The 71,665-nt window shown below is 43.1% G+C and overlaps 2 protein-coding genes and 1 long non-coding RNA gene across 42 annotated transcripts in view; all 3 read right to left on the reverse strand.

Moving 5' to 3' along the window:
* Positions 1-3,466: 3,466 nt before the first annotated feature.
* Positions 3,467-38,099, reverse strand: AEBP2 (AE binding protein 2). Of its 4 annotated transcripts, none has more exons than XR_014516129.1 (9): positions 37,203-38,099; positions 23,963-24,170; positions 21,555-21,662; positions 18,769-18,955; positions 13,282-15,623; positions 10,017-10,084; positions 8,376-8,489; positions 7,833-7,897; positions 3,467-5,543 (listed from the first exon to the last, which is right to left on the reverse strand). XR_014516129.1 is itself a non-coding variant. In XM_083461364.1 (9 exons), the coding sequence occupies exons 1-8, from the start codon at positions 37,919-37,921 to the stop codon at positions 7,843-7,845; spliced, it is 1,584 nt and encodes a 527-aa protein (XP_083317490.1). In that variant the 5' UTR covers positions 37,922-38,092; the 3' UTR covers positions 3,467-5,543; positions 7,833-7,842. The 4 variants fall into 4 exon arrangements, 2 of the variants coding, with proteins under 2 accessions (XP_083317490.1, XP_083317491.1); XM_083461364.1 differs by having other exon boundaries at positions 13,282-13,406; positions 37,203-38,092; XR_014516128.1 differs by lacking the exon at positions 7,833-7,897.
* LOC310687076 lies at positions 15,842-18,762 on the reverse strand. The gene is made up of 2 exons (XR_014516195.1): positions 16,656-18,762; positions 15,842-16,557 (listed from the first exon to the last, which is right to left on the reverse strand). It is a non-coding gene; the product is annotated as an uncharacterized lncRNA (long non-coding RNA).
* A 17,711-nt stretch (positions 38,100-55,810) lies between the features above and the next one.
* Positions 55,811-71,665, reverse strand: part of PLEKHA5 (pleckstrin homology domain containing A5) — a 173,957-nt gene continuing 158,102 nt past the window's right edge. For 20 of the 37 annotated variants that reach the window (XR_014516109.1, XR_014516110.1, XM_083460949.1 and 17 more), the window contains 9 exons: positions 71,104-71,218; positions 70,897-70,940; positions 68,879-68,999; positions 62,797-62,912; positions 61,680-61,889; positions 60,203-60,385; positions 59,385-59,500; positions 57,698-57,843; positions 55,811-56,720 (listed from right to left, as the gene is read on the reverse strand). Coding sequence is in view for 34 of the 37 variants with exons in the window: in XM_083460949.1 (XP_083317075.1) it covers positions 56,686-56,720; positions 57,698-57,843; positions 59,385-59,500; positions 60,203-60,385; positions 61,680-61,889; positions 62,797-62,912; positions 68,879-68,999; positions 70,897-70,940; positions 71,104-71,218 (1,086 nt within the window). In the remaining 3 variants the exon portion in view is untranslated. Of the gene's footprint in view, positions 56,721-57,697; positions 57,844-59,384; positions 59,501-60,202; positions 60,386-61,679; positions 61,890-62,796; positions 62,913-68,878; positions 69,000-69,798; positions 69,988-70,896; positions 70,941-71,103; positions 71,219-71,665 lie in introns of all 37 variants that reach the window. The other 17 variants (XR_014516111.1, XM_083460941.1, XM_083460939.1 and 14 more) reach the window with 1 other exon arrangement.

Consider the following 71,665-nt stretch of genomic DNA (forward strand, 5'->3'; position numbering starts at 1 on the left):
AGTGTTGCTGGTCCCAACACTCTTCCAGTAGATTTGACAGGCTTCCTCACTCCTAACTTCCAGGCATCTCCTAAAGACCTTCTTATGCCAACAGGCCTAGGCAGCTGTTTTTTTAAAAAAATGTTCTTGACTAGGCAGTCATTTTAATGATTATTTTGTACTCTTAAAATGGTGTTTCGTGTTTTATTGGATACATAGAGAGCCAGTGTGGTGTAGAGGTTAAGAGCAGTAGACTCGTAATCTGGTGAACCGGGTTCACGTCTCCGCTCCTCCACATGCAGCTGCTGGGTGACCTTGGGCCAGTCACACTTCCTTGAGGTCTCTCAGACCCACTCACCTCACAGAGTCTTTGTTGTGGGGGAGGAAGGGAAAGGAGAATGTTAGCCGCTTTGAGACTCCTTCGGGTAGTGATAAAGCGGGATATTAAATCCAAACTCCTCCTCCTCTTCTTCTTCTTCTTCTATACCACCTTGATATAAAATATTGGCAGTATACAAATACTTTTTAAGAATAAAAGGGATCATCTCGTGACTGCTAGATAGGGCTTTATGCTCTAAGCAATGGCTGGGGAAAGGGTGTGGGGAGAGTCAGGAAGCCCCCCCCCCCCCACAAGGCACCTCTGGCGAATGGAAGGATCCTAGCAAAGGTGAAGTGCACCCTCTTGTGGCACTGCTTATGTGAACATGTTGCTTTGTTGTACATAAGCTTTCCGAGTGACTTGCCCATCATTTGGGAACTTTCCCGCAGAGACAACCTATTATTAATGCATACAAGTCGAGTGACACTTGCTTCCTGCTGATCTACTCCTTCCACTTAAGGGACGAAAAAAAGCTATGGTGAATCTTGCCTGCATGTCGGAACTTCAAATTAACCCTCCCCATTCCCATAAAAAAAGGGTTAAGAGCAATCAGCCATTCTTTTGAGGGTTGGTTATTATTAAAGATTAAATACTCAGCAGAATCATCAGACAGAAGACTGATAAAAAAAATGTGTACCTGATCATTCATTTGAGAGTAAGATTATTTAGTCTGGCTGTGTACTTGCAGTGCAACACCGTATTTTGTCAGTCAACGTGGAGATCTATTCCACCAATGATCTAGCCCCATTCAAATGTCCCCTAGGATTTTAAGGGTTTAAACTGGAGAGGGAAATAGGGGCACTCATATAAGCCCTGCCTCCAATGCCCACCCCATCTGACCGTCAGTATTGAGGAACAATACTGAGACAATATAGATAATTCAGAACACAATGGACCATTTGTCTGACTTGGAGTAAGGCAGTTTCGTAGGTTCCTATACACACTCATTCCTTCTACCTGAGTGCAAAAGGAAGCATCTTTCTACAGGGCTGGGTCAACTGTATAGCCCCCAATCTCTCCCCCCCTCCCGCCACACGCTGGGTACTGTTCCTACCCAGCCTAGCCTATTGCAAGCCTACCCAGACACCTTATTTTATCATGTAGCAGTGTTCCCCAAAGTTGGGTGTGCAGCTGTTTTTGGACTACGACTCCCATCATCCCTAGCTAGCAGGACCAGTGGTCAGGGATGATGGGAACTGTAGTCCAGGAACAGCTGCACACCCAAGTTTGGAAAACCCTGATGTAATGCCTAATTTCTCATTTTATTCTATGCCTTTGCCTTAACTTTTAAACTGGGCTCTCTTGTCTTTGCATAAAGTGGAAAGTCAGAAATTCTGTGATAATATGGCAATAGGCTGGAGTTAGCAAATATGATCCCTTCAGGCATTCGATTTTTTACTTTTCTTAACTGTAAAGGTAAAGGGACCCCTGACCATTAGGTCCAGTCGTAGCCGACTCTGGGGTTGCGGCGCTCATCTCGCTTTATTGGCCGAGGGAGCCGGGGTACAGCTTCCAGGTCATGTGGCCAGCATGACTAAGCCGCTTCTGGCGAAACAGAGCAGCGCATGGAAACGCTGTTTACCTTCCCACCGGAGCGGTACCTATTTAACTACTTGCACTTTGAAGTGCTTTCGAACTGCTAGGTTGGCAGGAGCAGGGACCTAGCAACGGGAGCTCACCCCGTCGCGGGGATTCAAACCGCTGACCTTCAGATCGGCAAGTCCTAGGCTCTGTGTTTTAACCCAGAGTCCCACCCGCATCCGTTCTTAACTGTAAACTGGCTCAACTGACCCAAACGGAGAGTCCCTGTGGGGTGACCTCCACTGAGGAGCTGCCTGGCCTTGAAGCAAGTTTTTCTAGTATATGTGCTGCCAAAGCAAGCACAGAAGAAAGTTTTCCTGACCTGTCAATAAATACCAAAGGGGCAGCAGAGAGATGTGTGTCCTGTCTGGAGGTGTTATGACATGTAGAGCCAAGGCCCTGAAACAAATAGGAAAAGCAACAGACAACTACTAAGGACCCTCAAGAATCCTACATTTTAGGAGAGAATTCTGAAGAAGAGGAGAGAGACTACCCTTTACTCCACCCTTCCCTACAACCTGGCTATGCTAGCTGGGGCTGACTTGAGGTTGGGAATCCAACATCTGGAACACCACAGGTTCCTATCCCCTGCCTTGATGGGAAATTCACTTTTTCCTCTTTTCTGCTGTTTTTACACAAACTCTGCACCTTTCCTTCTGCTACCCAGGAAGTACACATTTCTAAGTGTAGTAGGATTGATCTGCCAAAATAGGTGTTGAGCTGAACAAGCCATTAGGAAGCTTAGCCTTGATTATTCTCAATTCCTTGGCTGCACATCTCTATGCATGGATAAAAAAGGTAAAGGGACCCCTGACAGTTCAGTCCAGTCACAGACGACTCTAGGGTTGCGGCGCTCATCTAGCTTTACTGGCCGAGGGAGCCGACGTTTTTCTGCAGTTTTTCCGGGTCATGTGGCCAGCATGACTAAGCCGCTTCTGGTGAACCAGAGCAGTGCATGGAAACACCGTTTACCTTCTTGCCAGAGCGGCAACTATTAATCTACTTGTACTTTGGCCTGCTTTAGAACTGCTAGGTTGGCAGGAACTGGGACCGAGCAACAGGAGCTCACCCCATCGCGTGGATTCGAACCGCCAACCTTCCAATTGGCAAGCCCAAGGCTCAGTTGTTTAGACCACAGAGCCACCCGCGTCCCTCTCTATGAATGGATAGCTGCCATCAAAACCTTCCTCTTTTTATAATAATAATAATAATTAATAATAATAATAATAATACACAAACGGTGCTATCCTAGTGCACAGAACACTTAATCAGACGAAAGCTAGTATTTACCGTATTTTTTGCACCATAACACTCACTTTTTTCCTCCTAAAAAGTAAGGGGAAATGTCTGCGTGTTATGGAGGGAATGCCTACGGGTAGCATGCCTACGGATTTTCCTCCTCTAAAAACTATGTTCGTGTTATGGTCGGGTGCGTGTTATAGAGCGAAAAATACGGTAATTTGTATCTTTGACGCCAGTTATAAAAAGCCTGTTACAGCAGCTAACATTTAGACGCTCGAGACATACTTATATTTGCGTTGTTTTATTAGAAAAAATACTCAGGCAGGGTCTACAATCATCTGTCAATTAAGAATGGTATACAATGAATGCAAAAAGAAATAAAATTAAAAAATACAAATACAAACTATATCTGAAAACACCTATTTGGCAATTTTATAACTTTTTTTTTTTTAAAAAAGAATCAAAGTAATTGCAGATGACCATATAAGTTTAAGCGGTAACTGAAGTGCTCAAGCAAAATTAAAAAATAAGAAATAAAAATAACGAACTGCATTTTTTTTAAATAGTAACATTGCTACAGATCTTTATGAAATACCATTATTAAACGACTATTCCAGAACCATTCCATGTTAGTGGTGCTTATAATCCACACATTGATGAGGAATTCAAATGTATATAGACCATTCTAGACTCAATGGGACCCAAGCAAGCATCTCATCTTCATTAAGGTAGACCCCAATTTATGTTATTGGAAAAGCTAAGTTCTCCAAGCAGAGAGTCTAGAGTTTTGTTTTTTGCTATTTAATAATAAAAAAATTAGTGTAAAAACAGCTGGTATTTATATTCACTGTAGTAATGCAAAAAATAAAAATAAAAATCCTCCTAAACATGGAGGGTTAATCATGCAGTTTGACTGCATATAGCCACCATATAATTATTATTTTTTTACATTTGTTCCTTCCAACAAGCAAGGAAAAGAATGATTTCATATCCCTTACCAGCAATGAGCGCTGTAAAAATCCGAAGGATTTCTGGAAGGATGTTCAATGTGTTTTTTGTTTTTACAACAGTAGTATATAGGCTCTTAGAAATCCAAGAGACATTTTTTTTTATTATTGTTAGGAAAGGTGCTTGCTTTTAAACAAATTCTTCTGGCAGCACTAATGAATTACAGTATCCTTCCATATTATTTCTACCATAATATATACATCTCAACTTCCATGCCTCTAGAAAAAACATCTACAATACATTTCATAATATAAAAATATATTACAAATCTGCAAAATTATTTTACAAGCAATGTCCCATTATCTATCTGTTTCTCTCTCTCTTTTGTCTCCATATAAGACGAACATGGTAACACATATTTTTCTATTCCTGTAGGTTAAAAGAAGTCCATAATTTCTTGCTTAGTAAAGCCAGGAAGCAATTTAATTTTCTTTTCATAGCCAACTTTGGTGCATAAACGATTGTATTTTTAAATGCTTCTTTTTTAAAAAATACAAATTTTTTTACAACTAGAAAAATTTAGGCCAAAAGGAGGGGGAAGGAGAAGGGAGATTTCTTTAGTAGCAAAGAGGAGTTTTAAAGGCCAAGTAGTAAACAAAACAACATTGCTACCTTCTTCTGTAGAGGTTATTAAAGTTAAGTCTTACTAACATACAGTAATAGTCCTTATGGAGAGGATCAGATATACAGCAACACTTAACACCGACCTGTTCCTCTTGAACGTATATTCCACCAGAAATGAAAATATGCCACCACCATTTTGCTTAAACATGATACCACCACTTGTTATGCGACGACAAGTTCACGAAAGTGACAATGGATTACTTTGCACCATACTCTTGAGAGAAGAGTTCCCTCTCTAGTGTGTATTTATTTCATTTACCAAATGACAAGATCCCAAGAAGCTTGCTTACAAAAAAACCCAACAACCACCACTACAGGGAGGGTTGTACAGGGCAATGTATTAATTGCCAGTTCATCCGATACAGGCTACGCCAGGGGGGTGGGGTGGGGTGGGAGAGGTTGCTAAAATAAAAGCCGCAAGCATGCAAAGCCTTTGAGAACACCCACTATACTGCCGGTATATTTTGCTTTCCTCATCTCCCATCGTACAGATATATAGGATCTGTTCCATGTATATGATATATTCCATAGATGCACCGAATTCATTCACAGAATGGTTTGCCAAGCGTAAATAGTTGGTGGCAGCCGGGCGCAGGGGAAGAACATAAGGTGGAGGGGCTTGACTAATGTGCATTTTCAATTCTAATTCCACAGTCAGTGAATAAGATGATAGATGAGGTGCCCGCGCTGAGCTCGCTTTTACCTCTTCAACCTCTTCTGTGGCATTGTTCTAGGGAGGAAAAGGAAACATTGCATTGGTGGCTTCCCCAAAAAACGTCAAGGAAACTTAACATGCGCTGGTTAACGGGTTCACAAATGACACTCTCTTCAATGGCTGTGTCTGTGTGCCACGTTAAATCGCATTCAGCCTGGTGTGTGCAAGCTGGAATCATCCATGTGAGCCCTGGGCATGAAAGGCCCGCTTCCTTTTCTCCTGGTCCCATGCAACCAGGAGAAAGGCTTCAGAAATCTTCATTTTGCTTCCCCTGCAACTCAGTTTGCCCTTACGTATGAATTCGGGCTTGTGGTTTTATCACTAATTATTGTGGGTCATTTTGGAGCCAACCACAGTACGTGATAAACCACAATCCCAAGTTTGGACAAGCAGCCAAGTTTAAGGGAAACTCGGAACAGCAAAGAGCCTCCAGAGTCCTTTCTCCAGCTGTGCAGAAATGTCGCACTCTGGTACTAGACAGCTCTTCAGACATGGATGCGTCATGTGAAAATGTTCTAATGTGGTTCAGAAATTATGAGCAGTGGCCCCTTAGAAAATGTGCACACTACCCAAATAAAGATCAGGAGTCACAACCTCAATTTTGCAACAGGATTCTGTTTTTCGTTTTTCACGTGGCAGCAATTCATGGCCAGCACAGAATCTCCGGTACATGTCTTCGGTCATGTGTGTTCCCGTTTTATTTCTGATGCTCACCATTTTTTTTAAGCCAAAAGTGAACTTTACCTTGGTTGCAGGAGCCAAAATGTTAAGAAAACACTGTAAACATTTTTAAAAAATATTAGCAAATGTATTTTATGAAGACTGAAAAAGCTGGCAGCAACAACAAAAAGTTTCATTATCCAAGAGTGAGTACATTAACCTGGAAATCTTAATGGCAAGAATCCAGAGAGTCTAGTGCAGGCATAGGCAAAATAGGCCCTCCAGATGTTCTGAGACTACAACTCCCATCATCCCCGACCACTGGTCCTGTTAGCTAGGAATCATGGGAGTTGTAGTCCCAAAACATCTGGAGAGCCGAGTTTGCCTATACCTGGTCTAGTGCACACAGTGTTTCAGTGCTACATTGGGTTTGGGTGATTTTTCCAATTCAGTGGCAGCCCTACACCACATGGGGTGCTGATGGAGGGGGCCCTCCAAGCTGCTGGGAAGCTCTTCAGGAGTTTTAAGAAACTGATACCGGGAGGGTGAGGGGTTGGATCCTAACCATTTATTGTAATGCCATTTATTTCAAAGCAAGTGTGGTTTGGATTGCAGTTTAAATCTCCTCAAAACAGCTTGAAGACCTTTCACCACTGCATCATGTACATCTGAAAACCCACAGGGCCAGTGTAACAGGGTAAAACACTCGTGACTGACTGCTTTGTGTTTATATCAGTCATGATTACTTGTGTTGCATAGCGCATTTGATAGCAGCGTGCACTTTCCCAAGGCAAAACTGAAGCTGATTAATCGAAAATATGAGAAATAAAAGGTTAAGTGGAAAGGCTTACTGGACATCAACACCCCAACTCACGTGTTCCCCACCTGGCTTGGGGTCCCATGCAAATGTCCATAAAAGTATATAGCCTCATATATCAAATTGCGTCAGGGGAAAAGGTGTGGTATAATGATTCGTAAACACATGAAGCTTCCTGATATAGCATCAAGCTACCCTTAAGCTCTAGTGCTGGGCTTGATGGAGTTCTTTAAGGATGGCGTTCTTCCCATGCCTACTAACTGACTCCCTGGGGGTTGAAGCAAGGGCTTCCAGTATTCAAAAGAAGAAAAAGGAGAAGAAAGGAAGAAGGTATGCTCTTCTGTTAAGCAGTTCCTGCTCTTAATCTTTGATTGACAACAGCAGTTTAAAATGTGCAGGAACACAGAGGTTTCCTATGACAGGAGAAAGGTTTGTTTTGAATATGCACCATATATTCAGTACAACAGTTTTCTTTTAAAACATTTCAGAGTATCTTTGGGGGGGAAATGTACAGAAGATTTAGTGGTGGGCACCTTTAGGCATTAATATAAAGGAAGCAAATCTGCTTTTAAGAAGCAGATTTAGATAGAGAATCAAATCTCAAGCAGCACCTGATGCTCAAAAACAGGTTACAAGAGCTGACCACCCCCTCTCCCCAAAGTGGAAAGAAAGTTATTTTCAAATTTAAAAATTGCACCGAGCACAGATTTCAGAGTAATACCACGTGTATTACAGGCCAAGAGTAATTAGCATATATTTATTAAAATATATATGAGAAGATAAATTTGGACTTTTAAAAGTTGGTATACAAAAATTGGTATACAAACCAGCATGATCTTAACAGAGGTGATCTTTCAGGATTCCACTGTGTGTACCTCCTTTACTAGACTTTCTGTACACCAAGCACAAAAAAGTAAAATACACTTCGTAAATATACACATTCCCTTTTCCTGTCACTACAGTTTAAGAACTGTTAAAATGATCTCAAACCTCAAAACTTAACTTTTTGATGCTGTTTTTGTTGGAAGTTGATGTATTGGTGTATCAAATGCTATTTACTTTCTCTAACTTCTGGCAATAAAACTAAGGTGAAATTAAGAATACTTCGAGGTCTACTTGACTGACTAAAAAGAAACTGAAGACATATGCAGGCATTGAATATTTTTCAATTCTTTTTAGTTGTGTTTTTTATGTTTTATCACTGCTGATAAATGCCTCCTTCAGTAGGAAAGTGAGGATATAAATCAAATTAATCAAATGATAAATAAAACTTAAGCTACCAGCATTACTATTTTTGGCATCAGCTTCAAAAAGTCAAGCGAGGCTTAAGGTCATAATGAGAAGAGAACAATCAAAAATTTAGAAGTTACCTGTATATGTTTGGATCCAGAAGCAAGGCAGCATCTTTTGGTAGTTTTGATAAATGAACTACTTTAGTTTTTAACTGATGTCGCTCACTTTCATTTACCCACACATCAGGAAGACTATGAATTACAAAAAATTAAAAAAAAATGTCAACCTTTTCCCCCAACCATAGATGTTCTAAACGACATTTAAAAACAAAATTCTCACCAATGAATGTAAACTACCGTCAGATTAGACAATGAAGATGGTCTATGAGTGGAATGGTTTTCAGTAGTAATAGCCTTGCTTAGCTTACACATGAACTAAGGGAACCAATGTTGGATAACCACTCAATGACAATGATAACATGCGTATTCTCAGGATTCTACTTAATGCAAAGTGATGGCAGCATTGCACATGAGGAGGCACTGTATACATCTGATGAAACAGCCATGGACCATTAGAAATTACCAAAAGGATCAGAGTACAGTGGTGCCCTGCAAGACGAATGCCTCACAAGACGGAAAACCCACTAGACGAAAGGGTTTTCCGTTTTGGAGGTGCTTCGCAAAACGAATTTCCTATGGGCTTGCTTCGCAAGACGACAATGCCTTGCGAGTTCCTGCGGGTTTTTTTTCCTTCCCCTCCCCTTTTTCTAAGCCGCTAAGCCGCTTATCAGCTGATCCGATCAGCAGATAAGCCGCTAAAAGCGCTAATCCGTCAATGGGCTTGCTTCGCAAGACGAAAAAAACGCTAGACGAAGAGAATCACAGAACGGATTCTTTTCGTCTTGCGAGGCACCACTGTGTAGGGCTTTCCTGTTCTCCTTGTCATCCGAAAGATGAGAATACTGCTAGATCCTGCACATGACTCTCATAGGTTTTTGAGATGCTAAGCCATAAAGTAGAAATGTTTTAACTTCTTTTGGCAATGAAAATCCTAGCCTGTGCAAGAGCATGGATTCAACCATCAGCATCCATTATAATTCAACTTACCGGTATATCATGATGAGACAACCAATGCAACTACTCTTGGTTTAAGAAGTGCCTCTTCCTCATAGTGGCCATACTTCCATTTGCACACCACAAAAAACTAGCTTTAAACAGAAATAAAAGCTGTCCTGCATGCAATAAGCACAAATAGCTTAGAATATTGCATATAAAATGAATTGCAGTTTCAACAAGTCAGGAGAATTGTAAGGAAATTGCAATCTTCCCAGGCCAGTGTTTTTCATAATGATAGCAAAACACGTGAAACAGCAACGGACGAAGATGCACTAATATACAGTTGACTCTTCAGTGCATGCATGCATGAGCAATCCCACAGCAAAATCTGCTGGGATGATAGACTTAGGATGCAGCAGATCTCTGGCTCAAGTTGGCATCCCCAACCTCAGCTCAGCTGAAGAGACATTGGCATAGCTTGCTAATTTCTAAACTGCTTCCAGTTTTCAGTCCCCAAAAAGGGGTGTTACAGGGACCAGACTGGATCCTAACTAAGCCTGTTCACGTGAACTGGCAATATGGCATAGAACTCTTTTTTGCCTCTGCCAAGCTTAAGTAGTGCAGCTGCAGCTAGCCCACTGCTAAATGGAGTTTGAATCTGGTGTAGCTTACACCGGCTTGCTTTGCGGCATTTCTTGTGCATAGGCTTGCTCCCATACTCACATATCCTCTGGTGTCCAGTGAAGTAGCAGCTTTATCTTTCCAGACTCCTCTTTTCTCTTAGCTATTACCTAAAAACAACAGTCAAAATTATTGGGCTAAAATTGGTTGACTGGCACTCATGACCATGCATGGAAAGTGTCTGATCACTCTGCAAACAATACTGTACAACTGGAATAAATTAGGCAAATTGAATCAATAAGCACAGAAGTATAGACTTCGCACACACTTTTAATATCTGGAGGCCTGGTATTGTTTTCAAGTCTCTTCATTGTGTGAGATACTTGCAGGGGGGAATACATAGGTAAAGGGAAGGGAGGACAGAGCTGTGTCAGGAAATCAAACCTCATGAGGAACAGTTGAGGGAATTGAGTACATTTAGCATGGGAAAGAAGAGACGGAGAGGAGACAGGATAGCCATTTTCAAGTTATCTTAAGAGCTGACACATGGAAGAGGGAACAAGCTCGTTTTCTCCTGCTCCAGAGGGTAAACACTCAAACCAGTGGCTTCACGTTACAAGAAAGGAAATTCTGACTAAACATCAGGAAGAACTTTCTAACTGTAAGAACTGTTCAACAGTGGAACAGACTCCCTCAGGAGGTTGTGGACTTCCTTGGAGGATTTTAAGCAGAGGCTGGATGTCCAGCTGCCATGGATGCTTTAGCTGAGAATTCTGCACTGCAGTGGGGTTGGACTAGATTCCTCTAGGGGTCCCTTCCAACTCTACAATTCTATAACCTTTTACCAGAAAATATTCTTTATAATTAATGTTAACTACGAACTTGAAAGTGGCAAGGAAGTTATTTATTACATTATTGCAGCCAATTCCTGGGTGCATATGGTGGTGCTGGGGACCACTACCAGCTTCTGCCTCTGCATTACAATATTAACACAATACGGGGTGTTTGTGTTTGTATACGATATATGTATGGGAGTCTTAGATACAAATGAGACAATACAGAGGAACGTGACCCTTGTGGTCCCTACTAGCGCTAGTGTAAGGGGACACTGCTAGACAGCATCTCCTCAGAAAAATAATATTTGAAAAGACATGTAACACATCAGTATTGCATTTGCTTTCCTACTGCTGCACCAAGGAAATGGTAACACAAGACCATGTGCTTTTATCCCCAATGTTTTTATGCAGTTTGCCTTTTAAATTTCTGTCCAAAGCTTGCTGGTTGTAAGGGTGCAGAATTGAGAGGGAAGGCAGGGGGAGACAGCCACAAAACTCTTGTGGAAGAAGAATCACCTCCTTTAATGAAGCTCTAGAACATTCCTGGAGTTGACTCTGAACTGGCTCAAGGGGAAGGTGGGACTACAAACATCATGAAAAAGAACTGGAGTTCTCCTATGCAAAAGAAACTGTTCAATTTAAAAGCACAGATCTATAAAAGGTCAGCTCCAGCTGGGAATTAAGATTTGATCTAAGTAAATGGAATTCTGCTGACCTCTTCTGGAGAAGAGCAGAAATGCAAATGCAGAAACTATAAAAGAGCTGGCATTTTTATTTTTATTTTGAAGTCTGTCATTCTGTATGTTATATGGCTTAGACCCAGTTATCCTTGCTGCCCCTGCTGAACAGCAGTGGGGTTGACATAATTCCTTCCCCCAAGTTTGTCATGGTGCACCTCCAAGTTTCCTTTGCAACTGCTACTGCTCTGATCAGGGGAATGCAGCCATTCTAAAAGCCTTTCAATGTGTCCCTCCAGACTCTCCCCAGGACATGTGTCTCCCCATCCCACACATCTCACCAGCCATGCTCTGCACCATCCTCAAGTACTTTTGCCAGTCTGGAATGTGTCCTTAAACCATTGGTTAATGGGACCTGGCTAGTGGGCCCCATCGTTATCTCCCCCACCCTCACTTGGGCCAAGTTTGACAGGTAGGTAGACTTGTCAATCACTTGCCATCATAATGACGCCAAGTGACCCCCTTTTTCCCTGAATAGTCTGAAATGTAGAGCCCACAAAGCTGTTTCAAAGTGCTCTGCAAGTCCCAAACTGATCATAGTCTTACAAAGCCTTTTGCACGGGGCTTCTCAAAAAACACAAATCATGTGACTTGCAGTGTCGGCAAATCCCTTTCAGATAAGCCAGGTTTTTAATGAAAACATATGATGTCCACTGCAGGGCAGGTGAGTTTGGTACCTTCACTGTCTAAACCAGGCATCCCCAACCTGCGGCCCTCCAGATGTTTTGGCCTACAACTCCCATGATCCCTAGCTAACAGGACCAGTGGTCAGGGATGATGGGAATTGTAGTCCAAAACATCTGGAGGGCCAAAGGTTGGGGTGCCTGGCCTAAACATCTGTCGTTTGCCAGGATAGAGATCAGTGCTCCATGCACCAATGCCATGCAATCCCTGTAAATTTGTCCACAAAGGAATGAGGTCCTCACTGAAAACGATTCCCCACCCCTGCTCTATTCCATGTTCCGAAGGCTTGGAATATGCTGAGGGCTCACACACGTAACTCCTCCATTCCCAGATGTCCTCTAACCTCAAGCACTTCAGTAATAACTCACATGAAGAGGGAAAGGAGGTACAAAGGGCTGCACTGCTGTAATTGAAGCCACAGCCCTACTGTTGCAATGCTCCGGCTGGTTCATGCAGGCTGCTCACTCACGACTCAGCTGCAACTTCTGTGATGGGAGCCTTTTCTAGTCATGAAGACTCCTGAGTGATTTAGAGCAATGGAAGGTCAGGATTCTGTGTGGTGGAGAGGAGTCTCGGCAAATAGAAAAAGGCTCCCCCCTGCAGAAGTTACAGCTGAACTCATAAGCATCCAGCAGGAGCAGTATAACACAGGGAACAGAGCTAAAGCTTTGTCCCACTGCTACTTTGTAATTTCTTTCCCTCTTCAAATGCAAGCAATAACAGAAGACTATAGTTTCTATGATGTCCAAGTTTGGCAAACTGAGGTTAGCATTAACCATAGTATGCCCAATTGAGACATCACAGGGTTTGAAGGAAACCTAGACACCTGAGAAAGCAAAGTTCAAAATCTCATTTAGCCATGACTCCCATTTAGTGACTTTGGGTCCAAGTCAGTTCCTCTCGGCCTAACCGATTTCACAGGATTGCTGTCAAGAAGAGCAAAATATAACCTCCTGCAAAGTGTCTTACTACCATTCCTGTATAAGGAACATTTTGAGCAATCAAAATGCTGTGAAAACGTAATCTGCCATGAACATGTGGACATGCACATATCTAAGCAGTGTTTAAAAGCTGAACATCTTATTAAGGTGAGTACGGAAGAATACTTACAGTACTGTGAAATACGACACTGTGGCCTTTTCCTAAACTTTCTATGTGAGCAGAAAGGTTGAAGCAGATAGCTCGATGTCGTATGGCGTCCAGAGTCTGCGCATCAAAGAAGTCATGTGGTCTTGCTAAAAAAAGGAAAAAAGCCTTCAGAACTAATGGAAGAGCATGTTAAGTATTCAAATATTCAAGCTACAAGGGTCATACTCTATCATGAAGCAAAGTTTACCAGTTAAATTCTGATCAGCTTCGGAACAACTCCCTAAACTAACTGAAATGTTCAATACACTTGCTTTTATGATGGGCAAGCATCTTATAGATGTCATCCTATTTGAACTGCTTCTCTCTAAATCTACTCTGTCCAAACTTAAGACAACCAATACTAAGAAAAATGGTGCTTATAAACTGAAGACAAGCAGTCGCTTTAACTGCACTTAAGTAGCAGTGAGACACCCTTTGGAAATGAGCAATTTCTTCAGGATAGTACATTCAACTGAAGGTTCTGTCTTATATACAGACTCTTTCAGAAGGTTACAGAAGAACAAAATCATACTAGAACTGCTTCAATTATATTAACTCAAAAGAGCAATAATAACCAAATACTCAGTACAAAAGGTTTTTATTCACATGCAAGCCTTGCCTGTAGGACATTATATAAATTTAAATTTCTCTATTGAAATTAATATGATGGCTGCCCTTTTGAATTATAAACTTAAAAAGCAGGAAAGCAAAGTAGGCAAAATCAATGTATTTTATGAGCATTATGATGGGGAAAATTTCTTAATCATTTACACCTGGTGGAATCTTGTTAACAATATCTAATCAGCATCAGTTCTTAAAGAAAAAGTTATTGACCAATCTCAGAACAGTAGTAATTTGCACAATAAAGACATCAGCAAAGATACACAAGTCATTCATATCCCAAATTTCACTTAAAGCAAAGCAAAACAAAAACAAAAGTAACAAAAAACAGGTTTATCACATATACAACCAGCAACATTCTGATTTGAGTAACATTCCAGTATTCTCTCTGCTTCGGGGGCAAACTTAGCAATGAGTCATAATATATTTCAGATGATATTGTAATAAAAAGGTGACCAACAAACCGGCAGATTCATCCAAGAAAATTATAGTTGCTTAAACAGAACAACCCCCTAAAGCATCTTACAATTTACAAAACAGAATACTGTGAACTAAGTCTTCTACATCACATGATACACATAAACAAAAGCAAAATAAGTACCGTATTTTTCCGTGTATAAGACTATTTCTGTGTACTCCAAATTAAGGGAAACACCCCTCAGCACTACCAGTGTATCAGACAAGCCCCAATTTTAAACCTGAGTTTTTGGTTAAAAAACCTAGGCTTATACATGGAAAAATACGGGATGTGCCAGTTCTTTTCATAAAAACAAGCCTTAAACTTACAGTTTTAGCTGAGGAAGAATCAACATCCTTCTAGGACTACGAAATCATTAGTTGGCAGTCTATACGAATCAGTGTAATTTGCTTTCATTCATTTTGTACTAAAAGTTATTATTATGGACCATATAATTGTGTTCCACTGACTAAGAGAAAACTTTTGAGCAACCTTGGGAAATGAGATCGTAAAAGATCTAGACAAATCTTTAAATATACATACCTCAAAAACAAGCAATTTAGAACAGTTTAAGATTAAACTTATATGAGTTCTTACCTATATATAATGTTAACTGTCAAATCTTCGGAACATTTCATTTTAAATGTATAAAAATTATACATCACTAGGAGTGTTTTTAATTATGCAAGTTCTGCCTAAAATACCTTCCACTCACATTATGCTAGTTTGCTTAAAATGCTAGAAATTGAAAATATTCTGAATAGATGGAATAAAAACTGCAGATTACTACTTCAGCACTGTTCAACTGCTACTGATATTCTACTTCAACAGACTGTACCAATGTCTTAGCTCAATTAAAACAGTTCTCCAAACCATGGTCTGGGAAATCAGAAACTGGAATCACACACTTCTCTTCTTCCCTCCACTTTTAAGTTTAGCTCCAACCATAGTGTGCTGTGACATCAAAACTGGTAAACCATAATTAGTGCTTACCACCTGGACAATTAGAAACCACAATTCAAACTGAAGTTTCATCTTCTGGTTTGGAGGTAGGACAAGCAATTTTAGGCACTACAATTATGCTCAGTGCTAAACTGCAAAAAGAAAGTGAAGAAGATTGTGTGAAGGGGGTAGAGCAGGCCTCTGAATTGAATCTTAGTACTGAGAACAAGAGCAAATATGCTTAAAAACTTTCAGGGAAGCAAACATCCATGTGACTGCTTATGTAATTGGGTTATGAAGGTATCTACAGCAAGAAAAAGGAAAAAATACATTTGATTCAACTTTATACATTCCCTATACAAGCGAACACATAAATATATTTACTGACTCATTTACTGCAACAGTAAGGGAAACAAAGACGTAAAACTGGGGAATCAAGTTTCAATTCTCTGGATACTACTAATGTAAACACTGGAAACTAATTCTAAACCTTTTGCTTGAGATAGCCTTGATTTTTTGAAAGAGGTAACTTTAAACCCTTATTCATCACCTTGTAGTTTTTTTAAAAGCAAGCTACAGCTTGTTGTGTAGCAAGCTTCCCTCTTATTTTCAACAACCGCAAGAGTGGCAAGCTTGCTTTCTCAACCGTGTTGCACATCAAGTACTGCTGGTTTATATAACATAACTATGCAATAGTTCAATGCCAAGAAGTCAAAACTGGTATAATGAAATGAATCGAAACTATAGGAACAAACTTTACTCTGCAGTTTTGTTTGCAGCAGAAGCAACACTTGAAATTATAATTAACAAGGAAATAATAGGTTCTGCAGTAAAATGAAGTGCTGCAATTGTATTTCCCATATTATTATTTTTTAAAGTACCTTTCATTTCAGCAAATAAGCTATAGTAGTTTCAGTATTACTAAAATTCTAGCAGAAAAAAATGGTAAAATTCTTCTGCAAAGGAAGACAGAACTGCACTTTCCTATGTTTGTAAACCTAAATTTTTGAGTCTTAGTCAGGGTGTTTAATTCATCACTATCAAGTTTCATCTAAAGTCAAATGCAAAAAAAAGAGGAAAGAAGGCTGGGTACTTCCGGTGGCCTCCAAACTTGGGCTAGAGGTTCGCCCAGAAGCTGCAGCTGGTGCAAAATGCAGTGGCTCAGCTGTTCACTGGAGCAGGATATCGCTGACAAGTTACCCCATGGTTGAAGAATTGCACTGGCTGCCGATTAGCCACTGGTGCTGCTTCTGGCGTATAAAACCCTATATGGCTTGGGACCAGGATACCTGAAAGATCATCTCACCCCTTATATACCCAACTGATCACTGCACACTGCAGGCGACGGCCTCCTGCCAAGACCATCTCATCAGGAGGTCTGTCCCACACAATGTAGGAATCCGGCCTTTAGTGTTGTGGCACACACCCTTGGAATTCCCTCCCCTTAAGTACTAGACAGGCGCCATCTCTGTCTTTTCAGTGCCTACTGAGGACAACAAGACTTTTAAGTTGTGCTCTTTCCCAGTCTGCATCTTATATTGGAATTGTTTTTTAAGGCAGTGATTCTCAAACTTCCGTCCCCAGCTGTTGCTGGACTGCAACTCCCATCTAGCTAGGGATGATGGGATGTTTAGTCCAACAACAGCTTGAGACCCTGGTTTGAGAAACACTGTTTCATGGGGTATTTATTGTTGCTTGCCACCCTGGACTGCTATGGGAGAAAGAGAAGGATATGCCTTCAATAAATAAAATATACTGTAAAGGAGAAAATGGAACACGATGTAGTGGTGCAGTTGATTGTGTATCACATTCAGCTGGTAAAAGTGGATGACATACACTTTTTCTTTTTAAAAATGCTTGATTTAACGAGTTTGATCGCATATACATATATACTGCTTTCAGTCAAATGTGCAAACTCAGTTCCAATGCTGACATATATTAATTATGTTGACATTAGGGGATAGGAAAACCCTACTTGTGGCACTGATTTGTGATGGTCATCTAATGCATGCAAATCATCACTTGAAGCTGCAGGTGAAGAATGCCGAACATGCCCATATGAACCGGCCCCACAGCCTGACAGTTTGTCCAGAGACCATGTTACAATTATTGAAGTCTAGCTTTCCCCAACTGGGTGCCCTTCAGGTGTCACTGAGCATCACCCCCATCAACTCTAGCCAGTGCAGCCATGTTTGTGGCTTGTGCTAATGGGAGTTATAGTTCAAAAATGCCTGGAGGACATCAAAACGGGGAAAGTTGAAATGAGCACAAATAGGAAGAAGGGCCATTTTAGTTTTTAATTTCTGAAGTAGTAGTTTTAAATTAGTTCCCAAAATAGATTAACCATGTTGGGATTCTGAATAAAGGAGGAGCCCATAAGAACAATTATTCAAGCTTAGCTCGGTTTTTGTTTTTTAAAGGAAGATGAACCAAACAAGAATGGATGGAGCTGATTGGAAGGTGTTTGGATGCAATGGCACTCCTGATTGAGGCTGCTTCATCTCCCTCCCTTCCCGGGTTATGTATGGCTTGCACCTTGGCACAAGAGCACAAGGGTTCTCGTTTTGCCACTCTCACTGGGAGACAGGAACAACAGTGGGAGCATGAGAAGGCAGACGGCTGGGTTACTGTGAGTCAGAAGGGTTTCCACCAGTTAATGGGCTTCAGGTGCATGAGTTTGGGAGTGCTCTCCCCACCTCCCATTGAGTTTCACATGCCTTGAAGATCACTGACAATATGGATTAGTACAGGCACAATGGTGAACTTCTTTTGTCTATGGCTAAGACAGCAAGAGCATGGAGGCACAGTATTGTGCTCCCTACCATCAGCTCCCTGTCCAGAATGAATTCCCCATGCCCCCTTCTTGCTAGTTTTAACCATGCTTAAACTTTACATCAGCACTGGCCTTATCTATTTGTGGCTCAGTCTTTTAGCAGTGGTTAAATGTTCCCCAACATAGTGTGGCATCAGCCCTATAAGAGAGCAGGGTCCAAAACCTTCATACATCCAACCTCCTTAAACCTAACAAATTACTGTGAAGTCAGTAGCACATAAAGTGTGGTACAGCTACCATCTATGAAACTGTGGTGCACCCAGTTTCTGGACTTAGACAATATTATGATTATAGACACACATTAGTTTAGATAACTGCTCCGAGTCCAGAAAAGAACAGATCCCTTCTGTTTTTCAGGAGGCCCACAGAATGTTCCCCTCTACTGTGAAGTACTTGCATCTATTCTGGCTGGCCGAGTTGTGGAAATGGACCAGCTGATATAAGCATCTCTATCACCCTGTACCTTACATAAAAGATCTTAAATCAAAAGTTGAAAACAAAGGAATTTAGAGGCTAGCAAAAAATCAATAACTAAAAAGTGGACAAGTAGTCAAGAAAGGCAGTTTTTAAAGTTTATGCTGCTTATTACAGAACAGTCGAAGTTTCATGTGCTTACGTAAAGAGCGCCTCCGCTTGTTCTTTAACTTCCTTCTTTTGTTCATTCCAGCTTTAGAAGGAGATTCTTCTTTAGCCTTTGGCTGGTTGGTAACTTTTGAAGAATTCTGCTGGCTGAAATGTGTTGGCACGTGACGAGCCAACCCACTCTGAGACGCAAAGCTCGCATTGCACCCTCCGACGACACACTAAGAAATACAAAATCAGAAATGCTCAATTAAGGCATCATAAGGAAGCTACCGATTCATTCTCACTTTGCAGTGCTGCTCCTTTAACAACGGAACAACAAATTCAGCCAACATATTAAAAACTGCTTATTTCAAAAAGAATTTCCTCTTCCCTGGATGTCCCTAATGCAGATCTGTGTGTGTTAACAAGGAATGATAGTTGAATCAAAGCTGACCTCCAAATACTCGAGCACTCAATCCATTCCAATTATACCATGCAAACATACACCTTGTTCTAATTTTAAAAATCCTGAAATCACATCACATGCAAGGGACAATTTTCTTGCATGCTACACAACCACCACACATTCCTATGAGTATTTCAGATGGGTAAAATACTTGTTCTCCTGACCAAGGAAGAAACCTTAAAGAAAACTAACTATTAAAGAAAATTTTATTACAATCAATTTAAGGCTCCTTTCTACACATTTCATTGAGCACTGTGGTTAAAGTGGATTAGGTGGTTATGTTCCAAAGAAGCAACATGAGCCAGCCCCAACCATATGCATCAAAAATTGCAGACATTACAAAGACCAGTATGAGCGAACAGACTACGTCAAACAGTCTGCTGTTCAAGGATGTTGAGGGCATGTTGCCCTTGAATAGCATCAAGCTGCTGAGAAAAAACGTCAATACAGTAGATAAGCAAAAGCTGCTACGCATATCCTTACTACTCCCTGAAGGTTTTTCAGTAAGGGATATTTTGAATTCTCATCTGTGCTGAAATGTTTTCTTTGAATAGAAGCATGTACTTTGTAACCCAGTTTATCAAAATATAATTTTGTCTGCTTGGGTTCCAAAAGTGACATTGTTAGGAGAACTTCAAATCTAGTATTATATTTAGTATTATACCAGCCCCCACACCCTAACCTGCTCCTAACTTTATATGCGTTTAATATACCATCTCACACACAAGCTAAGTTTATTTAACCTGAGCAGAGGACCCCAACGATAGAAGTTGAAAGCCACAATAGCATGTGCTATCTACCTACTAACTGAAAATCATTTTATACTGAAAACTAAATCAAGGCTGAAGGTTTTGCTAAGCTGAATTTTCCTGTAGCTTAGTTAAAGTTTTGGGGTATCATCCAACCTTCCTATCACACGCATTTTCAGCTGTGCAAAGGAACTTCCCCTCCCCCAAAATCTGTTATGGATTCCCAACAACCCTCCAGAACAGATTCAGGGGGCATGTGGGGAGAAGGAAGGGAAGCACCATTGTACATCCCAAAGTGCTTGAACTAGCAAAACTGTTTAGCTGGATACTGCCCTTAGCCTACAGCAGCATATTTTTGCTCCTCCCAAACTTGATATTGATGTTTTTAGACCTGAAGGTTAATAAAACACCACCCCAAATTGGTTTGGACAATAATCTTTTGGCTTAAAACACAAATATGAATGAATCTTGTGGGCATGCACATAGCTCCTTCACTGCTCCCTTTGTGGAGGAAGCCAACAATTCCACATTTTTGTACCACTTCACTATTAAGAAAACCTTGAAGAGGGTCAATACTTGAAAAAATATACATTCTAAACATTCCAAAAAAAGTAGAAATACCAGGAAGTTCAAGAATACTTTCTCATTTCATTTGAATCAGAAAACTATATTTAACAGCTCTACATCAAGCCAAACAATTAAGACAACTTCAAACCATGAATTCATATCCAAAACCCTTAACCATAGTTGCCCAGTTCAAATTAAACAGGAAGCAAGACTTCTTGGTTTGCTCACTTGCTCATGTGAACAGAAGAGGAAATGGGCTGTGGCCAAAAGACTTGTTCTTATCTTTGCTTATCAGGCCAATATGTGATCATCCAAACATGGTCACTTGTGAAGATGAGTGTCTGCATTTAAGATTTACCTTTTACAAAGCTATCGCTTTAAGTTAGACAGCTAAACACAAACATCTTTACATTCTTAGAACATTTTTGTAAAAAAAACCCAAAAAACCCACCATTGTACGCTTATCCTAAATTGAACACTTAATCTAAATGAGAATGAGATTAAGTCTGAAAGTGGGTTCAATTCCTGTTCTAGAAGCGGCATCTGAGTAATCTAGTCTGACTGAATAATCCCCAAACTGCAAAATCACATGAGTTAAGTGGCCTGATTAGATAGGCTGCAAATGAGTGGCTGCATGTGGTGCCCATGGTAGTGATACACACAGCTACTGGGAAATGTAGTCATGAAATAAAAAAGGATAAAGATCTTCAGAAATGTGTCTTTTCCACCCTCAGGGCTATCTGCACAGGCAGAACTGCATGCATAGGACTACGTAGGGAGAACTGGGAAATTAAATTTAAGAGAAATTAAGACTGTAGAAGAGATATTGGTTCTACTTGAACCAAACCAAAATAGAACCAAAATAGAAACTTTTCATGGAATCAAATGGACGGAAGGATCTGGTTCAGAATATCATGGGCTGGGGTGAGGATATGGTTGTTGATAGCCCTCAAACTGAGGTCAGAAGTTGTTGAGGACACAGGCAATGGACAGCCACCAAATTTAACCAATTAGGATGATTAGGAGTTATCCACAATATTCCAAAAGATATCTTACCTTAAATGGTTTGTCACCACTGTGCGTCAGCATATGCCTCTGCAACCAGCTCTGACTTGTTGACGGGGTGTTATATACTTTGCAGCCTTTCCATAAGCAAACAAATACCTAGTAAAAGAAAATACAGCCATTAAGGTAGGGTGAATGTTCACCTATTGCATGATTTTAATATCCAAACTCAAGTACACTCTCAGTTCAACTGTTAAAACTCTCAAGTGAAGTGTGAAATTGTTTCCTCTAAGGATTTCTACAGCTGTAATTCAATTTGGTGTTAGAAAACATGACAGATTTCTGTTGGGAAAGAACATGCATTTTTTTAAAAAACCACTTTTGAGCTAAGAGAACAGAAAACATGCAAACAGAAGAGAACCACCAGCAGGTTATAAAGACTAAGGATGCTAGTAAATTTCTAGTTTGAGGACTGGACAATCACAATCCAAGGAAGTAACACAGTACACTATCAACAGCTTTATTAAAAAGACACGTAAAACCCTCTAGAGCTGATTTTGAGGGTGCACAAAGGGCTGCATGGGGGACAAAAGGAAGAATGAGACCCACTGCACAAGCTAAGTCTGTTCCGACAATGTATGGACAGCATACAACTCAGTTCCTTATGAAAGGCTTTTGAGGAAGTTTGGTAACTTGAGTTCATGAAAACTGATGCCGTAATAAATCATTAGTATTTAAGGTGTCACAGGATTGATGGTTTTTGTTGCAAGAGACTAATACTTGTGTCAGCCACATGGCTAAATCATGATAAATGGAATGAACTCCTTAAAAATGGGAAGAATATAAAAATCAAAATCAAGAAATTAACACCGGGATCCTAAATATTCATCATTAGAGGAAGCAAATATTTGTGATGGCCATTAGCTCTAAAATTTAATTAGCTATTATGTGAAAAATCATGGGATTAAGGACAACTTTAAAAAGATATAAATCATGGGTGGCTAGCCCTACAGTGAAGGGTACGTAATAATCATCACCCTTTTTTTAAGCCTAGGGAATCAAGACTCTCAGGGCCTCATCAAAGTGAACGTGCCTCCCCTTTTAAAAAAGGAAACTGGGGGAGGGGAGTCCTTAGAGAGCACAAAAGCCTTTTAGCATCACAGAATCGACAGCAGGGGACTTGCAGGAGAGGTCTGTCAAAAATTCACACACAAGTGTGTGTGTACATGTATATGTATGACAAATTTTGGGAGGCCATATACAGCCTGCTGATTAGCCACCTCTGAACTAAATTAAGCAAACACAGGTCTGTTGATGGTTACCATGAAGGATACGGAACAAACCTGTATGCCCATATTTAGGCAGTACCTTGATAGCTATAAGATGATCCTGGGGTGGAGGCAGAACTCCACCAAGAACACACAATTCCTAGACCCAGAAACCATCAAGCTACGTAACTTCTCAGACTTACCAGGATTCTGCTTCAGTTAGGTAAGACTGCTGATCTGGCTAAGAATGGCATCACTTACATTCTTAACAGCAGTCCTGAGAAAGGGCTACAGTATATTTCACAGAACTGTGGGATACTTGGGGTGTATTTAGGGAGAAACGTTCTTTTCTATTTGATAACAGTCTCCTTGTTCAATCATAGAAACTGCAGATAGCTACCATTTTGTTTGTGTGGAGACCCCTGCCATTGGTGCAGCTGAAGTCCAACAGCCTTACACTAGAAAAGGATTCTATGCTTTAATTATTCAGGTTATAAAGGCAGCTGTTTTTCCTCTTTTAAATTGAGTATTTTGCTTTTCATGTATTCTTCCACTTCTATATATGTATGTTAAAAACAGGTTGCCTCGTCTCAAAACTCCAAGTTACAAAACCAAAATCTAAACTGCTGATAAAAAAGAAGAAAAGCTACATTAAGGAACACAAACTAACTTGAAAGAGAACCAGTCCTAGACACTGCTCCCTGCCTTCTCTTTATCAAGCTGCAAATTTCCAAATTAGATAACTCATCTCTTAACTTCAGACATCTACAAATCTTACTTGCTAGTGGCAAGTGTCAGTTTATATCCCTTCCCCCCAATTCTCTCGTTCAGTGGTCTGGAGGCAGCAAGAAACAGTAAGTGTTTCTTACTTTCCACACACCAAAGTGAGAGTGAGAAAAATCCCCACCTCTCTCAAAAAGACAGGAAGCTGAATAAAGGCAAGATGGAGGCAATGCTGATGGATGGATGGCATTTCCAGGAATTGGGACTTCAGCCTGCTCTAGACAAAATGGCACTCCCTCTGAAGGAACAGGTCTGTCATCTGGGGGTGCTCCTAGATCCAGCATTTGGACCACTAGAGGACCAGGTGGCTTCCAAAAACGATTGGCATTTTATTTAGCAGCAGCAGTTATTAACTCTCAATGCACACAGTACAAATATCATGGAAGAGCAATGAAAAAGTAAACCAACCCCTCCTCGCTGGCCGTCTACATGTATGGAGCGAATGTGGTCTGCCAGATCTGGGCTTGAGTTGAAGCAAGAATGGCACTGGTCCCAACAGCAGTTATAACCAATACTTTTTCCTGATGAAGCTGTAACTCCTTGTCCATTCATCATAACTGGAGTTGAACGTCCACTGGAAATTGTGCTGTCTACATCCATTATGGTACTGCTGATGCTACAGGAAGGGGGGGGAGAGAGAAATGAGTTAATTATGAACCTTCTTGTGTTTTCAAGCAGATTTATATTTCAACATAAATGACAGCACTCTGAATCCCAGCACGCAAATTAACAAATCTCAATACACAAATAAATGAGGCAAATGTTGGTTGACTCAATATGGGCGAAAACTAGTTGTGATTCATTAAAACTGCTCAAAAGTCCCCATTTCACTACTCCCTGGCTCCATGTCAGGAGTTAGCAAACCACAAGCCTTGGCTTGTCATTACATGCAAACCCACGATCATTGCTTGTTTTGCTTCACACAGACCAGGAGTGTAACAAAGGAACTCCATGCAGGTGGGTGGGTTGGCAGAGAAGGGATGGAGTAGTCTGCCCCTCCACTGTGCCCAGCATAGAAACAAAATGGGCTGCCAGAGGAAGGGAGCCCTCTTCTGAACACAGAAAATGAGATTGTTTGCCCTTTCTCTGCCAGTCTCCAACAGGCTACTAAAAACTGTTGGGATTCTTTACAAAAACTGATGTACACATAATATACATCACAGCCATTTCTGGAAATATGTAAACAACTGCACACTGGCTCAGTCTTTGAGCACATAGAAAAGAATGACTGTGATTGCAGGCAATGGCCAGTTCCCAGTTCTTCCCTCTTCTGGGTCCAAAAGGACCCACATGTCAGTTATCACACAACATTAGAACATGCCTAAAATGTTCACCACCTGTACTAAGACCCAGCATGGGTTTCTGAAAAAGAAGTCTAGCCAGACAGATCTCTTAATTTATTTATTTTTTTATTTTTTTCGTTACAAGCTTGGTGAATCATGGGAATGCTGTGGACTTAGCGTATCAAAGTAAGGCTTTGACAAATTCCCCAATGATATTCTTGTAAGAAGCTAGTAAAATGTGGACTGGACAAGATAACTTTTAGGTGGATTTGTAGCTGCTTGACTGACTGTACCCAAAGAGTGCTCGCTAACAGTTCATTGTCATCTGGGAAATAAGTAAAAAGTGGAGTGCTGCAGGGTTCTATCCCGTGCCCATTTTTGTTCAACATCTTTATAAATTACTTGGATGGAGGTATTGAGGGGAACCTTGTCAAATTTGCAGGTGACACTAAACTGGGAGAGATAGCTAATGCTGCTGAAGACAGAATCGGGATTCAAAATGACCTTAGCAGATTGGAGAACTGGTCCCCAACTAACAAAATGAATTTCACTAGAGACAAATGTAAAGTTCTACACTCAGGAAGGAAGAACTAGCTGCACAAATATTAGATGGGGGGGACACCTAGATGGCCAGTACTACATGTGAAATGGATCTATGAGTTCTCAGTAGCTTAGCATGAGTCAACAGTTGATGCAGCAGGAGGGGAAAGCTAATGCTACCCTAGGCTGCATCAACAGGTATCTCTAAGCAACCAAATACCATTCCAAGCACTTCAGAAATAGTATTAATTTAACTTAGGCTGGACTAAAATTGCAGAAACACTTAACAGAGAGTAAACACTACTATCACCATGGAGCTTACTTCCAAGTACAAAGAAACAGGATTGCACTGCAGGTGCCCCCTTGTGCACCTTCTCCCCACCCCCCACCCCCCTATGCAAGACTGTAAAAGCATTTGGGTATGTTTTGGTGATTGTTGCTTTTATTCTTTATGTCACATAACACCTTGCTTTATTTTGGACACATAAGAAATACGAAACAGTATTGCTAAATCTACGGTATTTTATTCTATTAAAGGAAAGAAACACACTGCACTCAAGATCTGCAGTTTATTCCTTCAAGGGATGAGATTTCATCATTATTACTAGCAATCCATTTTGGCAAATGTAATGAAAAGGCCGGCCATCTAAAAATCTGCCTGTATTGCATTTGTTAAAATTGTAATGGCTAGGTCAGTCAAAAACAAATACAAAAATATTCATTGTACAGTGGTACCTCTGGATGCAAACGGGATCCGTTCCGGAGCCCCGTTCGCATCCTGAAGCGAACGAAACCCGAGTCTGCGTGGGTCGCGATTTGCCGCTTCCGCGCATGACGCCATTTTGAGTGCATGTGGCAAAACCTTGAAGTAACGCGCTCCGTTACTTCCGGGTCACCACAGAGCGCAACCCGAAAATGCTCGACCTGAAGCTACTTCAACCCGAGGTCTGACTGTAGTGTTCAAATAAATACTGTGACGGATGATTAGACAAAACATTGCAAAACAATGCCAGATAAATACAAAAAACCTAAACAACCTTTAAGTATTTTTGTGCTCTGCCTTTAAACCTTCCTTCCTAAAGTGTTTGATCAGGGCAGCTTTCCCTAAGGCACACTTCAGATCTAACAGATGGATCATTACACCAGCAGCCCTGGAGGTCAACATGCAGGCTGGATTTGTTCATAGAACAGTATTCCTGAGATGCAAACCTTCCATTGGGCACACACACAACTATTTGCAACCAAAGTGTATCTTGGCTGGTTAGGGGGAGCCAACACAGACAACACAGTCAAAGCTGATGTAGATTTTGGGATTCACAAAATATATGCCTATGCTAAGAATCATATGGTCTCAGCCCAGTTCTGTACATGCTCCAATGGGGTCAAGGGGCAGCATACAGACCTCTGCTTCTGCTCTACCATCCACCCACAATCACCGTAATGCTGACAAAGGTATGGACTTTTTTGTATTATTGATGTCTGCTAGGATTCAGGTGGATTTGTAGCTGGTTCCACATGCTCCTGGAAAAAAGTAACAAGTGGGGTGCCGCATGATTCTGTCCTGAGCCCGCTGCTAGTTTGTCTTTATAAATGACTTAGGCAGGCATGGCCAAACCTGGCCCTCCAGCTGTTTTGGGACTACAATACCCATCATCCCTGACTGCTGGTCCTGTTAGCTAGGGATGATGGTAGTTGTAGTCCCCAAACAGCTGGAGGGCCAAGTTTGGCCATGCTTGAACGAAGGGAATGCTCATCAAATCTGCAGATGACACCAAACTGGGAGGGATAACTAATGCCGTAGAAGACAGAATTGGGATTCAAGGAGACCTTAACAAATTGGAGAACTGAGCCCAAACAAACAAATGAATTTCAATAGGGACAAATGTCAGGTTCTACACTTAGGCAGGAAGAACCAGCTGCACTGTTATAAGATGGGGACACTTGGCTTGCCAGTTCTACACATGAAAAGGATCTAGAGAGTCTGAGAGATTTGCACTGGTTGCCAATTTGCTACCAGGCCAAGTTCAAAGTTTTGATACTAACATATACAGCCCTATACAGCTTGGGAACAGCTTATTTGAATGATTGCAGTATCTTTTGCATACCCAGTAGGTCAGTACACTCCTTCAAGTTCCAAAGATATTAGTAGCCCTTCTATGAAAACCTGAAGTACGGTTTTCAGCGTAGATGCCCCATTCTGTAGAACAGGGGCAATTATCTGCTTTTTCAAAAAACAACTGAAGACATGTTTGTTCTGACAAGCTTGTCCAGCTGGATGAATTCGTCTCTGGTACATGTGTCCATTTTGTATTGTTTGAAATTCATTTTTGTTTTATTTGTGCTGATTAGTTGCTGTTGTATCAGATTCCATACAACGCCTTGGAACATATGTGGAAGGCAATGAACAACAACACATAGGGCATATTGTACTCCCCCCCCCCAGCTCAAGTCCTGGACATTAGTCACTGCTCAGACAGAGCCCCTCAAAGACAGGGCACAGCTCAGGTTAAGTTCCCCACTAATCTGAGCTAAGACTGGTACTATCATAGGACATGTGCGGAGGGTGTAGCTTACAAGCAGCATATAAAATAATCTATCTAAAAGTTTTAATTCAGTCTAGTAGTGGAATAGCTTTCCCAAACACAGCTGGGAATTCACACTTAGAAACTGCCCTGTACTCACCCACCCCCTGGTAAGGGTCAGCTCAGCAGTTTATAGCATAACAGCAGCTAAACTATAATATTCCACACACTAGTTTTGTAGAGCCCAAGGCTCAGGAGCTTCTCTTGAAACCCATCCTTTGGGAGTTCTGCTCACTTTCTTCTGGTGTCCAGGGCTTAAATGACAACCAGATGAAATGTCAAGGGAGTGGTCAAATGCACACCAAAAATAAGTTATTAGGGAGGAAAGAAAAAAGAAACAAGACTGTTTTGGAGCTGCATTAGAATTAACTCCAGGATTCCATTCCCATTTGGTCCCACTTTAAGATTTAACTGCATTTTAAGTAAAGCTCTCCAAACAGCAATTGACAAACTTGTCTGCAACCCTTCAGTTCTAAGACTTCCAAGGCAGTAAACAAATAAAACTCATAAAATGCATACAATTAAACTCAGCCCGATATAAGAAAACAAATGGAGGAACTCAACAGTACAACCAGGATCACCACAACTCCAGTCAACCTAACAAACTTCAGAAGATATGTGGGTCTCGGATTAATGCCTTTGAAGACGACCTGTGCAGGTTCAGGAGGAAGGAGGCAGCACAATAGATATGTAGGGCACAAGCCATTTAAGAATTCAGAGGTGAGCACCAAATTTCTGGTTTCAGCTGTTCCCAGAAACAGACAAATAGTTCAGGATAGCTGTTCAAGGACAGGGTAGAGATTAGAAACCCTATTAGCCAGTCCCAGCTGGGTTTTGAACTGAGTGAAGTTTCCAATCACTTGTCTTTTCTGGTATAATGTACACAATCAGATAGTGAGTTAAGAAAATCTTGGAGCTTGACTTGTATACTAATGAAGAAAGTTATCTCCTCCCTTGGTAACAGCCAATCATCTCTGCATTCCTTTGAATGTTCCCTTCAGAGGGAAGCAGAGAATTTGTCCTCCCACCATCTCCACACTGTTGGCAGCATTTGCAGGCCTCTATGAATTTGGATTTTGCTTATTCATGGCCAGTGACAACCACTGCTCTCCCTTCAGTTCTCCCTTTGCTCTTAGGAATTGGAGAAAACAGCAAGAAGAATTCCAGCCACTTTCCCCCTTCTCCAAAGCAGAGCGCAAAATTACAGAAAACATTCTGTCCTTTCCTATACATGTCACATAATTCATAGGAGTGGCACATGTTTAATTCACTTCACACTGGTCTTTTCCAGAAACTGTGGGTCTATATTGATGCTTTTACAGTGTGAAGCTAAAAGTAAATGTTATTGAGAAAGGAACAAGGTTTGAGGAGATAGCAGCCTCTGTTGAAGACATCAGGTTGCTGCAAGCTGATGGCACCAGAGCTCCTTTGCACTCCATGGTCTCCAAACCAGTTAGCCAAAAGGATTAAGGTTGGTAAGACAGCAGCTTACATTCATGTCACTCTGCTCAAGCACTCAAATGTAGATTCAACAAGGATGAACATTACTTCTTAGCTAGTAGAGCATGAAACTCTTAGGTTCGTGGGTTTGAGCCCTATGGTAGGTGAAAGATTCCTGCATTGCAGAGGGTTTGACTCACTAGACAGTTCTGATTCTTACATATAAGTGCATTTCACATATGTGTCATCAAAAAAGCCCCAAAACTTTTCCCCACCTGGTCATATGCATAGACATATTCATCACAAATGTGTAAACCTCAGAACGCTCAAATTTCCCTCATATTGCTGTTACATATCCTCAGATAGCTCAGTTTTGCAGATCATAAGACTCAATCTCAGGGTCAAGGGTTCGAACCCCACATTGGGCAAAAGATTCCTGCATTGCAGAGAGTTGAACTAGATGGCCCTCGTGGTCCCTTCCAACTCTAAAATTCCATTATTCTAATCATTCATTATCATGCAGTAATGAACACAACTGTGAAAATCACAGGCTTACAAACTGAAGAGACAAGGTTCTTCTAGTCTTAAATCTATTTTATGCTCCTGTATATACTTAGCTCCTCTTAGCTAATTGGTCTTTGGGTTTTTTGGATTAGTACATATGGCAGAATCATTTGCTTTATATCAGTACTGTTGAACATACAAGAAAAAGCATTCAAAAACTACATAAAACATGAGTTATCTTCCCTTGCTAAATCTTCATCATCAAATGAATTAAGGTTCCGATTCTTCAAATGCACAATCTGAAGCACAAGAAAGATACTTTGGTGTAGGAAATGTCAGGCCAATCTGTATACATTTTCATTGAAAACTGAAGCCGATCCTAATAATGGAAGTTAAAAAAAAAATCACTTTCTACTTCAGTATACCGTACTTTTCCATCTATAAGAGGCCCCCATGTATAAGATGCCCCTTATTTAGGGAGGCCTCAAATTTAAGAAAATGAGCAAGGGTGGTGGTGGTGGTGGGGAGAATGCTGAGCCAACTATCACTCACCCAACTGGCAAACACTAACAATTGCAAGCAATGCAAGCCAAATTGCCGAAGCAGCAGCCAATCCAAAGCAGCCCTTGCCACATCCACAAATAATCCACCCAACTGACAAAGCAGCAGCCAATCGAAAGCAGCCCTTGCAGCAGACACCATTCACCCACCCAAGCGCTAGATCCTGCTGGTGGATACAACCAATCGCCCATTCCCCCTCTGTACTACCCACATATAAGACGAACCCCACCCATTTTAAACTTTATTTTGGAGTAAAAAAAAACCTCGTCTAATACATAGAAAAGTACGTTATTTAAGTATCTTGCTTCATTATCTATATTCCTGACATTTTAAAGGCAATTTATTCATTGTTCACTGTTAAGAAAACGTATGTTTTTGCTGCATGACTAACACTGGTCCCCAAATGGTAGATTCCTCAACTCCCTCTTTCCAGAGAAAACAACAGTAGCATCAGGAAAACAGTTGTTTAAAATAAATGTGACACCACTCATGTAGTCAACGTCTTTTCTAAGGGAGAATGTGAACTTTTGACTACTCTTGCTACACACAAGGTCTGAGAGCAACAGCGGCATCTCTAGAGGCCCTTGAATGAGAACGAGTAAGGTATAAATCCATTCCCAGTTCTTCCATGAATGCACTGGGGCAATGATTGCCATTTATTACTGTGAAGATACAATGGGTAAAAATTCTATGCCATTTTAACCACAGATAGAGAAATGACAGTACAGTAGCCTCTACAAATGATTATGGTAACTAATCATTTCAGGGTCAGTTGTGCCAAGTTACGGTATGTTTTTGTACTTGGGATCAGTTCATTTACAGGAAAACATTCAGCTCAAACCAAAAAGTTTTAGGGAGGCCCAGAGGTAATGTGGGCCTACAGGGAAGATGGTTTGTTCAGAGAATACAAACCATTGATTCTCATTTTTATTCAAGCAGTCTGAACTGCTTCAGGGAACTCCATGCTATACTGCAGCATAACCTAAGTTTCCCCAAAACTTAGTAAGCTGTTTTTGATGGGGTTGTGGCACATATAAAGGCTAAAAGATTCAGAGCCATGTATACCACTTTTATCTGAAATACTGAGACACCAAGCTGCCACACATCAGAGTCTATACATTATTATAGACATTCAATGTCTATAATAAAGTTAACTTTCATAAAGATCTAGAAGTGGAAATTAGATTATTAATGAAGAGCAAGTGAAGCTCAGAAGGCATGTGTGTAAGCTACTTACATTAATAACATACCCTCTGCATCTGGGTTTGTTGTTTTTAATTTGCAGTTTCAAAAAAGTTTAATTTTTTTTTAAAGGCACATGCATGTACATGCACTTGAAGTATACATAAAACACACGAAGCCTTCATTTTTACAGCCATCTCCATCTGCTAGTCTGTAACCATTGTACAGTTGTACGCTGGATCTCGAATGCCTTGTGACTTGAACGTTTTGGCTCCTGAACGCCGCAAACCTGCAGGTGAGCGCTCTGGTTTGCAAACGTTCTTTGGAACCCAAACATCCGACGCAGCTTCCAATTGGCTGCAGGAAGCTCCTGCAGTCAATAGGAAGCCGCGCCTTGGTTATTGAACATTTTTGGAAGTCGAACAAACTGTACGACTGTCGTACTGTAAAACATAAAGAAAACTTTAAGTTAAAGACAGAAGAGGAAAAACGGATGGAACAGCACATGGTTTTTTTTAACTTTATTACAGCATATGTTCAATGAAGATTGGAGTATGTGCAGGATAAAGATGAGCTGCTGAATGTCAGTAAAGCTGACACAAATATAAACATCAAGTGCTAGCACCTTTAAATGCATCATACTTGAAGAAGACCATTAAAGAATTCAATCTTGGTTGGCTGTTTTGATGTTGGGTTCCTCACAGTTATAAAGCAAAACCCACCTAGCTGTCAGCTGCATCAAAAATGGCTCATGTACAGTGGTACCCCGCAAGACGAACGCCTCGCAAGACGGAAAACCCGCTAGACGAAAGGGTTTTCCGTTTTGGAGGCGCTTCGCAAAACGAATTTCCCTATGGGCTTGCTTCGCAAGACGAAAGCCCATAGGGAAATCTCCGGGGACCTCTTTTAAATGCTAGCAGTGGGGAGCAAAGCCTTTCCCCCCCCTCCGGCCTTCAGAAGAGGTCCAGGAAGGCTGGCGGGGGCCGAAAGGCTTTGCTCCCCAGCGCCAGCATTTTAAAAGCAGTCCGGGATAGCAGGGAAGCGCTTCCTGCTATCCCGGACGGCTTTTGAAGGCAGGAGAGTCTCTGCCAGCAGCGGCAGCGCTGCCGCTGCTGGCGGAGAGGTCCGCGAAGCCTGGGCGCGCTGCGCGCAGGCTTCTGCATGCCGGCAAGTCTCCGCCAGCAGCGGCAGCGCTGCCGCTGCTGGCGGAAAGGTCCGGGAAGCCTGGGCCGGACAGCTTTTGAAGGCAGGCGGGGGGAGCAAAGACTTTCGCCCCCGCCAGCCTTCAGAAGAGGTCCAGGACCTCTTCTGAAGGCTGGCGGGGGGCAAAAGTCTTTGTCCCCCCTGCCTGCCTTCCCAGGGGCTTTTAAATCGCCCCGACAGCGGAGAAGTCCTCCGCTGTCCCGGGGCGATTTTAAAATGCCGCCCGCCAGCATTTTAAGATCGCCCCGGACAGCGGAGAAGCCCTCCGCTGTCCCGGGGTTTTTTAAAATGCTGGGGGTGGGAAGAAAAGCCCTTGTTCCCCCCCCCCCAGCCTTCAGAAGAGGTCGGGGGACAGACTGTCCCCGGACCTGGTCTGAAGTCGGTTTCCCTAGGAACGCATTAATTGATTTTCAATGCATTCCTATGGGAAACCGTGCATCGCAAGACGAAAAACTCGCAAGAAGAAAAAACTTGCGGAACGAATTAATTTCGTCTTGCGAGGCACCACTGTATAAAGGCACAGGGATATGAGGAACATCAAATGACAGGGATGAGTACATCAAGCATATTTAATCTGCTGAACATTCATTATGTGACTTGTTGCCCTATGGGACTTTTATGAAGTCATAAATGTTTGTTTAAAACACATTAAACAAGCAAGCTGTTTTAGCAGATTTTAGTGGCCACTTAGTAGCTGCTTCTTATAAACAAAAATCTATACCTTAAAACGGATTGCTGACTTTAGATAAATGCAGCATTAAAAACTACCAAAGGCAACTGCTGACTCCATAGCACCCAGGGAAGAATGTAACATTTATAATCAGAACATTAACCAAAATGAAAATAGTTAGAAAAAATAATGATGGAATTTAACTTGGCTCAATTTTTTAGTATTTGGGATCAATATTAAAGTTCTGTATTTAAGACAAGCTATTATTAATGTTAACAGAATAGGACATGCTCTTCTGCTTTCAGCAACTCCATTCCTGGGCAATACTGGAAATTGTCTCCACTACTGGCATTGGTCAGGTGTAGTGCCTCAGCCGTCCTGAGCTATCACACAAATGTGGCAAGAAGAGACAAGTGTTCCCAAATGCAGTATTGAGCAGTAAGTCAACAATGCCCCCAAAGAGCTGCTACCATCCACTCTTATTTAGACTAAGGGGCACATCATGCATTATATTTTCCATCAGAGAGATCTGAAGTAGTGAAGAGTAAATTTTGAAAGATTTCTGACTTACAGAAATGTGAAGGTGGGAAGCCCCCTCCCCAAGGGCTTTTTCTTTCATTCAGTTTTTTCAAATGGTAAAACTGGAAATTTGGGGGGAAATATTAAATAATTTTCCTTTTGAATAGCAAAATGCTTTTGAGACACAGTTTTACTTATTCAAAATGTGCTCTATGTATTACTACTATATTTTATTACCCACCCTTCATCCAAGGGTTCCAGGGTGGGATACAACAATTGAAACATAGTGTGGGAAATGGTTTAAAACAAGTACACCACAGAAATAAGATAGGCCCTAAAAATATACATCTCAAGTGACAATGAAATGTGCAAAACAGCAAGAACTAAGATGTGTGTTCTTAGGCAGCAGTTTGTAGTGCTCTTTTTCTCTACTATTGGGTATATCCACAATTTGGAATTTTCAAACCAATGTCATTGAAGCAGTTGTGCTTTGAAGCAGCAGTCCTATGCAAGCTAACCAGGGGGTATATTCACCATTAAATAGAGTAGGCTGTACTTTTGAGTAAATATAAATACGATTCCTCCGCAAAATTCATAAATACTGAAAACACTAAGTTTGAATTTTATATTGTAAAAGTATTAAAAGGAAAATTTGCTTACACTTCAACTTCCCCCAAGGATTTCCATGTCCCCACCTCCATAAAGCTCAACAAAAAGGGGGGTTCCTGCTGCAGGTACCCCCAGTGATGAGCAAAAGCACCTATCCCTGTACTCACAGAAGACACTGTTAACTTAATTTCTATGTACTAATTGATTGGGGAAACAGGGGAAACTTTAAAAAATGATTATGGCATTATACTTTTTCAGCATTATCTAAGATAAGCTTTAGTATCTCATAATAAATTCCTCATTTCCTCAACAATTCAATGTGATTTTATATGTGATAGATGTAGTCTAGAGCAGTGTTTCCCAAACGTTTTTGGGCAACGGCACACCTGTTAGCCGGAAAAAAATCTCGCGGCACACCACCATTAAAGCCCCGCCCCGTGACGTCAGCGCGCAGCGTCACGCCGGGAGGGACGCACAAAAGCAAAAGTTTTTTCCCTCCCCCTTGCTGGGGTGGGAGGAGGCAGCAGAGCGAGGGCAGCTGAGGCGGCGGCGGCGATAGCGGGCGGAGGAGGGGGCGGCGGCGGGAGTTGCTGCTGCTGTTGTTGCTGCTGCTGCCCGGACATGCCGGCCTCCTCCTCCTCCGCTGTCTCGCGCTCCTCCCTTTTGCGCGCGCTGCCCCGCCGCTCGGCACCACCACCGCGGAGCCGCCCCCGGCTCGACGCGGATCCTCGCCGCCGCCGCCGCCTCTCACCGCCCGACTCGCCCGCCTTCCTCCCACGGCACACCAGCCGGTGTCTCACGGCACACTAGTGTGCCGCGGAACACCGGTTGGGAAACACTGGTCTAGAGGATAGCAAATTCTGGCTTGCAGGGACTTGGGCCAAGTAATCTTTTTTTAACAAACTTTAATATTTCAGGAGTATTTTTTAAAAAAATACAAACTATTTTGCATCTAATAAGCTTCAAGTTTTCTTCTAGTCAGCAACTGTCTCCTAGGAACTGAACTAGCCTTAAGAATTTAAATACTGGCCCAACACTGCAACTTGCATGAAATCGATCTGCCTTCAGTTACTATTCATTTAATAGAGTGACTAAATAAAAAACACGTGCAAGTTAAAATAGTATAGTCACTAGGACTAGTTTAACAACTTATTTTTAATCATGTCAAACTATATACTAATAGACAAGTATCATAAAAAACAACGTACCTACTAAGAAATGCCCAGAATCCCAACAGATTGTAACTATCTGCTGCATACGCTTGTGAGAACACAACTAAGAACCATTGGTCATGCAGAAGTTTGTTGTGCCAATATAAGCATTTCTTACACACATACCCTTTTGTTCAGAAGCATAACTGGGTTTTCATAAGCTGCATAAACCCACTTGTGTTAGTAAATTTTACAAGATATGCTTGTTAGTTACACGGCTGATACACACAATTAGGTGTTTGCTGCTCCCTTAAAGGGCAAGTAAAGGAGAAGAGGAACTGGTGCAAACCATTCCCCACTTCCCAAGCTAAGCTGCTTTTTGAGGAGGACTTTAGAGAGGAGTGTAAAAAAACGTTAAAAGCTCCAGAGCTAAGACAGCCATGTTTGCTAGAACAGGGTGTGGTAAAAAAGGTAGGAGTTGGAAAAAAATGAGGGGATAGAATACAACAAGATGAGTGTCTAAGGCTCTCTAAACCAACTCCTCCCAAACCAGCAATGGATTATATGCGGCCTGGCTTCTAGCCAGATGGGGGAAAGGAGGATTTGTGTAGTAACAGGCCACAACCATCCCAACAAACAGAAAAACCAAAGAAAGTTCCTCTCACTGACAGATGAGGATATGCAATACATAAAGTACCAGTTGCCTTGGAAGAACAGGAAAAGGCGTTTTAGGGTGTTGGTGCTACCTTACTATGGGCACACATGAAACTTTTTAATACTTTTGACACACCTGGGGCAGCAAGTAGCAATCCTTTTGCAGGAATTACTCTACATCAGTGTTTCCCAAACTTGGGTCTCCAGCTGTTTTTGGATTACAACTCTCATCATGCCTAGCAAGCTGGGGTAGTGGTCAGGGATGATGGGAACTGTGGTCCTAAAACAGCTGGAGACCCAAGTTTGGGAAACACTGCTGTACATGCCTAGGAAGAAAAGGAGGGGGGGTGAAAAGCCCCCTCCCTGTCCAAGATGGAGGAGCCATGCTCAGGCCAAGGGCAAGTCCTGCCAAGTGAAGCAGCAGCAACTTAACTTCTGGAACTTTTGAACCTGGAACAAAGATGGGAGACGATGCAGATTGGAAGGGGGCATCACAGAAAATGGAGCGGGGTGGGGAGGAAGCGAAAAGATGCTGAGGGTTGGCGTTGGGCCGGGGGCATAATCCGCTTTTAAGAGTTTGCGTGCGGATTTTTAAAGGCTAAATTAACATTTCAAGAGACTGGGGCACACACCAACACCCTGCCCCGGCCTTTACCACGAGTCCCCATTGTGATGATTTGCACCCCGGGGCCCCCTAAACTTGAGAGAACGGGCGCACCCTCTCCCCCTCCCCCCCCCCGGCCAACCGACCTGTCTTCGGAGTCCATGCGGCTGAGCGGCTCCCCGTCGGAGGAGATCTCGAGGCTGCCCCTCCGGCCTGCCGACGAGGTGCTGCAGGTGCTGCTGCCGCCGCTTCCTCCTCCTCCGCTCCCGGTGCTGTAACCTTCGTCTCCGCCGCCCGCGCTGGAGCTGCTGTTGCACCCGCCGCCGCCGCTCGGGCCTCCGCCTCCAGCCGCCGCTCCGGCCACTGCCGGGCCTCCGCCTCCTCCGCTGCCCCCGGGCCCGTCGCCGCCGCCCGCGCTCCCTCCGCCTCCTGCTCCTCCTCCCGGGCCGGCCTTGGCGTCGGCCTCGCTGCCTCCGGGGCTGAGCGAGCGGGTCTCGTCGCTGCAGCAGCCGCTGGAGGAGGAGGAGGACCCGGCGCTGCTGCCGGCCTCGGCCTCCTCGTCGTCGTCGTCTTCGTCCTCCTCGTCGTCGCCCTCGTCCTCGTCGTCGCCGTCGCCCGCCTGGCTGGCGCTCTGAGGGCTCGGCTCCGACATGCTCTCCGCGCCTTCGCCGCCGCTCAGGAGGGGCTGAGGCGGCGGCAGAAGCAGCAGCGGCGGCGGCGGCGACGGCGACGGCTCGGCCTCCATCTCGACCGAAGGGGAGGCTTCGCTCTCGGCCTCCTCAGCGCCCGATGAAGAGGGAGGAGGAGGCGGCGGCGGCACCCCCAGCGGGGGAGGCTCCGCCATCTCGCTCAGCTCGGCCGCCATGGCGCGTCGGGAGTTTCGACGTCGCTCGGCAATCCGCTCTCCTCTCGCGCCTACGCAGCCCGACGCTCGCTCGCTCGCTCACTGACGGGACTGACGGACCGACTCACCGGCCAGATGCCGCCGCGGGCGAGGGGAGGGAGGAGGAGGAGGAGGAAGGGAAGTGGGAGGAGCTTCCGCTGCGGTGGTGGCGGCGGCGCCAGGCACGCGCGCGCCCCGCTCGTTACGGCAGCCGCCTGCGGACAAAAGCGCGAAGCGGGCTCCGAGGACGCAACCGCAGGAGGACGGGGGGGGGCGGGAGGAGGGGGGGTTGCCGGGCGAAGGGATTGGCTGAGATGGAACCGGGGGGGGGGAGCCCGTGCTGGTACCTCTCTTCAGAGTGAGGCTGCGCAGGGAGCCGGGTTCAAATCCCTCCCTTTAATCCCCGGGAAGCTGGATATGGGTATCTGTATGAGCCCCAGCCTACCTCGCAAGGCAGTTGTGTTTTTTTTTTCGTTTCATATAATATTTATTTATTTCATGCAATTTAATACCCGGCTCGGTTGTTTGTTTGTTTGTTTGTTTGTTTAAAAAAAACTACACACACGCACACACACCTGAAAGGTCACGCTGTAAAATGATAAATAAGTGCATATCTCTTTCCTCTTGGTTGTAATGTATTCGGTCGGGGAGGTTATTGTCTGTATGTTTCTTTGGTTGCGAGTAAAGCAAGTAAGAAATGTAATAAATAATCATGGTAATGATAAAATGTGGGGAATTCATGGCCCTACTTCAAAACATACAAAACTTAAAATACTAGGATTAAGATCACCTCGATTTTATTTTATTTTAATGCATTTTATTCTTGCAAATGTAACAGGGGTGGTGATGGGAAGAATCATCATAATCTGACATATGCTATAAAAATAATGATATTCCAACCGTCTTCAGTCAGTGTGGTGTAGTGGTTAAGAGCGGTAGACTCATAATCTGGGGAACCGGGTTCGCTTCCCCGCTCCTCCACATGCAGCTGCTGGGTGACCTTGGGCCAGTCACACTTCTCTGAAGTCTCCCAGCCTCACTCACCTCACAGAGTGTTTGTTGTGGGGGAGGAAGGGAAAGGAGAATGCTAGCCGCTTTGAGACTCCTTTGGGTAGTGATAAAGCGGGATATCAAATCCAAACTCTTCTTCACTTGAGTTCCCTGGGAAGAGGGATTGATTGGTTCTAGTACTCTGAGAATTTCAGCTTCGGGATGGGGTGTCTCCTAACGGGATGAATGCTCTAGGCTCTGAATTTCTTGCAGCAAGCAGCAAGTTGGATTAGACAACCCATCCCACTCCTCCACAGGGCCAGCCCAAGCCATTTCCAACAGGGGGGTTGTCCAGGTGCAGCTTGAAGACTTCCAGCGAGGGAAAGCACACACACACACACACTCCGGTTAATTGTTGAACTGCCCTTACTGTAAAGAGGTTCTTCCTAATGTTCTACTAAAATCTGCTCTGCTTTCACTCAAGCCCATTAGATCTAGTCATGCCCATTGGGACAGCAGAGGAAAAGTCTCACCCATTTGGGAGGGCGGCATCTATACACTTGAAGCAGCACCATACCACTTTAAACAAAGAATCATGGGACTGTAGTTGCTGGGACTTAGGAACAGGGTCAGTGCTGTTGCGCTGAGGGTCCTGCTTGTGGGCTTCCTCTAGGCATCTGCTTGGCCGCTGTGGTTGCAGGATCCTGAAGTTGAGGGCTTCCATGTGCCTTTGGCCTGACCCAGCCAACAGCACTCTTCTTAGGAAAGGGAGCAGCAGCTGGTGGAGAAGGACGGAGTTAAGGAAGAAGGTGGAACCAATGGTGATTAATCATTAACATCCTGACAAGAAGAGATTTGGAATGGGAAGGCAACCTCCCTAGAAATACACTTCCATGGGGTTAGCTGGAGGCAAGGGAGAAATCATACTTTATTGCTCCCTCTCTCCTACATCCACCAGCAAAAGAGAACAACTGGGGCATCTTAAAACCGTTCTCAGCGAAAGTGAACCTAGCATAAAGCTTCAATCTGGGGAATCCGAGTAAGTGCTCAGCTTTCAAAAACACTTTTCCAGTTTTGAAAGGAAAGGAGCAAATATATGCAGCCCACGATGAATTCATTCCCGAAAATGAGTTGATGTCACAAACTCATCCATTCTCCAGGACGGGAGAGACATCAGTGGCCCTAAAACCAACTGGCTACCCTCATCTGAGGGGCTGACAGAAAGTGTGCAGCTGCTGTTCTAAAAGCTGGTTTGTGTGTTTCAATACAAACAAGCCAGAAACTGATACTTTGCTTGTACAAACTTCAAGCAGCAGCAGCAGCAGCTGTGGAGCAGAACTAAGCCAGCACAATCTGATTTGAAATAGCTGAGAAGTATGCCATTAGAACTATGAAATTTGAACACAGGAACATTATCGTGAGCCAGGCCATTGGTCCATCCATCTACTTCAGTATTGTCTACAACAGAGATGGGGGCGCCAGCCGCCCTCCAGAAGTTGCTGGACTACAACTCCCATCATCCCTCATGATTGACCATGCTGGCTGAGGCTGATGGGAGTTGGAGTCCATCAACATCTGGAGGGCCATGGGTTTCCCACTCTTGGTCTGCACTAACCTGTAGTAATACACACATATAAATCTGTCACCTGGAGCCAATTACAACCTCTCGCCCTAACCTACCTCACAGTATTGTTGTAAATTAAAAATGTGTGAGGGAAGGGATCATGTACAACACCTTCAACAGATAAATGGAATTGATTTTTTAGCTGTAAGCTTCCTTGAGTCCCTATCAGGGAAAAAGGTTGGTAACAAACAACAACAGTGAGAATTATCAGGAATTTACCAGAGAGTAAATCCTATTCAACTCAGTGGGAGTGAGTAAAAATGCTCACAGTGGGAGTGAGTAAAAAAGGCAGTGTAAGGCTGCACAGTCTTTACCCAGTCACCTGGGAGTAAGCCCCATTGAATACTTGAGAGTGCACAATGTAAGGCTCCATCTACACTAAAGGAATAAGCACTCCACACATTTCCTAAGAAATGGCCAGCTGCTGAAGCATTGCAATTAAAGAATCTAAGGTGGATTGGTGACCTTTTCCTTCAGAATTAAGAAGGGCTTCATATGCCAGCTTCACCATTTCCTCCATTGGGTGCAGGCATTTTATTTCCAGCATAAACAGGACTCTGTTTTTGTACCTACACACCCCACCACTTGTAACTGTTCTCTGAGATGGGATGGGGGGGGGACCGGGACATTCTGGGATCAAATCAGAAACTGGGACGAATTCTGTAATTCCGGGATTGTCCCTGGAAAATTGGGACCCTTGGAGGGTATATGTCAATAGGCAGGGAGTTCCAAAGTGCAAGTGCTGCAAGACCAGATCAATTTCTTACAAATGTGGAACAAGTATTACATGGCACATTAAAGGTAAAGGGACCCCTGACCATTAGGTCCAGTTGTGACCGACTCTGGGGTTGCGGCGCTCATCTCGCTTTACTGGCCGAGGGAGCCAGCGTACAGCTTCTGGGTCATGTGGCCAGCATGACTAAGCCGCTTCTGGCGAACCAGAGCAGCACACAGAAACGCCGTTTACCTTCCCGCCGGAGCGGTACCTATTTATCTACTTGCACTTTGAGGTGCTTTCAAACTGCTAGGTTGGCAGGAGCAGGGACTAAACAACAGGAGCTCACCCCGTTGCGGGGATTCAAACCGCCGACCTTCTGATCGGCAAGTCCTAGGCTCTGTGGTTTAACCCACAGCGCCACCCGCGTTAGATAGTGCCAGTTCCATAGGTCGAAGTGGCTGCGTTGGCACATGTGGGGGCAAGGCGATCCTGCAAGTAAACTGGTCCCAAGTTGTTAAGGGCTTTATATACTGAGAGTAAGACCTTGAAGCAGCACAGGTCTCTGAGCAGAGGCGTTCTATCCTGAAAGGGTCTCAGATAAATGGAACATATCCTGTCTAGACTGATACTAACACCTACAGACAACTCTCTTTCCTGTCTCTTGCTAGTGCAACAAATAGGTCATTCTACACCATATACGTGGAGCCTTCTAGAATATTCTGTGCTGAATGTGGTTCTGCAGCCATCACCCCCTACACGTTAATTGGATCCCGTACAGAGTCTCAGTGGTGTCAGGTCCCCCCCCCCCAGCCTGTTGAAATTGGCCCTTGTCAGCAGCCTTGAACTCCCCATGACCTCCATCACAGAAGCTTCGCTCTGTCTACACAATTACTGTGCAAAACTCATGACGGGTTTGGATTTTATTCAACACGTCGGCCAATGCAGCGGGACTGCCCCAAGAGCTTAAACCTCGAATATCTGGGAGCTGTTAAGAACAGAACAAAATATTCTGGTAAAGGAGGGAAATGTGGATTCTGCATCAGTTACACTGAAACCTTAGCAATCTAGGGAAAGTTCGCACAATAGCGTTTCTGTACAATCATGTTCAATAACACGAAAAAATAGTGAATGCTAATAGGTGCTCTATGTGAGGGAAGGAGGACAATTGTTAAGGATCTTCTTTCTGAGGAGAGAAAAGGGGGAAATCCTCAGAGCACATTTTTGTATAACAATGCCAAGATACTTTACAGCACAATCGCTAGACATGCCTGCTCAGGAAAAAGCGCCGCTGATTTCAATAGGACTCACTCCCAGCTAAGCGTGTATAAGATTTCATTCTTATTATGCTTTGCTTTCAAAAATAGCAGCTATTCTTCTTTCCATAATTTTGCTCTGACATTGTAAAAGCAATCTTTTTAAAAGTCTTTTTACCGCAAATACTCTCTTCAGAATCAAGGGAATTGTTAGCAGGAGCTAAGCCAGGAAGAGTTGCAAAGTAATGAACTCTGAATTTTTCCAGCTGCTCTGCCCCATGCTCTGTCTTGGAGTCTTATTAAACTGCTGATGCTTTTAGGCAGCTGCTCAAGAGGCTGCAACTGTTTTTTGGGATGGGGATGCCAAGGTACATGCCTAGATGTTCTGCAGCAAGTCTCCACCACCCTGGCAGCTTTTGTCCAGGAGACAGATATTCATGCATGTTCATTCATACATGTATGTTCATATGTACATCACACTGAATTGCCCCAACATCCCTGCTGCCTTTCTACCTGAACAATGGCTATTCTCCTCCAGAAAGGTGCTGGTCTCCTTGGTCTGCTGCCTAACTCACTTGTTACCTTGACGCTCCATCAGTAGACCAGTGAGACTTGCTGATGTTCACAGGATATTTCTATTTGTTTACTATGTTTGCTGTGAAAGTTCCTGGCATTTTGTGTAGCTGATACTTGTACAAAACGTTTGTATATAGCAATACGAATGAGGATGCTCTGCTTGGCTGTTAATTCTGCTTTAAAGAATGTAGAAATGATGATGATGATGATGATGATGATGAATTATTTATTATTTATATGCTGCCCATCTGGGCAGCTTCCCACAAAAGATTAAAAATACATTAAAACATCAGTCTTTAAAAACTTCCCTAAACAGGGCTGCTTTCAGATGTCTTCTAAATGTCAGATAGTTGTTTATTTCCTTGACATTTGATGGGAGGGCGTTCCACAGGGTGGGCACCACCACCGAGAAGGCCCTCTGCCTGATTCCCTGTAACCTTGCTTCTCGCAGTGAGGGAACCGCCAGAAGACCCTTGGAGCTGGACCTCAGTGTCCGGGTTGAATGATGGGGGTGGAGACACTTCTTCAGTATTCTGTTGGTTATTTGTTGTTGATTTCTCCCATGCCTTTGCCTAGCTGCAAATGTTTCCCTTAGCTTATTTAATTTGCCTATGATTGTATTTTGTGCTTTGACATGAAAATTGCAGTTTAATTTTCCTTTGCCGATTCTGGGGTCTGTCCAACTTAGGAGACATGTCTTGTCTTCTATTGATACTGCCTTAATGTCTGTGTGGCCGCCTTTACTTTTGAGCTTGAACCTTCATCTGGTTTTATGAGGCCTCAGCATTCCTTGGGAAACAGAGTTCCTTAATTTAGCGTGCAAAGGTCTGATCTGTGGTATTATTTGGTTATTTGCTGTTTATTTCCGTATTTGGTATTTTGCGTATTTGCGGTTTATTTCAGATGCTTTAAAGCTATGTTGTTTTGCTTAAATATAAGCAGCATATAAATTGTCCCAGCAAATAGATATTCAAGTTGCATGATGTGAGAAACTAGTTGGACACTGAGAAGTGGGAGGAACCAGCTGGGGGACCCCCAAGGAAGAAGGCTCAGGGCCTGGGGAGGGACAGCAATGAGTGGTCAGAGGGAGAAGAGGGGGCAGACTCAGGGGGAGGTGTCAGAAGCTGAAGAAGTAACAGGGTTTAGTGAGCTGGGAGCGTCTGTGGCAGGGAGAAGTCCAGAAGGCAGAAGCAGAAGCAGGAGAGGAGGGAGGCCAAGAGGCAGAGATGAGTCAGATGAGGCATGGGTGTCTTCCCCTCCTGCTTCAACAACCTCTCCTCCTCCCTGGTTTCCAAGGACCAGGAGAGGGATGAAGTGGGAGGAGGAAAAGCAGTTGTGTGGCGAGTCCCCCCCCCCCAGTGGAAATAGTGACACATGACACAATTACTAAGGTTAATGGGCTAAACAAGGCCACAAATTTATTGGTTACAGGTGATGAGCGGTATTGGCTTAGGCATTGGTCCTAACCGACTATATCCGACTTCAGCCTGTCCGCTTGAAGTCCAGGAAAGGTTAACCAAAAGTAGGGGGAGTCCTGCTGATGCACATCAACTAGGAACTCCCCTGGGGTCACCGTTAGGGGGCGTGCCTTAGGCCCTCACCTCATAGAATCATAGAATCATAGAGTTGGAAGAGACCACAAGGGCCATCGAGTCCAACCCCCTGCCAAGCAGGAAACACCATCAGAGCACTCCTGACATATGGTTGTCAAGCCTCTGCTTAAAGACCTCCAAAGTAGGAGACTCCACCACACTCCTTGGCAGAAAATTCCACTGTCAAACAGCTCTTACTGTCAGGAAGTTCTTCCTAATGTTTAGGTGGAATCTTCTTTCTTGTAGTTTGAATCCATTGCTCCGTGTCCGCTTCTCTGGAGCAGCAGAAAACAACCTTTCTCCCTCCTCTATGTGACATCCTTTTATATATTTGAACATGGCTATCATATCACCCCTTAACCTCCTCTTCTCCAGGCTAAACATGCCCAGCTCCCTTAGCCGTTCCTCATAAGGCATCGTTTCCAGGCCTTTGACCATTTTGGTTGCCCTCCTCTGGACACATTCTAGTTTGTCAGTGTCCTTCTTGAACTATGGTGCCCAGAACTGGACACAGTACTCCAGGTGAGGTCTGACCAGAGCAGAATACAGTGGCACTATTACTTCCCTTGATCTAGATGCTATACTCCTATTGATGCAGCCCAGAATTGCATTGGCTTTTTTAGCTGCCGCGTCACACTGTTGACTCATGTCAAGTTTGTGGTCAACCAAGACTCCTAGATCCTTTTCACATGTACTACTCTCAAGCCAGGTGTCACCCATCTTGTATTTGTGCCTCTCATTTTTTTTTGCCCAAGTGCAATACTTTACATTTCTCCCTGTTAAAATTCATCTTGTTTGTTTTTGCCCAGTTCTCTAATCTGTCAAGGTTACCTCCCCAGGCTTCAGACAGGGCCACGCCCCCAGAATCCTTTATCGGACTACCCTTCAATATGCGGGGTAGGTGATGGCGCTACCTCCCCTCTTCCATCTACAGAACTGTACCAGTGCCTAACCACCAACACCAAGAAAGTTGTGACGATTTGCTACGAGGTAGGCGAAAACCAAGTGGCTGGTGCCAATTTGCCAAGTGGAAAAATTCCTACCAGACCCCTCAACGGAGTCCATAGCAAGGTCAAGGAACAAAAACCTTATAGGGCGGGAGGGTGGGGAAAGCAGGAACAGCTGGTAGTCGGCAAAGAGGGAGATCCCCAGCCTCGTCCTGCTTTAAATAAGGCAGGCCACACCCCCAGAACCAGCCGATTGGCTGGCCAGGAGGTGACGCAGCTGGGAACCCCCCCAATCATGCGGGGGCTGGGTTCCAACCGCCACGGCGTGATGGGGCCATGAAGCCCGTAACCCCACCTCCTCCGAAGGGCGGAAGTGGCTATGTAGTCTCAGATTGCTTGGGAAAGACCTGAGCTGTGAGCTGCTGCCCTCCCCCCACCATTCCTATGAGTCCAGCCAGTCCATGACACTGGTCTTATTTTTCTGAGGCTGTGTTTTGATGTGTTCAGACTCTTCTATCCCAGAACGACAAAGAGCATAGGGTAGAAAGAGAGAGAGAGAAAAGGAAGGAGTGAGGTTTCTTAACAGATTATGATGATTCCTAGTTGCTAAAGTGAAATGAATAATCCTTTAGACTCAAGATGGGTTTAAGAATGAAAGACAAAATACTCCTCCTCCTGTTTGGCTGTCAGGATCTGGGCGGTGTGATAAATGGCTTAAGATGTCTGAGGCAGGGTAAATTGCCCTAAAAATACCCTCTTAGTATGCTTCTTTGGATGTTAAAAAAATAATAAATGATGGCGGGAAAGTGGAGTTTGTCCTAAATCTCCTAGAAATGGCTTCTAAAAATGCATCTTCATTCTGCTGTCCAGAAAGAGGGAAGGGAAAGAGATTAACAGATATTTTCTAGTGGGAGCCTCAGGTCATCAAAACTTCTTGATTAGTCACTGTGGGGAAGGGAGGAGTGAGGTTTTGTTGTCCATATAATGGGTTAACATTTCTGGAAGGAATTTTATGTTATTTTAACTTTAAATTTACAAGGGACAAAAGATGGCAAAGATTTACAGTCAATGAGGCAGCAGTCAATGGAAGTATTGTAGCTTGCTTGAACATGCCCAACTCTACCCTTCCCCGGAACAGACTGCAATCCTTATTGCAAAAGCTGGATTGTGGGGCTATTCCATAACACCTTTCTAGAAGTGTTTTCTCCACCTGAAGAGCTGCTCACCACATAAACACCACAGATGCCCTGTCCCAAGAATCCCGGGAACTGTAGTTTACCCACCACAGAGCTACAATTCCCAGCACCCTTAGCAAACTACAGCTCCCAGGATTATTTGAGGAAAGTTTTAGTATATGGTGGGTTCGCAGCTGAAGAGCATAGCTGAAAGTGAGGCACTTCCAAGTGTCCAGTTGATTAACCACTCCTCTAGATTTGTTTGCAGGTAGGTAGACTATTAGGGACGCTGGTGGCGCTGTGGGTAAAAGCCTCAGCACCTAGGGCTTGCTGATCGAAAGATCGGCGGTTCGAATCCCCGTGGCGGGGTGCGCTCCCGTTGCTCAGTCCCAGCGCCTGCCAACCTAGCAGTTCGAAAGCACCCCCGGGTGCAAGTAGATAAATAGGGACCGCTTACTGGCGGGAAGGTAAACGGCGTTCCGGGTGCTGCGCTGGCTCGCCAGATGCATCTTGTCACGCTGGCCACGTGACCCGGAAGTGTCTCCGGACAGCGCTGGCTCCCGGCCTATAGAGTGAGATGGGCGCACAACCCTAGAGCCTGTCAAGACTGGCCCGTACGGGCAGGGGTACCTTTACCTTTACCTTTAGGTAGACTATTTAATTCATCCTGACTTGTTTGTGGGGAGGCTAGATGACACTTCCTCAAAGCAAGCATTACTTCACACTTTCCAATGCACTTCCCCATCACTTTTCTTGCCGATCTTTAGAGGAAGCGGGTTTGTTACGTGAGACCTCCCCAGTAAGTCACAGGAAGGATGTGGAGTTAACTCTTTATTAGAGAAAAAACAGGATCTGCACAGGAGTGTCAGGTGTAATGAGCACAGCAACTCTTCTTTGATAAGTCTTGCCCCTATGAAGCAGTTGTGGAGACTGAAGTTCCTCACAGCTATCGAAGTCTCCTTCTCTTCAGCTCCCCCCCCCCCCGCAATAAGAGACTGCGCCTGCGTGGCTGTCTTTGCTCCTCTCACTTCATGCCTCTTCTGGCGCTCATGGCAGTTAAGATTTGGCTGCTAAGTTCAGTTCCCTTCTGGGTGCGTATCTTGTTCGTTGCCTCAGCTAGGAACAGAGGAAGCTGCCTTAGGCTGAGACAGGCCGTTGGTCCAACTAGCTCAGTACTGTCCACACTGACTGGCAGCAGCTCTCAGGGTTTCAGACTAGGGAGCTTTTCCCGGTCTTACCTGGAGATGGGAGCTTCTGCATGTGAGGCACACTGCTGAGCTATGGCCCTGCCCCAGTAGCAAAATGTCCTGGGCCAGCCCTATCTCAACAAAGTCAAGATAAAGGGACCCCTGACCATTAGGTCCAGTCGTGGCCGACTCTGGGGTTGCGGCGCTCATCTCGCTTTATTGGCCGAGGGAGCCGGCGTACAGCTTCCGGGTCATGTGGCCAGCATGACTAAGCCGCTTCTGGCGAACCAGAGCAGCACACGGAAACACCGTTTACCTTCCCGCCGGAGCGGTACCTATTTATCTACTTGCACTTTGACGTGCTTTCGAACTGCTAGGTTGGCAGGAGCAGGGACCGAGCAACAGGAGCTCACCCCGTTGCGGGTATTCAAACCACTGACCTTCTGATCGGCAAGTCCTAGGCTCTGTGGTTTAACCCACAGCGCCACCCATGTCCCTATCTCAACAAACCTTGCCATAAAAAAACTGGGCAGATACGTGTCCTCTAAAAAAACCCCCAGCAAAAATGTTCAAAAATGGGTCAAAGGAGCGCAGGAAGAAATCCACTTTCCCGCTTTCCCAGCCCTCCTTCCAAAACGGTTATTTCTGAGCAGTGACAAAACACAACCTCTTTTGTCAGCTGCTTGCGTTCCTGGCTGACAGTCCTCTGGGGTTCCATTGTGCCGCCTCCTCAGGCTGTTGTTGGAGCAGCTCCTGGGAGCCAATCTCCATTCCTATGCAAGGTGCCATCCTGTCAATCACCAGCTTTCATTTCTCAAACTCCTGGACAATAGGAAACAGCGGGAGGACAAAAAGCTGTTGGGGAGGGAGGAGGAGAAGGGGGGCGGAAGCCGAGCGCTGGAAGGAAGCAGCTGCAATTGCTGTTGAAAACCAACCTCCGTCCTTACGGCCCTTTCAGCTTCGATTTCTTCAACGGACCAACAACTCTCCCCCTCACTTCCAAAACTCCAGCCGCCTCATCACTTCGCCACCTTTGGTTCTGGTGTTGCTAATCTCCCTGGTGTCCCAAACTGGAAACGGGCATCTCCTGTGCAACGGGTCAACGGCAGACCGTAACTTGCAAATAAAACTTTCTGGAAAGTAGCTTTCCAAGGACTGGCAAGGCAAGCCAGAGAATAATACGTATAAAAAGTCATGGGGTAGCAAATTTAGAGCAACGGAGGCTCTAAATCCAGCTCAATTTCCTCCTAGCCTAAGGAGTGTGCAAGCAGGAAATTAAACAAGCCTGGTTAGGTCCAGGAGGGGGGAATGAGGGACCTTCAACTTGTGCAAATGAAAGGCTGGGTTTTTGCATCTTTCAGAGAAGGCAGCTCTGCAGTGCCTGCCAGAGGTGGCAAAGTTTAATACTGTACTGTATGGCACTGTGGGGCAGCCTTCGCTTGCCCACTGGTCACTGGCTCCAATGGGGGATTCCTTTCCAACCTAAAGTATCTTATCCCCCACCCCCAGTGCAATCCAATACATGGCTACAGGAAGGTAAGACCCACTGAATTCAAGGCGGGGGGCTTACTCCCAGGTAAGTGGATAGAAGAGTGCAGGCCCCTTTTTTTCCTTTTTTCCGTACATGAAGCAGCATCTCCCCCCCCCCCAGCTGTCAACTTTTCCCATTTCTTGTGAGGAATCCTATTCGGAATAAGGGAATTTCCCTTAATAAACGGAAAACCTCCCACCCGTGGCTTCTGTAAAGACACACCTTTTTGCTCAGGATTTGCTTGCCCTCTAAGATCACACCTTTTTTTTATTTAAGTCCCCATTAAGATGTTTTATGGTATGCCTTTATACTTCTGTTTTACTGGCTTTATGCATTTTAAAAAGGACACTATTTATAGTTTTCATGTTGTACACAGGGCTTTTTTTTCTTCACCAGCTGGAGCTCCAGGTGGGCTCCATTGCCATTCAAAGAGAACAAGGGAGAAGTTCATGGTGAGCTCCAGACCTCTTTTTCTATAAAAAATGGCACTGGTTGTACACCAGTTTAAAAAAAATAAAATTTTAAGCGGCTTAAGGTAAAGGGACCCCTACCATTAGGTCCAGTCGTGGCTGACTGGGGTTGTGGCGCTCATCTCGCTTTATTGGCCGAGGGAGCCAGCATACATATGTGGCTAGCATGACTAAGCCGCTTCTGGCGAACCAGAGCAGTGCATAGAAACGCCGTTTACCTTCCTGCCGGAGTGGTACCTATTTATCTACTTGCACTTTGACGTGCTTTCGAACTGCTAGGTTGGCAGGAGCAGGGACTGAGCAACGGCAGCTCACCCCGTCGCGGGGATTTGAACCACCGACCGTGGTTTAACCCACAGCCTTAAATAAGAAACACTGTGTGTTTGGTTTGTCTTCTTTTCCTAATATTTTAAAAACAAGGTGGTCTCAGCATCTTGTGAAACAGGCTTTGCAGGAGAAATGCTTCCCACATCTACTGTTTATATAGTGCCACCAAGCAGTGCTAGATGTTGATTGACAGAAAACACCCAGATCTTGCTGGAGAACTGAGTAGGGAAGTTGTGGCCTTCCAGATATTGCTGAATTTCATCTCCCATCAGCCCCAGCCAGCAAGGCCAGTGGTCAGGGATGATGGGAGCTGTAGTCTATCATCACCATCCAGAGGGCCACAGGTTCTGTTATGGACTGGTTGGACCACATGGAATGGTGGGAGGAACCTGCTGGGGAGCCTTAGAGAGATGATTACAGACTTGTTTCAGTATTATCAAGTGTTTGAGAAATTTAAATTAGATTAAAAAAGGGGCTTTTCCAGCGAAATCTCCAGATTGGAATCCGAGGTATTAAATTCAAAATGCAAAACTCTCTCCAAGGCATACAGACCTCTCCTTGACTGGGAGTGGTAACAAGATTTTGGATCTGTCATAACATTGTCCCAATGGGAAAATCTCTGGAGGAACAATTGGAAATTTACTACCTGTTATGCCATCAGGGAGAATTTCCTTAAAATGGAACACCGATGGTACCTAGCTCCTCAGAAACTAGCCAAAAAAAGATGTTAAGAATCTCCTTTAACTTCAAACCAGAGGCATACTTATTGGGTATTATTGATACAGACTTTTCTAATAAATATAAGGATATTTTTCTCTATGCAATGGTGGCAGTGAGGGTTCTTATAGCCACAATGTGGAAAAGTGAAAAAGTTCCCTCAAGACAAGAGTGGGTCCAAAAAATGATTGACTATGTTGAATTAGCCTATCCAAAAAATTAAAGAACAAACCAAGGAAAGAATATATTTCAAAATGGGAAGCATTTAAAATATACTTGAAAATTAATAATACTGACTTAAAATCCGTAGCGGCATTTGAATAATACCAGCAATATCGTTCACTAGTTATATAACATATTCTGAAGTGATTTGAGATAATGGCAATAACATGTATTGACAGCAAAGAATGGTAATTTGATTTATGGAGTAGATGGGACGTCGGACTTAAAAGGAAGAGACCATTACAGCTTATGGATTATGAAATTTATATTAATTATTTATGTAAAGTGTGACTGATGATATTCTTATTATGATGTAATTTGTCTTTTGTTGTTATGTGTTGAGCAAATAAAATAAAGAATTATTAAAAAAAGGAATGAGGTTTCTTTCTTTTTATTAAGAGGCCTTGCTTGTGTGAGGGATATAAAAAGAGCACGTTCACCAGCTTTCTCAGAACAATGGCTCCAGATGGAAGATGTAATTGATTTTGAAGAGCATGAACATCTGTAGAGCATGTGTCCCACTATCCCAATGGGTCGCTGATTTGGAAAAGAAAACCCCCTTCTCCTTGTGTGGATGGTGTGCAGAAACCAATGAAGCAGTCAGTCACTTCCTTACAGTAAGGACAATCCTGTATTTGCATGCACAGAGTAGGTGCTTTCTTACTCTCCAAAGCCTGGCTCGACAGTCGGTAGGTATGTTCAAGAACACTAAAAGGCATTTCAAGCGGGTGAAATAAGCGGAGGGGACAGCTTCTGTGCAGAAGCAACAAGCCAGCAATTTTTCACCGTAAAGCACTGTAAATTGTTTTTGAGAGCATCAGCATGGGACTTTTAAGAATGCTTAAAGAAACCGAGACGGTCGCAAACCATGCTGAACCCAAGACAGCAGTTTTGCAAGAAAAGGCCACAGTTCATTCAAGTGAAGTGGCTTTTCTCGGGATTAACTGATGACCGATATCAAGATGAACTACCAAGGGATCAGCAGAACCTCATTTAAATTGGCTAAGTGAAATCAATCGCACCCTGCTCTTAGAATTCATTAACTAACTACAAATGCAACCTGCAGCAAAATGTTGCAGTGTGGAGTGCTCCCTGTTTGGGATGCCAGATGCACCTCCGCCTCACTGAGTGCATCTATTTTGCTTCTACGCAGTCTTCCCTGCCACTCAATTTATTAGTTTGCATGATACATCTCCATGCCCAGTGCCTTTATGGGCACAGAAGCAAAGGCACTCAGAACCTGGAAATAGAGGGGACGGTCATCATTCTTCACTTCTTCATTTGGACGATTCAGTGATGCATTGTCTATTACTTATCATTTTTCCATTGGAGGAGTTGGCCAGAGGACTGCAGCCAAGAGTGGAAGTCATGAACTACAGAGCCTCCCATTCAACCTTTTCCAGCTATGACTGCATGATCTCGGACAAGCTGCGATTTCTCATTCACAGCCCTCCAAGCCTCTGAAATACAGTGGTACCTCGGGTTAAGAATTTAATTCATTCTGGAGGTCCGTTCTTAACCTGAAACTGTTCTTAACCTGAGGTACCACTTTAGCTAATGGGGCCTCCCACTGCCGCAGCGCAGCCACCGCATGATTTCTGTTCTCATCCTGAAGTTCTTAACCAGAGGTACTATTTCTGGGTTAGCGGAGTCTGTAACCTATGGTTACCAGATTTTTTTCAATGAATCCAGAGACTTTTTTTTTAAAAGCTGAGTCAGTAGTGAGGATGGTGAGGCAAAAGACCCTGGGCCCAAGCACATATGCATATTGCATAAAGGTGCAAAGCCCTTCTTTTGCACCCTGTGAAACATAAATGCCCAGAGTTTTAAAAAAACTGGGCAACGCCCGCCCACGACTCCCAAGCCCCCCCCCCAACAGTCAAAACAAAGGAGGAAGGGGGCAGGAGATGGGGGGGGGGCTCGGAAGTCACAGTTGCCCAGTTTTTTAAAACCTCTGCAGATTTTTGTTTCCCAGGGTAAGAAGGGCTTTGCACCTTGCCCGGAAGAGAAACCACCTGCCTTGCACCTCTCCTGGGCAATGGCGTGCTGCCCGCCTGTGACTCCCAAGCCTTCCTTTATCTCCTGCCCCCTTCCCCCTTTGTTTTGACAGATCGGGGGAGGCTCAAGAGTCACAGGCAGGCAGCCGTTGCCCAGGAGGCTATGCAATATAATAGTTATGCAACACCTGAGCTGTAAGATCTCCACAGCACTGTTCTCTATCTCTACTTTTGTAGCAAGATCTAGCTCTGCTCATGGCCTTCTCTCTTCAAGCCTCACCACCCTCAGTGTTGCGCCCAAGACACATCATATGGGGACTTCCGGCGAGGAAAGATGGTGGGTGCCACGGCAGTGAGCAGCTCCTGAAGCCAGCCAGAGCCAACTGCGCTACCAGGCTGGCTCCGGGCTGCTGAGGCTGCCACTGCCACGTTTCCCGGGGACAGATTTGTAAATCTGGGGACATTCCGGGGACGGAATTTGTCCAGGGACAGATTTGCAAATCCGGGGAACCAGAAACCTACTATAACCTGAAGCGTCTGTAACCTGAGGTACCACTGTATGGGAAAAGGATTGACCTACCTTACAGGGTGGCTGTTAAAATGTTGCTTCACATAATAAGTGAAGCACTTTGGATGACACAGTATTACTAGCCACCAGAGACTACATTATTTGTTTATAAGCACATACCTAAAATTACTATACAAAAATAGAAATGGAGGGGCCCTGCCTGCAGACTTCTAATTCAATAGACATGATTTTAAAAAAGAAAGAATGGGGAGGGAACAGGAAGATAAGCAAATTCAGATACTAATTCTTGCTAGGTGGGAAGGTCCCAGAGGGAGCTGATACTGGAAGTTCCCGGTGGCAGTTTGTGGCAGCTGAGCCAATGGAAGGAGCCTTGCTGTTTCACTTCGCCCTCTAGTGCTGCCAGGTAAAAATGCTCCAATGAAGACAGTTCTGGGAGAGAAGCCAACAGCTCTTTAATAGGAGGCTTCAGATCAGAATCTCTTAATTATAATTCCCCTTGCCAAATTATTCCTGTTTTTGTATTTATTGCAACAATATACTTATCAGGGGCACAATCTAGTGAAAATTCCATTGATTTCAATTCAGTGCATACTTACTGTAGATGTGCTTAAACCACGGGCTGAAATGGGCCTTGAGTTTTAAAGTGTGTGTGTGTGTGTGTGTGTGTGTGTGTGTGTGTGTGTGTGTGTAATCTCCAGCATCTGGATAAAGTCCAACACCTGCAATTCCTGTTCTCTTTATCAAGCATTTATATTTGATGAATCAGCTTATTTATTGCCTTTCACTACAGCCTTGATATCTATTGCGTCAATTTGACATATGCTTTTGTTTCCAATGTCCCAAAAATATTCATGGAAAACTATACTTTCAAAGCTAGACTGATTTTTACCCTTTTGACTGTGTGTTCTTGCTCTGACCACAAACTGCTATAAATGTTTTGGTTTTGCGATTTTTAAAAGAAAACTAGTTTGATTCAGTACTGGTCATTTGCTCTGTATTTAATGATCTTATAATGCTTTAATTATCTTATTACACACCACCAATTTTTTTTTTTAAATTCAGTTGGTGTCTTATAAATAAAACACATTTTTAAAAAATGCTTCTGGAAAGACATCCTCCTGTCCTTGGTACAATGTCACATATTAAAGGAGACAGTAAAATATCCAGCGGAACTAACACTGAGGGCCTATCCAAAGCTGTTACTTTTATTGTGCCATTAGCAACTTTTTAAAATGTAGTCCTCAACTGGTGGAGGAAGTGGTCCTGATTTTCACTGGGACCCCAGCACATAGGGGGAAGAAACCCTTTGTGCCCCAAACAAGATTCAGGTGAAAACTGCCTCGGCACAACAACTCATGTTAGGAAAGAAACTCCCATTGTTGCCACATTGAACAGAAAGATTGGTACTTGTGGTGCTCTATTAGTGGAAACTAAAGGGAAGAGTGAAGCATATAAAACTCCCTATTACAATGTACAGAGGGCTAGCTATTCTGAAATTAGTAGTTCTGGGAATATCTGTGGCAGATACAGTACTGATTTATAAAACACTTCCACTGTTTAATATAATTAAAAAATATAAAGATTTGATTTAGTTCACATGAGAATGTGAGAACAAAATAATTAATGTCATGTTTACTGTGGATGCATTAATTTGAGGGAGAGGGACTTTGATAATACAATCTGTAAATGAAGGCCTTATCAAGATTAACTGAGCCATTTAAGTGTCATGCACAAAATCTCTAAATCTATGGAGCTTAACCATACGATAAATGCTACTCTTCTGCTTTTAGACATGGAAACTGTGTTACGAAGAAGGGAGCCTTGTGACACTTCTTAATGATTCCAAAGTAATCTTCATCCTCTGATTCTATTCTCAGTCTAATGTGGACTGGAACTGTCCCATATCATGTGTTCTTCATTTGGACTTCATGAAACTGATCGCCTACATCTCTAAGAGGCAGAAGTCCTTTCTTCTAGTTAAAAGTTTCCTTGCAGATGAAGATAACATCCACACAATTACTTAAGAACATTTATTTATAACATGATATAAAAGAAATGAGATATGAACATTTTTATTTGAACAATAGTAAGTGGCTTCTTATACTTACATTGGTTGTGCTCATTGTATAATATATACACAATGAACATAATTACATTTGTACACAAACTTAACTGGGAACTGAATACCTGCTTATTGCTGTACATACCCTATTCCAAAAGAGGAAGAGCCCAGTACCTCAAGATTCCTAACCCTTCATTTTTGTTTAAAGTAAGAGAGAGAGAGAGAGAGAGAGAGAGAAGTAAACACTAACATTCATGTCTATGTTGAGGACAGTATGGGAGAAACTGACATTGCAACTTGACCGAGAAATAATTACAGATCAGAAATAGAACACATCTTAACTCGGCAATAATAATAATAATAATAAATGGCACATTTTAAATAGGGCATAAAACATTTACAAATCAAAAGGTGAAAACAATACATGATTCATTTTTAGAAGCATAACTGAGGTTTAAGTGGTGATCTGTAAAAGCGACCCATGAAAAAGGCTAAAAAGGAAGCAAACTTAATTAAATTCAATTTTTTAAAATAAAAAAACCTTACACCAGGGAAAAACCACTTGCGAAGGTTCCGATTGTAGGCCGCACATTTGAAAAAGAAGCCTTAATGATGTGGATGGAAGTCATAGTAGCAGCAGGCTGGTGTCAGAAGAACTATCTCCAAACTGTTGAGGGTACCGTGGGAGGCATTTAAAGCTCTCTTGGAATAAACATTTTCCATGAAGTGATAAAAAATGATGCTCTGTGGCCAAAAGCATCAGAACTATGAATTTCATAGATTTAATAAAATTGACTGTACAGTATCTTCTTTCCGTAGGTCCGTTTTGTTAGCCGTGAATCGTTTCAGCAGAAGCTGGAAGAGCTGGAAAAAAAAGCTGAGTGAGGTTTATTGCAAACAAGCCACTGAAAGAGAAGAATGTGGGGTTTTCTTTTTGAACCTGGACAGAGATAATGGGGACCACCTTCTGTAAAATGTGATTATCCATAATCTGAAGTAATCCTAATGGAAGAGCAACCCTGTAGCTGGATCAGATCAAAGCCCCATCTAGCTCAGTCATCTTCTTCCTTGATGGTCTGCCATTGACAGAATTATCCTCCATGAATCTCTAATTTTCTTTAAAAGTTAGGCTCTGTCCCGAATCAACTGCCTATCAGTTTTCACTGGGTTTTAGCACCCGCAAAATATTATCTGGGGTGTGTGTCAATCAACACACAGGCACTGATTTTGACAGCACATGGGGGGGGGGCTTGAGGGCACAGGAGAGAAAGAGTTTGATGCTAACCACACAGACATGATTCCTGGACATTATTTTCTAAGAGGTGGTAGGAAGCCTTGTGTTTGGGTCAGAAAGGTGCCATTTCTTGTATCCTAAGAACAAAGGCATAAAACTCAAGACTGGTGGCTCTGTGGCAGAGGACATGCTTTTCAGAGATCCCAAGTTCTACCCCCATCATCTCCACTTTGAGAGACGAGGTGGCAGATGGTGGGAGAGACCCTGGAGAGAAAGCCACTGCCAGGCAGAACAGACCGTACTGAGCCTGACACACAAATACTTTGTATTGGCAAAAGGCAGCTTCCAGCGTTATCCCCAAGGTTAGTATTTGGACGTTCCAAATTATTTACCAACACTGGTGTTTTAGATGCCTGCCGTAACACTGCAGCAGTGCTTACGAACCTCTGCCAGTGCATGCTTATGCTATCTCTGGCCTGGCCACAGAAACATCTAAGATGTTTGCTTTATGTCAAAGTTTTATTTTGATTTTTTTTTAATTTAGAAGCAAAACTATAGTGCATGCTGTTATAATACATTTTGGCAGTCTACATTTCCTAAATCAAACCTGCTGCTGTTGAGTTTCCTCTTGAAGTCTGTGCTGGCATCTCAAACGAAGAAATAGTATCCTCCTGCTCATGAATGCTGGTTTCTTCACTCTCTTCTGTGCTGCTTTCAGGTTTGTGGTTTGCAACTGGGGCCTCGTTCTTCAGGCTGGGGGCGAACAATCTAAGTTTAGAGTTTCCTCTAACTTCTAATTGGGTTAACTGATATTGTACACCACTTCAATAAAAGCCTAAAATACAAAAATACTAGTTGTGGTGTATATAGGATTATGAGATCACGTAACCCAATCTCGGAATCTATGCTTTTCTAGAAGAGTGGGGGGAAACATCAGTACTGCTTTCTACTTCACACACACATAGCATTTTTAAAATAAGACCTAAGAAATCAGATTATTTATCCTGAGTGCCTGATGGGTGTCCTTCAGAAGAGCATTCCACAATTTGGGTATGGCCACTACGAGGGCTATGTCTTCCTGAAGACAGCAAACTTATTTCTGCAGTGAAGACACCTAGAGGAGCTTCTGCAGATGATCTTAAAGCACGGTCAGATTCACGGGACTAGGCAACCCCTAAACCAAATCAACTTGCTAGTCACACCTTCTGAATAGTGAGTGACTATACTGTTTCTGGTTTTGGGTCATTAAAGACTTGGACAGGGATCCAAAAGACTGCAGGCTCACCAAGGTTCTCACGCTTTCCTTTCCTGACTCAGCCCTTTGTATCCCCTCCTCCTACCCCAAAATAATTTCCGAAGGTCAGGGCTCTCGTGGAAAGGCTTGCAATGTGTCAAGAGCGGCTGCCTCCTAGGTATACACCAAAGTGCTTTGCAAGTAGGCACGGGCTTCTTTCGATCCCAGCCTTGTAGTTTTCCAACTGGAAGTGGAATGAATTTGGAATAAATTTTGACACCTTTATCATGTTAAAAGGCAAAGGTAAAGGGACCCCTGACCATTAGGTCCAGTCGTGACCGACTCTGGGGTTGCGGCGCTCATCGCGTTTTATTGGCCGAGGGAGCCGGCATACAGCTTCCAGGTCATGTGGCCAGCATGACTAAGCCGCTTCTGGCGAACCCGAGCAGCGCACGGAAACATGTGCAGGAGTAGGGACCGAGCAACGGGCGCTCACTCCATCGGGGGGATTTGAACCGCCAACCTTCTGATCAGCAAGTCCTAGGCTCTGTGGTTTAACCCACAGTGCCAACCGTGTCCCACTTTATCATGCTAACGTTTTCAAAATGGGAAAATCTATTTCAAAGCCTTTGGAAGACAGGAACTTTTACATTAGCTTTCACATGCTAGGTAAAAGGCCAACACAGCTGGTTTTTAATGGCTGTGAGACTACTTTAATTCCTTTATTTAAAAGTTCGGCAGTGATCCAGAAACAAACTGGACAATTTTACATTTTAAAAAAAATGCTCTTGAAACCTGTATTATGTAATAGCTTCAACGAATTAGCACTCGGTACTTTATTTTCAGGTCCCAGAAATAACTACCTGAAGTGGTAAAGCAAGGGCTGATGTGGAGGGGGTAACTGTTAGTTTGTCAATCCCCTCCTATGAAGTGAAAAGAAATAGAATGCAGGGGTAAAGTCTCCCCCTAAATTTGCAGATATGGAATCACTGCAATGACTTCTGGTTTTACTGCAAAGCCCCACACAGCTGCTGTTACTAGTAAGTTAGATTTGCTTTACCTGAAGTCAGCATCTTGTGTCTCTTCTACTTTTTTTAGCTTTTCAGAAGTCTCATAGGGAGTCCCCTCCTTTGGCTCTAAGACATCTGGTGACAGCTGACCTTCATTTTTTGGTAACTGAGGGTAAAAAATAAAAGTGAATAATAAATGTTAGCTATTTGAAGTACCTAAGTTGAAGAGGTGTGTAGATAGAAGAGTTTTATTTTCTGTTTTTAATTTCAGTTACTCAATCTCCTGTATTTAGGTTGGTGCACTTTTTAAAGCTGTCTCTAATGAACAAGCAGAATTAAGTTTGGGACAACCAGGAGGCACCAAGGAAAGAAAAACGGGGAGGTAAAGTTTCAAAGGTACACACGCTAAAAACACTTTTGTTCAGGAGCATTTAAGAAGCACATCATTGTGTTCTCTGTGTCATGAGCAGAGAACACAGAGATGTGCTTTCTAAGTGCCTCTAAGGAAGAAATATATTTTGAAATATGTTTGGCCAACAATATCTTTTATTTTTGTGTACCCTTGAGATTTCACATCCCTCTTTCTCCCAGTTAATTGTAGACTATCTGAACTCTGCATTGTTTACCCAACATTTGCTCAGTGATTTGTAGTAACCCAAACTATAATTTCAGTTTGAAAGCATGCTCTGCAAAAGAGAAAGAAGACTAGAAAAGTGGTAAAAATGTAGATAAGAGCTCCAGGCTAACTAATTAAGCAAGTTCTAGAGGTGCCTTTGTGGGGAAGGTTTTGGTTCTATATTTTCTGACCCCAGTTCCTTATTTTCTCATTGTATGCCAATAAATTTCTGTAATCAGGAAAAAGCAGTACCTGTGTAATAAAACCAGCATGATGTTCATTTGGATGATCATTATTCTTATCCTCTGGACGATCATTATCTTTAATCCAAGGGGAGTCTTCTGCACAATTTTGATGGCTCTGGTCTGCATCACTTCCTCTAATGGCATACTCTAATTCCTTGGTAATGCATACAAAATCATCCTTCCTTTGGTTCTGCAGAGAATATTAGATTTATTGTGAACAAACAAGGCAACTAACTGGCAGTACAATGATAAAGACACTGGTTAGTTAGCAAACAAAACAACAGGGCCCCTCTGGACATCATTTTTAAAGCACATTCCTAAGATTTGTGCTCATGAGGCTGTCTGGGTGCCTTCAATCCTGTTTGTGCCTTCAAAGGTTTTGGAGTGGTCAAACTCCTTCGCTTGCACTCAGTGCATATTCTGTAACTTCCTGCTGAGATACTGTAACTTTTTATACCAAAAATGTTCTGGTTATTTTTGTCCCACTTCTGTTGTGCTCTAACCCTTCCAGACAGCAGTAATGTGGTAGCATGTCGTGGCATCGCCAAACAAATCTACCATTAAAGCACCATTATTGTGTCAAAAACATATTGCAGAATATGCCCGCAATATAACGTCAGTCTGGAGAGGCCCACGGATTGTTAACTTCCTTGTAGAAAACATCAGATGTCAAAGAGAACAACAACTACCAGACTTTTAGAAGAAATCTGAAGGCAGCCCTGTTTAGGGAAGCTTATAATGTTTAATGTATCACAGTATTTTAATATTCTTTTGGAAGCCGCCCAGAGTGGGGCGGGGTATAAATAATAAATTATTATTATTATTATTGGGCGAGGGTGGTATAAATGGGCGGGGGTATAAATAAATTATTATTATTAATTATTATTATTATTATTATTATTATTATTATTATTATTATTATTATTATTATTATCTTACATGATACTCCTCCTGTACACGACACATAGGTACCAATATAATGGGTGGTGACTAAACACCTGCAGCACAGGACCTTGCAATTGCCTGTACCTTTCCTGTGCACCAAACGTGTCCACACGGACTAACTGCTCAAAACACTTTTTTAAAACCAAAGAGTAGACCTCTCTATCTTTTAGTGATGCTACTGTCCATTCCAAAAAGCAGGGAGGAAGCTGCTAATCTTCTTGGGGAGAAAGATTGCTCTAAGACCATGAGGAGTCTCCAATATCCCTCACTCCTCTGGGATTAGTGGGGCTTAATATAAACACAAATAGTTTGGCATTACACTATCTGTTTCCATTCCAGGCCAACATTTTCCTTACCCTCACAACAGGAACAAAAGCTCCACCTGACTGGACAAAAGAACTTCCTTCACAATATCTGTTTCCACATCCTTATCCAGATTTTGGAGGCAGCACAGAAGTCAGTCCTCAGCCATAAACTGAGGCTCTAAGAGCTTCTGTCTGTCAAGGAGAGGGTTGTGGGGGGATGAACGTGTGGCATACCTGAGACAACTTAAAAGGATTCTCTCTGACAAGGGATGGGCTTTGTGATGGGGACAGATCTGAGACACCAATAATATTCAGTCCTTTCTTCTTCTCTCTTAGACAAGCCTGCTGATGTCTCTTTATTCTTTCCATCTGCTCTTCCACTGTCATCCGGGGACGAGCACTTTCTGCCAAGCATAGCTGCTCTACTGCACTTCTTGGCCTCTCCTTGAAAGGAAAGAAATGTATGGGGGGAAAAAAGCACTTCTAAAAAAGGAAGCAATGTTTGAGGGACACCTTTACTCTGCTGTTGCAATGGGATATACCATGCTATTCCCAATACACAGAAACTGGCATGATTTGAAGCAACAAGGTTAACTACACAGAATGTGAATCTAGAATTTTTAATCCATGTCAAAGATTTCCATCCACAGAATGCATTGCACTGTGATAAATTCCATAAAATACCACTGCCTCTATTCAAAGAGCATCATGTAAAAAACTCACCAACAGCCTTATGGAACTAGAACTGATTACAATAATGCTGAACAAGCTCTCATCTCTGATTCACAGAATGAGGTTGTACTGATGGAGTGAAAGCACTCTATTTTGTAAGGCAAGTTGGTTTTTGTCTACTGCCTATCAATAATGCTGCAGATAAATGTGACTGGGGAGAGGAGGCAGGGAAGAGATAGGTGCTGTGCTATTTAAAGACTATCTCTTCATATTTCATCATGAATCAGCTGCACTTTTTCAGTAAGGCATTCATATCCCTATGTATTTGGCCAAGGATCCGGGGGGGGGGGGTGAGAGGGTGGTGTTCTCATATATACAATATGCAGAAGCCCACTGGTCATTATGGAAAACATACACTTGACGGATGGTGACAATCCGACAAGTCAATCTTTTTCTCTACTATATGAATTTTTTCTCTGTCTTCCCATCACAGTCCTTCTGAATATTGTGCCAAGCAGGAGCATTGCCATGATGATCTTATACTACATGTTGGGCAGTGGTGGCGTCTGCTGGCGTAAGAGTAGCCACACAGTTGCACTGGTGCAATACCCTGAGTTGATGTGCAATGCAGATGGAGAGCTGGAGGCAGCAAGGGATACAATTCAAAAGTAGTAAATACCGTTCTTAGATCTATCTTCTTAGTTTTCCTTAAAGTCACATAGGAAGCTATTGTTGAAGATTCAGGTGTTGGTGACTTTGTTCTGGGAGGCACAACTCCAATGGGAAAATGAGAGCCTATAAAACAAGAGGGGTATTGTAAAGACCTTAACACAAACTCTAGATGCAGTTAATGTGAAACATGTTTTATCATGCAGTTATCATATTTCAGCACCTGTCTAACAACAAGTCTGCTCATAATAAGGATTTTAAAATACATTACATTGAAATCTAATGATTATAGATAAAAGCTAGGTCTGAAGAAGTAATGATTCTAGAATGATGGACCCCAAGTGCTGGTACTTCTCTTTTAAGATCCATGTACAAGTACACAATCTTTGATGCCAAGGAGCCTTAGACCCTGATCATTCCACTCCTGTGTTGCCCACAATTTCTGCACTCCTATTCTGCCAATAGTGCTTTATGAGGTGTAAGAAGAGAGACAGATGGTGGTGGATTCACTACAGCAGTTGCTGAAAGTGGGGCACTCACTGGATTAAGCAAGAGAAACCCCAGGACTATGCAACCAGAATAGGCTTGGGGGGGGGGGGGTGAGATGGATTAACAATAAGAGCTTAACTTTTCTGCCATGCGTTTGGACAATAAGTTGCTGAGAGTTCAGTTATATTTACTGCTTACTTTGAGAATATCTGTGTTGTATGGGTTGGCTTGTTTTTTTTAAAAAAACATTTGTTATTAATGTTTGGTTTTGAATTACCATTGTTACAAGCTGTTTTGGGAATTCCTATTAAAAAGACACACACACACCAGTGACTAACGAAACAGAATATTTATAATGTTATTAACAAAACGTTTTGACTTCCACCTTCAAGGGCTGCTGACACAGATGATGTGTTCAGTCATCAAAGCTTTATAATTGCAATCTTAGAAACAGTATCTTTTTTTACTGGTGCTTCCTTTGAGCCCAGGGCTTCCTGTCTGCTGATTATCTTGCCCTTTAAGAGTTTTTTTGGTGGCTATCACTTCGGCACAGCGAGTTTCTGAGCTGGGGGCCTTGTATTCTGATCCCTGACTTATGTGTTTCACCTGGACAAAGTGCGGTTCATGCCTATGGTATGTTCTACTTCTAATAGGTCTCAAGAGGTGGTGTTGCTCTCTTTTTGTCCCAATCCTTCCTGCTCCCAAGAACATCACTGCCATTTGTAGTGGGGAAATTCGACCATCTCAGTAAGAACACAGTAGGAGAGCTTTGAATGTCTGGCGTTCTTTGAGATTTTATTTGCTACACGCAACTGAGTTTAGAAAGTTGGTAAGGCAATACTAAAATCTCAATTTTAGTGGAGATCTAACAACCAAGAAATCATCATTTTTGGGGGTATCTATTAGCAACTCATACATAAATTAATCTTACAGCAACCCTAAAAAAGAAACTTGTGTGAACAAGAAAAGCAGACACTGCCCTCATAAAAAACCCCACTACATAAGAAAAACTTTTTATGTGCCACAAAACTGGGAAACACAAAAGAACAAATTCAGTTTCTACGATATACATGATTTGGGTTTTGCAACGTTATATTTAGAGGTATGGAAACCCAATCCTAAAACAGAAAAAAGAAAAGAACACTTTGCACCTATATTTTGTGAAGAAGGAGCAGGGTATGTGCAAAGGGGGGGGGGTCTATCAATTTTCTTCAGTTTCTCTGTACTACTTTTAACTGGCTCAAGACTCCATTACAGAACAGTAAAACACAAACAAATCCTCACAGTGCAAATATCAACAGCCCATAATATTCTTTGTATAAAACAATATTTATATTGTGTATTCCTTGTCACAGCATGTAGGCAGGATTCTGGAGCGTGGCCACTTTCTGCCAGCTTTCATCTAAGGAACTTAAAATACAATCCTAATCCTTTTATACAGGTACAGCCACATAAATGACAATTAAAATCAATGCAGCATGCCCAGATCTCCCTCCTTGTTCTCAAAGCAGTGCAGGTGGTTGACAATTCAACACTGGATCCTTAAAAATGGGTTTCATCCTGCTTTAACTGTTTGCTTTGAACACTTTGGTCTGATGAAATGTATTACTCCAGCAGGAAATGGTACACTGCCAGTAGGATTCTTTATTTAAAACTAGCAGCATCATAGCCAGAGCTGCTCAGGAATTCCAAGAAACCATATATTTTTTTTGGTAAGGTTCAGATTGCTATCTTGATTCCAAATGGCATCCAATTGTATCCAAACAAATGAAAACTTGCTCCTTGATCACAGGGACCATCATGCAAGATTTTGTGAAGGTATCTTAAGAGGTGTCCAAATGCAGAGAGAAGAGACAAACAACTTTCCAAAATACATAGTAGAGGATTTTATTACTGGCTCTCCTGCAAGATGTTTTCCCCTCCACTTTTGGAAAGACAGATGTGGTAAAACTTTCTATGCATACTGATGGAAAGAAATATTGCACCATAGTTTTAAAAAGCCTCATTGCTTTGTGCCTTGCATCTCCCAGGCCTGCTGCATGGTAGTTTTGACAGCTCCAATGAAATGTATGTGACTAAACTGCTGATCACTAGTTGTGCGATGAATGCGATTAGCAGAATAAACACACAGGTTAACATTCCCTACCTAAGCCCCTAAAGCTCTCAGACTGAGTTAATAGGATTTACTCTGAGACTTTAGCTCACCACTTCCTCTGCTGTAAGCAGATGCAAGGACAATTGTCTTATTAAAGCATCCATTTTGGTTTATTAGATTGCTGAAAGAAGCTGCACACATCTGCCTTATCTGACCATATTTCTCTAGTACAGGAGCAGACAGAAGTCTGACACTAGCAATATGAACAAAATGGGTCCAGTATTTCCAAAGGGACTGTTAGAAAATGTGGCTGCTTCAGAATATAAACCATTGTAGGTAAAGTGATGCTTCTTATTAGAACCCCTTCCTGTCTTAAGTTGAAATAACAGTCCAGTTCCTTGTTCTGAGAATGGTCTATCTAGGCCTACAGAACCCCCAGATAAATGCCCAATTGCTTATTTAAATAATCTCCAAGGAGGTGAAATGACAGCATCCAAGGCTGTTTCTTCTATTACTGCACATTTATAGACAAAACTTTCTTCCAGTCCAGTCTACACTTCTTTTGCTTGAAGTTTACCACCTCACTGCTTCTTCTACAGACTTCAAAGTAGCCAGCTTATAGGCACTTCATCTGCTTAAATTGAATTTAGTGTAAGATGGAAAAGAGGGGAAACTGGAATCAAAGAACTGTAAGAGTACCCTGCCCAAACTGAAAGGCAGTGATAAAGCCAACTGGATATATTAATAAATTGGACTCAGGCCTGATGCAAACAAGAAGATATTGAAAAAGTAAGGTAGCCCTTCACCCCCCCCCCAAAAAAAATATTTTTGCATTTTTCACCTCACCATCAAATGCTAACCACCAAGCAATCCAATGGTGTGAAAAATCACTGAGGGGAACTGCTCCACACAAGCACATGTATGATTAGACTGCATATTGTACAAGGATTTGTGATGGCTATTTATATCCTTTCTGATAACTCTTTACAGACCATTCTATACATACATGTATATATGTGTGGGTGGGAGTGTAATATGCACATACATATCTTTGTCGCTGACCAATATGAATAATCTTTTTGTAATTAAAAACTAAGTTCCTGAATTTGCTCCCCATCCCCTTCTCCCTTCCGATCAGTTTCCCTTTCATGTCATGCCTTTTGAATGGAAACCACGGGGGCAAGTACTGTCTCATTACTGTTCACTTTGAACTGGTCTGGGAGCCTCCCTTGCCTTGTGAGCTAAAAATCCTTCAAATAAGTAATAAATAGGCAGCATAGCCTTGTGCAGCAATCTCAACATGCCATTCATGCTATTTACGTGAGTGAACTGAGCTTAAGGGAGTTTCATTCAAAACGGATTGAACAGAACAGATGCTGCAGTGGCTAGAATGCTGCCAAAAAGCATACATTTCTGCTCAGCCATAAAGCCCATGAGGTATTTCATCATATATAAATAAATAATATCCTTATTTGGATTTAATACCCAAAACTAAGTGCTTTGTAAAATCAAGGTGAACAAGCCTTCCACTTGCAGACTTAAGAATCACTAGACCAAAAGTGAAGCAATGTGGCTTAAAAAAAACCCAAACCCACACCAGCCACTACAGGGTAAAGCTTATCATTTGTCTAGGAGACAGAGAAAACTTGAGAATTGCAATATTACGCTTTTCTCTTTTCTTTTTAAGAAGACACTTTTCCCCCTGTCTTTTGACAAATCTTGAAGTTCTGTAGTGCTGCCTTCAAGGATGTTCCAGCAAAATAATGCAGGAAATGGATGAACAAAAGATGGAAAGATTGTTCAAGGGCAATGACTGAAAATGAACAATTGTTTGGAGGAGTGGCATGTGCAGAACATGAGAGATGTGATTAGGCACAGCGTCAATATGGATTTCAAGGTTAATTCTCGGTATTATCTTTTATTTTTCTTCTTCCTGTGACTGGCTGAAAGCCTTCTCTGGTTGTATAATTAAACCTAATTTCACTATGCTAGCTTTTTCCTTATAATAAGAACAGGTTACTCTATTTGTAAAACTATAACCAATTGTGCTGTTTCTTCTGTGTGATGACAGGAGTTCCTTATTCCCCTATCAGGGGAAATAACCAACTGTTTAGCCCAGTGTTTCCCAACCTTTTTTGGGCAAAGGCACACTTGTTTCATGAAAAAAATCTCGAGGCACACCACCATTACAGCCCCGTGACGTCAGCGCGCAGCGTCACGCCGGGAGGGACATGAATTGCTAGCAAATTACATAATCACCTCCTTGAGGGCTGGCTCATCTTCTCCGAAGGCAGAACCCCATTAATTAACAGCACAGACTCACACCATAGCCAAGACGAGGGGGGGAAACCTCAGTCATGCACAGTCATGCACATGTGGGGGCTAAATGAGGACGAAGACCGGGCAGAGAGCAGGGTTCAAATCACCCCACCTGGCCAGGACAATCCCTGGGTGCTCCCTTGGGCCACTCGCCTGACCCACCTCGCAGGGCTGTTGTTGCGAGGATAACACGGGGAGAACCACGCGCGCCCCCGGGAGCTCCTTGGAGGAGAAAGCGGGCGATGAATGCAATGCACGAAATATATGAGAGGCGACCAGGTTTTGCAGGTGAGGGGCCCCCGCCAGCCTCCGCTTCCAACACCCGGCGCAACGACGCCGAAGTTTCCCCCCGGGCTCAGCTCGGGGAGCAGCGCTGCTCCCCCCTGGCTCCCCTTTGCCCTCCCAGCTCTCTCTGCCGCCCACTGGGGACCCCCCTCACCTGCCAAGTCCGGAGCGCCGGTGGAAGTTGCATGCATGCATGCAGGGCGCCGCGTTGCCATTGCATTGCACTGCACTCCATGCAACGCCTGCACGCATGCATTGCCTTGCACGCCCGCCAAGGGGTCTCCCCGCGGTCCAATGCGTCCCCTCCGGCGCGGATGCAGCATTGCAAAAATAAAAAACCCCCGACGCAGCCTTACCTGGGGGGCAGCCTCCGCCGCTCCGCCTCCGCGGGGATCCCCGGGCTCCATCCTGCCGCCCGATCTCCGCGGGGGCGCAGGCAGGCTGCACGGGGTCTGCGCGGAAGAGCCCCTGCCCGCCCGGCCGCCGCCGCTGCGCTCATTCCATGGCCGGGAGAAGAGCGCTTCAAACAAAACGCCCGGCCCGCCAGGCCACGCTGGGAAACGTAGTTTGCGCACCCCGCGCGGGCGCAGCCCAAGGGCAAGGGGACTAGGGATGGAGGGACGGGTGGGCGAGCGAGTGAGTGGCAGCCGCCAAGCCTTGGCCGAGAGCCAGGAAGGGCCTCCCCGGAGGAGGAGGAGGGAGGCGCAGAGCAGGAGGGAGGGAGGGAACCCCAGGGGTCATCTAGTGACGGCGCCCCAATCGAAAATTTGACTTTTAAAAAAAAAAATCTTTCGAATTTTTTAATTTTTCCCGCGGCACACCAGGCAACATCTCGCGGCACACTAGTGTGCCACGGAACAGTGGTTGGGAAACACTGGTTTAGCCTATATATTATTTTACCAACCTTTAGCTGCAGACATTTCCGACTCAGAAACTGGATCTGCCTTTTCTTCCCCATTTGATTCATCAACTTCTGCCACAGTTGTTAGCTCAGGCTCACTTTTATAAAGACGGTAATCTGGACCCTAGAGTCAACCACAGTAAACCATACGTTAGTATCTTCCCATAAGACATGTCAGAACGTAACAGCAACATGGCCACCTGTAGAGTATGGCAATGATGATATTATATTCTGAAATGCCCTCTTCTTTTAAAGGCCCAAGACAACAAAAGATTGCTTACATTTTGTGTAGATTTATTTTTAACTGAACTGAATGGCAAATATATGCCAAGAGGCTGGATAGGCACAACTCATGAGTACAGAACTTGTTTTTGTAGCTATGTGTAACAACACTCAGCTTTTACTGGAAAACCTATTGCTTTTTCTTTCCTTAGAGCATCACATGGAAAATTTGGAGAAAAGTGTTCGCTGCTTATCGCATCATTTCCCCCTGAAGAATGTAAGCATGTTGCGGCAGCTACCTATCGATGATTAAATAATCCTGGACAGTGCCAGGTACTGTCAATAATTTATTTAAAAAAACCTGTTGCACTTGTTTCAAAATATGATTTTTTAAAATAAAAAAAATAAACACCCACCTACCAAAATGGAACATAGCAAAAGCTCAAATCTGGTTTCAGAGCCACAAATATTGCTGGACAAAGTACAAAATGCAACCAGTCTGAGTCAATGGGTACACTGACATTCACATAATATTGATGAAAACAGAAGTGGCAAACATTAACAATGCAGCTGGGAGTAACACAGTTAAGCTGAAAAGAAGCAACGCCACAACATAAAAGTAGCTGGATGTCAAAATAAAATGGCAACTGTGCAGGGTGGTGGGATGACTGATGAAGAACGTGGCAGTTTTGGCCACTTACACAGTGAGCTCCATTTCTTTGGTATCCTTGAACTTGGTGAATCTTCCTCTCTTCTGGCAGATGTACAGGGCCCCTGCTATAACAGAGCAAGGAGCTGCTATCACTGGGCAGAGGGGGGATTATGGGAGGATGCTCTGCAAAGTCATAGGACCGAGGGAGTGGAGGACGAGGTGGGACTACTTCCTCTTCCTAAAGATTGCAGAACAGTCACCTGATTTAGATGTGCTCATCTATCACAACAATTATAACTTCTTTCACATATTTTACAGCAGTTATATTACAGGTTGGAATTAAAGGGACACTGCTGTAATGAGAGGGAGAGATTAAAATAAAAACTCTAGTACATCACCAGTGGACACAACATTTTAGCAATTTGTTCTTGGTCCACCTCTGTTTACTCTGGCCCCCTGGGGGGGCACAGAAGAAAGCATGCAATCTTCACCCACCCCTGAGCAAACAAACTTTCCTCAGGTCAATTTTTCTTGATGGTATCTCCCCCCCCCCCAAATTTCCCTATATTTCATGTGTTGATGCACTCTCACACATTTCAATTTAAAAAGTGTACATTCCCTCATAAAAAATAAAACGTATATTCTAGTTCCTTTAGACATTGCCTCCCACATGTCACTCACAGTGTCCCTTTAAAGCTACCCAATTCCTGAAGTTATTACAGGCTCAGAGACACTGAGCAATATCAACTCCCCAACATTTTGAGCAGGAATTGTGGGTGCTCAGCTCTTGCAGAACTGAGCTTATAGGTGCAAACACACATGTAAAGCATTTCTTGCTATATGAAATGTGTGTGGGGCAGGGTAAAGAATCAAGGTTCACAATTTGCTGGGGGAGGAATCAGGATAAAGGGAAAATAAGAAATGGGAAGAGATATATGAACTTATAAGAGTAAGAAGTCACAAAACATACAAAGAAATTGTCATTTGGGAGTTCAGCCTTTAGAATTAATCCAGTTTTGAAATCTGTTTATTTAAATATACTAAAGATACATAAAATAACTTTAATAAAAAGGACAAGTAGGAGATTTGAATCAGAAAGTGATTACAAAAGTCCCCCCCCCCCAAAAAAAAAATCCTTAGGACATACCTCATTTTTATATTTAGATGAGAAAGCCTTTGTTGCAATGATATCTATTTAAAAAGAAAGAAGAACATTTATTTTTATAATGAGTAATGAATTAAATCCTTGGTAGTGATCAACAGCTTAAATATTTCCTTTTCAATCACTGAAATGAAACTGTATTCAATCAAGAGGGTATATAACAGCTTCTAAGAGGCTGACATGCCAATTTACCTGCCTCTGCAGTGCTGTTTCTTTGCTGTTTATGTTTACTCAAACCTTCCATGACATCCTGAATTCGCCAAAGCTCCTTCTGAATTTGAGCACGCTGTATACCGGCTGACTCAGTCTGCCAGAGAGAAATGTTAAAATTGAGATTGTCTGCCTCCACTTTTTATAAAAAGCATTGACGGATTCATTGTATTTTATCACACACACTTTTTTCGTTCTGGATACAATGCCCTTTTCTTAGATTGAAACAAAAGCCACTTGCAGGCCTCTCCCAAGGCAACAAGCTATCCAAGGCTGTCAACTGCTACCCACATGGGGCATTTGGGGATGTCAGCTTTCATCTACCCCGTGACCTGTTCCTGGAGCTTGGGGGCAGTGCGGGATGTGGAGAACAAAGGCAGTAGAATCCATTCACATTACACATTTTATATTATTTATTTTAACTGCAGTACTGAGGACTCTCTAAGATGTTCTAGAGGCAAAATGAGGGAACATTATGCACATGCTTGCACATTATGTTTCAGCTGTATTTTCCAAAATGTTTCTTTTTATTTTGTAACCAAAT

The sequence above is a fragment of the Podarcis liolepis genome (assembly GCF_965112155.1).
Source record: "Podarcis liolepis genome assembly, chromosome: 10".
NCBI lineage: Eukaryota > Metazoa > Chordata > Lepidosauria > Squamata > Lacertidae > Podarcis > Podarcis liolepis.

Excerpts from the sequence above, each read along its gene's own strand:
- AEBP2 (XM_083461364.1), bottom strand. The coding sequence starts at position 37,921 with ATGGCGGCCGAGCTGAGCGAGATGGCGGAGCCTCCCCCGCTGGGGGTG. Across the intron at positions 24,171-37,202 it reads CGCATGGACTCCGAAGACAG|CATCAGCAGTACCATAATGG; the intron begins GTCGGTTGGCCG and ends CCCTTCCTGTAG. Across the intron at positions 10,085-13,281 it reads GTGTCGTATTTCACAGTACT|GTAATAGCTAAGAGAAAAGA; the intron begins GTAAGTATTCTT and ends TGTTGTTTTTAG.